Consider the following 60,948-nt stretch of genomic DNA (forward strand, 5'->3'; position numbering starts at 1 on the left):
GACGTGGCTTCCAGGGCGTGTGATGACGAACCTAAAATATTTACATCCGCAGCGGAAGTGTGTGTAAACCCCACGTGGAGATTAACGACAGCCTGTCAAGTCTTGGGCGGTGATGTAAACTCTGCTAAAGCCATTTTAATAGGTGAACTTCATCACCGGCCCTTTTTTTTTTGTTTTTTTGTTTTTTTGACATGTGCTGTTATGAAATGAGGAAGACCTGTTTGGGACGGCGCAGCAGCTGATTCTGCACTTCAACACCACCAACGAAGTCCGCGAGGCTAACTGATGTGTACGGTTTCTCAGTTAAAACGCTATTGCTTATTAGTCCATAACAAGGTTTTTGTATTTGCAGATATTTTAGTTATACTTTTCCAGCCTTCCATCTTACTGTGTAAAGATGCAGCCCTTCATATTTAATATTTTAATCACGTGGGATAATTAAATTCACATGGCCGATTCTCCCAATGAGTCAAGTCAAGTCTATTTTATTTATGTAGCCCAGTATCACAGATTAGAAATTTGCCTCAAAGGGCTTTACAGCAACACAACATCCTGTCCTTAGACTGTGAGAGTGGCAAAATTGAGCAAGAAATTAAATTGTTTTTTAAAATTCAGGGCTTATTTTCAAATAGCCTACTGTGCACACGAAGTATGTGCACAGTAGGCTATTTGAAAATAAGTATTGCGGTCGTGTGCAGCTTGTGATCGACTAAACAACAGTACGGAGGCATATAATGATCACACAAAATATTTTGTGCACACAAAGTCAAGAAGTATTAAACTTGCATGCAAAATATGCTCAAAACAAGGTGAAGAATTTCATCTCAAGTGCAGAAAATAATGTTTTGCATTCACAGGATGTAGTGAATAACAAAATACCCTCTAGCCAAAAATGCTGTCGAAACAGGGAAAAAAAGAAAGAAATTTGACCACTTCCAGCCTTAGTAGAACAGCAAGTACCACAAAATAACCACAAAATAAGAAAAGAAAAACAATTTGTCCCAGTTAGATAAATATCCTTCTTCCTGAGCTGGGGTCACCCCCAGAAAAGCAAAGCAAAGCAAAAACCGACATGGCCTCCTCTCCTGAAGGGACACCAGGGAGACCGGAGAGTCCGCCGGGGCCTCGGGGTGAGGGAGGTTGCCCCTTTTGCCCCGGGCCGGGGGTGTCGACTTACATTTTCCACACATACCAGAGAAAACTGTAACCTCTATCACAACAAACGCTCGCTCGCTCCGATGCCACACACACACACAGTCACGGGGAGCGCTGGGAGACAAACCACATCGTCAGCGTTTCCTGGAGAAGACGTGTCTGTCCCCCCATTCACGTCTTAGTTTCGTCTTGAAACAGCTCACGGTGGTGCGTTTTACGTTCTCCTGTTTTTCAGCATTTCCCTGACTCTCCTGTTCAGACCGACTGGTGGTCACCAAACATTTTCATGTGGCTACTGTTTGGGATGGAAAAGGCTCGACGAAAACAGCAAATATCAAATAAAATCCCCCCAAAAGATGCGAAAAAGTTGCTGAGCTCCACTAAGGTGGATAAACTTTTGTTGGATAAAAAGTGTAATAAATCGCAATGGGGCCGCATTTGCCAAGCGAAAAAATGGAATGCGAATATAATTCAATCACACGAGCCCCTGTTTACTTCTGCTTAGCTGCACACTGGCAGTGATGGATGGGAACAGAAACAGCGCCACTGATATATGAAGAAGAAAAAAAACCTAACGGTGATATTAGATGAGCGTATGGCAGCCATTTATCAAGATTTGCCAAAAGATATGGTAACCAGAGTTTATTCTGAGGAACAAATGAGAAAGCCTAAAACAGGCAGCAATATGTATATATATATGTATGGTAAATGGTGTAAGATGTGTATAAGACTATGTTCAGGGTTTTATTCACTTAAACAAATCTAATATCTGATGGAAACACACCATTTTACATTTAATTATTCACTTAAAATTCATTTGAAAGTAGGACGGGAATATAACTAAAGTAAAGCCGCAGAGGACGCTTCATGGGTCACATACAGCCAATACTCAGGAGTGCAAAGGTTGGCTGGCGGTTGTAGTGGTCCACTAAATCCCTGTAACCCTAAAATGAACCGGTAAGATATCCATTTACCGGGAATAAAGAAGGTTACGTAATAGTGTCATCAATCACCGAACACGGGTCAACAGAAGGGGAATTCTGCTCAGCAGCATTTATGCTAAAGCAGGGTCTTTTGATGCTGGTGGCACAGATCTCTCCATGCTCTTTTTGGCTCAGGGTGCCATGCTGTGCCGGGCCGTGCCAACTGTGCCACCAATCTGGCAGGGCCAGCAAAGCCCTCCCAACGACAGGAACGACCTTGCCGGCTTTGATTCCTGAGCCGAATAGGTCAACAGTAAAGATGGCCCACCCGTGCCAAAGTCAACCCATTGTGAGGAGGAGGTAAAGAATGGCTGCTGTTGTTGCCTCTATGAAGCCTCAGCCCCGCCCCTGGCCGTTCAACATGACTGCAGCCTGTGAGCAATCTCCTGTTGTGTTTATAAAGCTCCTCTGGCCGCAGTCCGCACTCCCCTCCATCTCAGTGAGCTGCTGTGGTAATCTGAGTGTGGTCCTGCTAACCCTAGCATTTAGCCGGATCATTGTTTGGACCACTTCTGTTTTCTCGAAGAGAGACTTGTAAATGTTTTGATTATGGACCAAAAGTGCGTCACTGAAGTATTGCAGAAGAAGGCACCAAAATTGTGCAAGAGAAGCAAGCCGCCCACTTGGATTTGGTGTCCGACATGCCTCTCACGTTACCGTGTAATCTAAGACCTAGAATGAGAAAATAAAGAATGAGATCGGGCTAAGATGAGTAGCTTTAAAGTGAAACAATCATGATTTTCACCATTATCAGTAATCAGAAAATCAGAAACACTTTATTTGTCTTTTCATTTCATGCACTTGCACACATGAAACGAAACGAAACATTGTTTCCCCCAGCCCACAGCAGTGCAACACAAAGACAAAAACACATATCCAAAAACTACAAGAACACATATAAATGAACACGTATATGTAAACTAAAAAAAAAAAATCTCTGTCCAGGGGAACAAATGCCAGCCAGGATGACTGTCCGCAAGTGCTAGCAGTTAGCTTAGCCTGCCCCACTTCCGCGTCCTGTCAGACTGCCCTCGGTGTTTCCTCTTCAGGCATAGCTCCGGTCAGGGCCGTGGTCCTTGGGCCCACAGGATGCAGCAGACCAGCTGCGATCCAGTTGCGATCCAGCTGATCCAGCGCCAGCTCTCCCAGCCAGACACCCCGACACACCTCCCCACACTCCACACGACGACACTAAAAACACAGTCAAGGCTAGGCGAGACCGCCGCCGGACCGCCCTCGGTGTTATCGGAACTGCCGGTCTGCATGGGCTAGCAGTTAGCTTAGCCTGCCCTGCTTCCACATCCTGTCAGACCTCTCTCGGTGTTGCATCTTCGGGCACAGGTCCAGGCAGGGCCATGGTCCCTGGGCCAACAGGATGCAGCAGACCAAGCTCTCCCAGCCGATCCAGCACCAGCTCTCCCAGCCATCAAACCAAGACAAACTTAGATGCCAACGTGGACAAAGACACTGCATGGACAGTACTGGGTAAAGCCGCCGCAAACGTGAATTCACGCCGCCATCTTCCTGCACCGGTACTGGGTGAGGCTGCTGCAAACGTGAATTTGCGCCACCGATAGTATTTCCAGAGTACTATACTATCTGGTGTACAGGCTACACCACCTTCAACAGAAATAACCACAAATCAAGAAACAAGAAGGGTGGGAGACTTTCTGCTTCAAATGAAGAAGACATGCTAAAAGGAAAACGAAAAAAGAAAGGCCATTCACAGGTTGATGTGTGATAGAAATATGGGAAATTTTGATTATTCTTCGTACGCTTCCTTTTCTGCCTTTGGCTTCTGTGTCTGATAGACGGAGTGTGTCGGCTCTCACTCAACTTCAGAAAAACAGCTGCAATAAAAAGCAAAAGACAACACAATAAAAGGCGCTCCCAGTGCAATTAAAGGCAAACTGCCATAAAACAAACCCTATCACAAAAAGAGCCGACAGTTCAAGTGAGGACTTGACTCACACGTACGGAGAGGGTTTGTGCTGAGAATAAAACCGTATGGGGAAGTATGAGGCGACAATACTACATAGTCAAAACACCACAAGACCTATGTGTCTTATCATTCCCTGATCTCTGGGATAAAACAACAGTGGTGTGATTCAAAGATCAGGGCACTGTGCCCCTCCCAATGGCCTGCAGTCCTGAGACTGCACTTTAACCAAGAGATCACACCCCACTAATCTCCAATAATAATAATGATAATGATCATAATAATAGTAATATCCATTGTCCATTATCTGAACCACTTATCCATCTGTCAGGGTCGCGGGAAGGCTGGAGCCTATCCCAGCAGTCTTGGGCAGCAGGCGGGGAGACACCCTGGACAGGCCGCCAGGCCATCACAGGGCCATCTTATTAATAATAATAACAATAATAATAATAGTGATAGTATTTCAGCTTGTAGTCTGGCGGAGTAGGTTGTGTCATTGCCCGATCCGTTCCGGAAACCCGATTTGTTCAATGTATGCTTTGTTTTGTTTTTTTGGGGGGGGGGGTTTGCCCCTTTTTCTCCCAAATTGTACCCAGCCAATTACCCCACTCTTCCGAGCCGTCCTGGTCGCTGCTCCACCCCCTCTGCCGATCCGGGGACAGCTGCAGACTACCACATGCCTCCTCCGATACATGTGGAGTCACCAGCCGCTTCTTTTCACCTGACAGTGAGGAGTTTCACCAGGGGGCGTAGCGCGTGGGAGGATCACGCTATTCCCCCCAGTTCCCCCACCTCTCTGAAAAGGCGCTACGACCGACCAGAGGAGGCGCTAGTGCAGCGATCAGGACACATACCCACATCTGGCTTCCCACCCGCAGACACGGCCAATTGTGTCTGTAGGGATGCCCGACCAAGCCGCAGGTAACACCGCTGTTCAACGCATGTTTAATGCATGTGCAAAGATGTGTCTACCACCGTGTCAAAAGATCGCCTCAAGATTTTCTGTGCTCAGTCACAGATGAGCTCGCATGCTGCCTCAGTCACTTCCGGTTTGTAGGTCTGGACCAGCTCCGTTAGCTCGGACAGGTCATTCTTCAGGTCCAAGCTGGGCAGCAATGGCATGGTGAAAACTGTCTTTCGTCGGATCCCGCTGTAACAGTATTTGGGCTGGCGCCGGCCCCCAAGACACCTGGCCTTGATGTTAAGGAAGATATCTCTTATGATCTTGCTAAAGTTGGATGCAGGCTGTGGAAAGACGCCCCTGAGACAGTCCAGCACTTAGTAGCAGGGTGTAAGATGCTAGCTGGGAAAGTGTACACTATAAGACACAACCAAGTGGCTGGGATAGTGTACAGAAACATCTGTACCGAATACAGACTGGAAGTCCCCAAATCCAAATGGGAGACACCACCGAAGGTGGTCGAGACTGGGCAGAGCTAATATCCCGAGGGACCTCAAGTTCCAGACTGACAAGCAGGTGCTGGCTAACCAACCAGACATTGTGATGGTCGACAAGGAGCAGAAGACAGCAGTAGTGATCGATGTAGGAATCCCGAGCAACAGCGACATCAGCAAGAAGGAGCATGAGAAGCTAGAGAAATACCAAGGGCTGAAGGAAGAACTAGATCGGATGTGGAAGATGAAATCCACAGTAGTCCCAGTGGTAATAGGAGCCCTGGGGGCTGTGACCCCCAAACTGGGAGAGTGGCTCCAGCAGATTCCAGGAACAACCTCTGAGGTCTCTGTCCAAAAGAGTGCGGTCCTAGGAAAAGCTGAGATACTGCACAGAACCTTCAAACTCCCGGGCCTCTGGTAGAGGACCCGAATTTGGGGAAGACACACACCACCAAAAAGGGTGAGAGGGAGATTATACGTATATATATATATATATATATGGAGGGATAACGCGCCATTAGCGGCCATAATACCGAACAGCCTTGTGTATGTCTCTGAAACACCAATGAAATTGTGTTCACCGGTGATGTCACTGGCAGTCAATGCATGAATGTGAAAAAAATGACTTCCTGGTTTGCTGATAGGCTCCACTATGCAGCATAAGGCATTGCAAATAACGACGTCACATCTATATGATATAGCTTTATTGTTCTCATTTTTTTACACAGTGCAACATAATAATAATAATCATCATCATCACCATTATATAGAAGAAAAATTGATTTTCTCTCCCTAAGCGGCCATGTGAGGCATGTCATATCTTTGTTGAATCTATCATGAGGGCAATCGATTCTACCGTCCTAGACCCCTACCAACATGTTTTCAGCTCAGAAAATGTAAAACAAAAAAAAACGTTTACTACATGAAGTTTTACGACTATGACGGTACTTTTTATGACTCAAGATTATTCTTCTGTCAAAACAACTCCTACTTTTATCGGGCAATCTTCCCAAAAGGGCTTCCGCATTCAATCGCAATAACCCTTCTGGAGTATCTTAAACAAATTCAATGTTTTAAAAAAACACACACACACACTAAGAAACTGACAAACAGAGGCTTTATACGTTCATCCGTATCTCCCGACAGTAAGCAGATACTGTACGTCTATCACCATGGTTCTCCTATGCGGAGTTGAACGCCGGGGGGGGGAGGCATCCATGTCGCTGAGGGCCTTTTCTTTGCTCCGGGGCAGAGGAGTTGGAATGACGTCTCCTCCATACATCACCGGAATGTGACAACCTGTTTATAGGTCATATGAGACATATATATATCTTCCACATGGTCCTCCTCTGGACCGGGGCTGCATGACTTTGGACGTATTTGGAAGCGCTTACAACACGGTCTTTGTGAAGGCCGGGCCGAGGAGGAGGAGGAGGAGGAGGAGGAGGTCTCCTGCCTTTAGCCTGCCTTCGTGAACACGCGTGACGCGTCTTGTCTTTCGTGGTCACGAGTTTTTAGCATGTGCATTAAAAAGCGCGTGAGCTTTTTAATGCGTTTTTCACAGTTCTGATACGGGGGGGGGGGTGTTGTAGTGGTGCTACTACGAAGAAATAAATATGAAAGGAGGGGGGTGCCTCATAAGTTGAGAAGAAAAAAATTGGACCTCATTCACCACCTGAGCAGGATTTATATACGGTAACAAAGCCATTGTGGGTTTTTGGGGTGAGGAATGAGACCTCCTTGGAAGTTTTGTGATTTTATTGCTCCTCAAAGTTCAAAGTTCAAAAGTTTGTCACATATATGCAATGTGCTCCGTGCAATGTGTGTGCCATCACGTGCGTCTTTTGCAAATAAATACTGGTATATATGCTCTATACAGAAGAACAACGGACCAGACTATACTGATGTGCGATGCCAACGCAAGTCACACACATTTGCAACACAGGCTGCACATGTAACGGCATGAAACGCACATGAGCAACTGTGCACGTCCTGGGAACTGTGTTCAAGTGTGCAGCATGATATGCAGGATGTGCAACAATGCTATATAAAGTACAGGAACTCGAGGAACATAGTGTGTATTGTTTGGTTTCGGTCATTTGGTTCATTCCACCGGGAAGAAAACTAGCGCCTATGGGCCCGGCCGGCCCTGACAATACTTCCTTTGTGTCGGAATTGTCCGACTCGGTCTCTTCCTGTTAGGCGGGCGACGATTTTCAGAGCCTCGCGCTGTATTTTTAGATATAGCACCTCATGAAGGCCCGACGGTCGGAAAACAAATCCTGGGGAGAGAGTCCCAACCTGGGGAGTGTGTGTGTCTGTGTGTGCGTGGGGATTGGGGTTGGGAGCAGCTGTTTCTTCTCTGCTTGTTGAGAGCCGGGGTTCATAATACCCCAACTCCTCTCTGCCCACCCTCGCTGTGATTAGGAGACGAAGGAGCGGAGGGGGTTGTTGTCTGTTTTGACTGAGGTGAAAGGGTACCGCAGGACCGGCGAGTGGAGACGAGCGGCTAACACCCAATCTGACTCGGCCATTCGGGGGCAGAGATATGTGCTCCGAATGGCCATGCTGGCTGCTAGCCTGTCATACATACACCAGACACGGGATCGAGGGTCATTTTTGCTACTTCACTGCTCTCTCTCTCTCTCTCTCTCTCTCTCTCTCTCTCTCTCTCTCTCTCTCTCTCTCTCTCTCTCTCTCTCTCTCTCTCCCCCAACATCTCTCCCTGTCACACACACACACATTCTCTCTCTCTCACACACTCTCTCTCTCTTCTGTCTCTCACACACACTCTCACATTCTCTCTCACCCACTGTCCTCATGCTCTCTCTCTCTCTCTCTCTCTCTCTCTCTCTCTCTCTCTCTCTCTCTCTCTCTCTCTCTCTCTCTCTCTCTCTCTCTCTCTCTCTCTCTCTCTTTCTGCCTTTTCTCTCTCTTTTTCTTCCAGTGTCTGTGAGAGTCCAGGCTTCCATCTGCATGTGATTTAAACACTGGCTCATGGGAGAGGCAAGTCCACCGGGGGAGGGCGTAGGGGAGAGAGAGAGAGAGAGGAGCCAAGGGAGGGAGGAAGAGTGAGAGAGAGGGGAGTTACAGAGAGAGAGAGAGAGAGAAAGGGAGGAAGTCCAAACAAGTTTGTTTTTAACGGACCTACCAGGCTGGGGCTGGGACAGGCGCCACACTGCATCTGGAACATTCAGACCGGGGGGGAAAGTTACACCGACGGGGGCAGTGGAGCGAGGGAGCTGCCCGTGTCCCGGAGAGACCACACCACAGCCAGGAGAGACCGGACAGAGAGGAGGGAGGGGTACAAGAGGGATCAGCGCTCCACTTCAACTCAAACAAGGCTGCTACGTTTCTGCCCTGCCTCTGCCTTCTCTGCATCCTCTCAGGGACGGTCTGCCCAGCTTCAATCACGGATTTATGGACCATCAACAGTCTGTTGTGAAAGTAAGACAGCTTTTTCCTCTGCTCTCTGTTATTCTACTTGTGAGGGGCACAAGGACACCAGGAGGTAAAGCAGTTACACTTGGCTTTACAACACTTTCATAGGACCAGTATTGGTTGTTGGTTAAATACATGAACATTAGTGGAAATAATGCTGCAAGATTGTCAATCAATCAATCGATCAACTTATCGATCAACTTTGTTCACACAGCACATCTTGTACCTGTGAAACGCGGTGCGCTTTACATTCAGCGAAAGTGTGCAGGTAAACGTAGCAAAGGATAAAAGAAGATAAGGGTTCTCTCATCTTCCGATATGAGATCAGCGAATGAGAAGAGGAGATGTGTCCCGGGAGACCGTTGAGTCTGCTGTTTGCAGAGTGTTCGGTTTCGGGCTCTCTGAGGACTCGTGTGTTGAGATTCTGTAACATCACTCGATATCGCTGGTGCTCAATGCAAGGGCCTGTCAGTTGTTGTACAGCCGCCGCCACCATCATACCTCGCCAACCCCCCACACTGCCTGTGATAAGGGGTCTGGGTTACTGTCTGCACACACACACACACACACACACACACACACAACACACACACACACACACACACACACACACCCCTCCATCATAACAGAGCGCTAATAGAAAGCAGCTGCCAAATGTTGAGCAATACCCCAGAGAGAGAGAGTGAGGGAGACAGAGAGACAGAGAGAGAGAGAGAGAGAGAGAGAGAGAGAGAGAGAGAGAGGAGAGAGAGAGAGAGAGACGAGAGAGAGAGAGAGAGAGAGAGAGAGAGAGAGAGAGAGGGAGAGTGAGGGAGACAGAGAGAGAGAGACAGAGAGAGAGAGACAGAGAGAGAGAGAGAGAGTGAGGGAGACAGAGAGAGAGAGAGAGAGAGAGAGAGACAGAGAGAGAGAGGGAGAGTGAGGGAGACAGAGAGAGAGAGAGAGAGAGAGAGAGAGGGAGACAGAGAGAGAGAGAGAGAGAGGGGGAGACAGAGAGAGAGAGAGAGAGAGAGAGAGAGAGAGAGAGAGAGAGAGCACAGCTGACACTGAGGGCGTGAAAAGCTCTTGAGGATGGTTGAACAGGGCGATGCCTCGTTTGGCTGCACCTACCGTACGGCACACAACCACCACTCTAACGGGTACACAATACGGCTGGGGGCCTGCTGCTCAACAGCAACCCACAACATGTCAGAAATGAGAGCAATGTGAAGCGCTCCGTAGCTGTCGCCAAAAGCGCTTCGCCACCATTGTCGTTACCAGCTTTCACCGGGTGAACGGTGTATTTTTGTGCGGATTTATGCATCCTTGGCGTTATGAAGAATACCCTCCTGTGACGACGGATGGTCGTGTTTCCTGTCCATGCTCATGAACGCTTCTGATATTGACGATTAACTTTATTTACACGGCAGTTTTCAGAAACAGAGTTTACAAAGTACTTCGCAGAAATTGCAAGTAAAAGAAAATATGCAACTGGCTGAAAGGTAAGAAAAATAAGACAATAAGATTATGTGGATCGTGTCTCAGAACGTCTTGTTGCCCAGTGGGATTTGAACATCCAATTTTGTAATGTTATGTTTAATGCTATGATCCACCCATCCGGATACCCCCTAAACTTTGAATTGCTACCGTTATGATCTACCCGTCAAACTGCAATGAGCCCCCCGGTAACTGCCAGTGCGTCCTACCTCTTTTCCTTAGTAAACATTTATTTCTCCGTCTCTGAGGGTCCCTGTCCATGGACTACACCCCCCCCCCCCCCGAGAGGCCGGCCCCCCTGCAGACATACCGTCTCGGCAGGGTTATTGAGTTGTGATGAGATTCTCATGACCTCGATTCAGCCCCGCCTGAGGAGATCCAGGCGGGCGAGGGCGGCTCGGCCCCCGTGTCTGAATCCTCTCTCCCATCGCTTGACGCCAAAACAAACACTGGAGGCAAGCTCTCTATGAGAGGAGGATGGGGGATGTGAGATTCAGCCATGAAGATTTAAAATTTGATTGGCTTTACTGTCCCACTTTGGGGGAGCAGAGAGTAGACAGAGCTACATTATTATGATATGATATGATATGATATGATACGATATGATATGATTATAATCATCGTTATGAGTCAAGGCAAATGTAACGCTGTAAATCCAGGTTTATCATGAGTTAACATGAGAAAGCATGAAGAATTGTCTCATCTCTCTCAGTCTGATGGGGACGTCATCATGTGTGGGTGCACGAGGGAATGAACGGTCGAGCTCAGGGATAGGCAACATGGTCCAGAAAGGTCCGGTGTGGGTGCAGGTGTTTGTTCCAACCAAGGAGTTACACACCTAAGTCTACAAGTCAAGGTCCTGAGCAAAGACTATTGGTTAACTTATAGAATCAGGTGTGTAACTGCTTGGTTGGAACAAAGACCTGCACCCACACCAGACCTTTCTGGACCATGTTGCCTATCCCTGGTCTAGCTGGTTATCTTTACGTCTGGGAATCACAGTCACTGGTATATTAGAGGGGCACCCTGCTGGCTTACCCACTTATGTGCGGGTACAATGTTGGTACCGAATCCAACCTTGGATCCTCATTGCATGTCTTCTTCCCCCCTCTCTCTCGCTCTACCCTCCTATCCAAAAAGGGAAAGAAAATCTTAAAGAAATACATAAATAACAAGGCCATATAGTGTCTTAGACATGACGCACAGCCGTCGCATACTTTGTTGTGAATGGAACAACACAGGATACTCGTCTTAAGGTTTGTATTTTGGTGGAAGTAGGTCTAGTACCGACGGCACATTTCTGTTGAGTAGATAATGCTGCAAATTCACATCATATCCTGACTGGACACCTAACATTGATGTTATAAAATAGATGCTTCAGTTACTGGTTCAACAGAGCTAAAGTTGCCTCATCTGAATCATGTTTTATCTAACCGACAACCCAGATAAACAAGCTGACACGTCAGGAAGGCTCTGGAATCTTTTATCAGGGGATTGATTCGCTTGAGCAGGTTAAAGGTGATCGAGACTGTTTTATCTGTCGATAGCGTTTCTTTGAAATCCCGCCTCGAATGAAACCACACGGGCAATACCAAGTGATGGAATACGAGGGAGAGGCTAAGAGAGAATAGTGGAGAGGGTGCAGAACAAAATGTATTCTGCTGATTTTTTATGTATTTTTTGCCACTGAGGATTGAAACACAACAATTTAAAAAGGCAAATCTTAATGTCTTAAAACAATATGTATTTTTAGATGCACTCACTGAGACATTTTTGGAGGGATCGCAACTCCCCCCCACCCACCCACCCACCCAAAATCTACACAGATGGTACAGCTTGATGTTGGAAAAAATGTCAGCGTGTGAGTGAATGGGTTAGAAGCCAGACTCAGGAGGTGATCAGCATCTAATAATGAGTTTTTAAGAGATCGCTGCAAGATTTTTGTGTTGGGATGAATGCTTTCTCTCAGTGCTGCCAAAAGACATCTGTTCAGAGATCCCACCGTATGTCTCAAGTCATCCCATAGAGACAGAGCATTTCCCCCATTGCAGAGAGAGAAAGAGAGAGCATGGCCCTCTGGTTCAACAGACTCCAGAACCAGAAAGTGTTGTGTGTTGACCTTGGACAGCAATCCCATATCAAACCCAGTCCTGTTTTTTTTTGCTTGATACCAGTTATATTTGTTCAGCTCTGTATCCCAGCGATAAAGTCCTTTGTTTATCTCATGTAAGCACTGTAGGACACTTTGGAAACACACTGTAGGTGATCCATAGTATAAAAAAAAGCCCCGAGGGATTAAACAATAACAGAACTGTTGGCAAAAACAGCCTCTCGTGAAAAGCAGCGAGAGGCTACATAACACGCTGAATGTCACCTTTGTTCTCCACTTTAGTGGGCAAAAAGTATGAGAAATATTTCTCATTAAAGAATGCAGTCGCATAAATCAGAAGGCTGCGGGTGTCTGTTGTTTCGGTGCCCTTGCTTGTTGAAAAGGGATGGATAATAAACACCGCCAAAGTTAAAAAACCCTACTCCAAGTTGTAAATTCAGTATTGCAGGCTAACTGTACTGTCCGCCAAAGGCTGGAAGTTTGATATATAATTTCCCGGCTTTCTGAGGTTGATGCTACTGAATCCATCCAAGTGTGGCTGAATAAACTTACTGAAGGCTTCTGCCGAAACACGTAGGTGTGAGAAATGCTTCAAATACAGGCCTTTTAAAATTGCATCCTCTGAGGGGGGTCAGCCCTATGTTTCCTCAGCCCTATATTCCCTAACCGTAACCTAACTACATCAATTCATGAGGGAGCATAGGGCTGAGGGAACATAGGGCTGAGGGAACATGGGACTGAGGGAACATGGGGTTGAGGGAACAAGGCTGAGGGAACATAGGGCTGAGGGAACATGGGACTGAGGGAACATGGGGTTGAGGGAACAAGGCTGAGGGGAACATAGGCTGAGGGAACATGGGGTTGAGGGAACATGGGGTTGAGGGAACATAGGGCTGAGGGAACATGGGGTTGAGGGAACATAGGGCTGAGGGAACATGGGACTGAGGGAACATGGGGTTGAGGGAACATGGGGCTGAGGGAACATGGGCGTGAGGGAACATAAGGCTGAGGGAACATGGGGTTGAGGGAACATAGGGCTGAGGGGGAACATGGGGCTGAGGGGAACATAAGGCTGAGGGAACAAGGCTGAGGGAACATAAGGCTGAGGGAACATGGGGGTTGAGGAAAATAGGGCTGAGGGAACATGGGGTTTGAGGGAACATGGGGGTTGGGGAACATGGGGCTGAGGGAACATGGGGCTGAGGGAACATAAGGCTGAGGGAACATGGGGTTGAGGGAACAAGGCTGAGGGAACATAAGGCTGAGGGAACATGGGGTTGAGGGAACATAGGGCTGAGGGAACATGGGGTTGAGGGAACATAGGGCTGAGGGAACATGGGGTTGAGGGAACAAGGCTGAGGGAACATAAGGCTGAGGGAACATGGGGTTGAGGGGAACATAGGGCTGAGGGAACATGGGGTTGAGGGAACATAGGGCTGAGGGAACATGGGTTGAGGGAACATAGCGCTGAGGGAACATAGGGCTGAGGGAACACAGGGCTGAGGAAACACAGGGCTGAGGGAACACTGGGTTGAGGGAACATAGGGCTGAGGGAACATAGGGCTGAAGGAACACAGGGCTGAGGGAACACTGGGTTGAGGGAACACAGGGCTGAGGGAACATAGGGCTGAAGGAACACAGGGCTGAGGGAACATAGGGCTGAGGGAACACAGGGCTGAGGGAACATAGGGCTGAGGGAACACAGGGCTGAGGGAACACAGGGCTGAGGGAGCATAGGGCTGAGGGAACACAGGGCTGAGGGAACATAGGGTTGAGGGAACACAGGGCTGAGGGAACATAGGGCTGAGGGAACACAGGCCTGAGGGAACACGGGACTGAGGGAACATTGGACTGAGGGAACATAGGGCTGAGGGAACAGGGCTGAGGGAACATTGGGCTGAGGGAACATAGGGCTTAGGGAACACAGGGCTGAGGGAACACAGGGCTGAGGGAACATAGGGCTGAGGGAACACAGGGCTGAGGGAACATAGGGCTGAGGGAACACAGGGCTGAGGGAACATAGGGTTGAGGGAACATAGGGCTGAGGGAGCATAGGGCTGAGGGAACATAGGGTTGAGGGAACATAGGGTTGAGGGAACATAGGGCTGAGGGAGCATAGGGCTGAGGGAACACAGGGTGGAGGGAACATAGGGCTGAGGGAACACAGGGCTGAGGGAACATAGGGTTGAGGGAACATAGGGCTGAGGGAGCATAGGGCTGAGGGAACACAGGGCTGAGGGAACACAGGGCTGAGGGAACATAGGGCTGAGGGAACACAGGGCTGAGGGAACATAGGGCTGAGGGAACACAGGGCTGAGGGAACATAGGGTTGAGGGAACATAGGGTTGAGGGAACACAGGGCTGAGGGAACATAGGGCTGAGGGAACACAGGGCTGAGGGAACATAGGGCTGAGGGAACACAGGGCTGAGGGAACATAGGGTTGAGGGAACATAGGGTTGAGGGAACACAGGGCTGAGGGAACCTGGGCTGAGGGAACATAGGGCTGAGGGAACAGGGCTGAGGGAACATAGGGCTGAGGGAACAGGGCTGAGGGAACACAGGGCTGAGGGAACATAGGGTTGAGGGAATATAGGGCTGAGGGAACATTGGACTGAGGGAACATAGGGCTGAGGGAACATGGGGTTGAGGGAACAAGGCTGAGGGAACATAAGGCTGAGGGAACATGGGGTTGAGGGAACATAGGGCTGAGGGAACATGGGGTTGAGGGAACATAGGGCTGAGGGAACATGGGGTTGAGGGAACATAGCGCTGAGGGAACATAGGGCTGAGGGAACACAGGGCTGAGGAAACACAGGGCTGAGGGAACACTGGGTTGAGGGAACATGGCTGAGGGAACATAGGGCTGAAGGAACACAGGGCTGAGGGAACATAGGGCTGAGGGAACACAGGGCTGAGGGAACATAGGGCTGAGGGAACACAGGGCTGAGGGAACACAGGGCTGAGGGAGCATAGGGCTGAGGGAACACAGGGCTGAGGGAACATAGGGTTGAGGGAACACAGGGCTGAGGGAACATAGGGCTGAGGGAACACAGGCCTGAGGGAACACGGGACTGAGGGAACATTGGACTGAGGGAACATAGGGCTGAGGGAACAGGGCTGAGGGAACATTGGGCTGAGGGAACATAGGGCTTAGGGAACACAGGGCTGAGGGAACACAGGGCTGAGGGAACATAGGGCTGAGGGAACACAGGGCTGAGGGAACATAGGGCTGAGGGAACACAGGGCTGAGGGAACATAGGGTTGAGGGAACATAGGGCTGAGGGAGCATAGGGCTGAGGGAACATAGGGTTGAGGGAACATAGGGTTGAGGGAACATAGGGCTGAGGGAGCATAGGGCTGAGGGAACACAGGGTGGAGGGAACATAGGGCTGAGGGAACACAGGGCTGAGGGAACATAGGGTTGAGGGAACATAGGGCTGAGGGAGCATAGGGCTGAGGGAACACAGGGCTGAGGGAACACAGGGCTGAGGGAACATAGGGCTGAGGGAACACAGGGCTGAGGGAACATAGGGCTGAGGGAACACAGGGCTGAGGGAACATAGGGTTGAGGGAACATAGGGTTGAGGGAACACAGGGCTGAGGGAACATAGGGCTGAGGGAACACAGGGCTGAGGGAACATAGGGCTGAGGGAACACAGGGCTGAGGGAACATAGGGTTGAGGGAACATAGGGTTGAGGGAACACAGGGCTGAGGGAACCTGGGCTGAGGGAACATAGGGCTGAGGGAACAGGGCTGAGGGAACATAGGGCTGAGGGAACAGGGCTGAGGGAACACAGGGCTGAGGGAACATAGGGTTGAGGGAATATAGGGCTGAGGGAACATTGGACTGAGGGAGCATAGGGCTGAGGGAACACAGGGCTGAGGGAAGATAGGGTTGATGGAACATAGACACACTTCTTTTTTGTTGTTGCATATCCCTCGGCTCCAAAGACCGCCTTCGTTTGCTGAGTGTTTTTATGACTTCTTCAAGTTTTTCTTTTACCCAAAACAGTTGTTAAGTAAGGACGCACTCCAGTTTATCTGTGGTTGAATGAATGTGTCGAAGGGAAATAGTACAAAATGGAGGGTTTGGTGTACTTCAGCTTCATTTCAGAGGGGTTTATGTAGAGATATGTGTCCCACTTCTTGACGTTCTGCAGTGTCCTTCCTCTGACCCGCGGTCTCCTGTGTATACATGCCACAGCTGTTTGACCCATCGCGCAGCTAATGGGTACCAGCCATTTCAAAACTCTTCAAAGTCTATCTACAGATGGCCAACAGCACCAGAGCCCTGTGACTCTCCCACAAGCTGGTGGTTTATTACTACTAAAGGGCGTACTCTCTAAAGGGCGTACTCTGCCATTTGGGCCAAGGCTTCGTTGCTCAAATTTATTTTGTTTTAAAGTCGTTTATCCATGCAAAGTACCTTATAAATCTGGTTTCTAACCAGTGTGGCCAGATAGGAAACATTACGGTGTCTTTATTGTACTGTAGCGTCCCTATACCGTTGGGAGTGCTGATTAGCAGAGTCAGTATTCGTAACCCTGTTCTCTGCCAATCACAGGAATGGATGTTATGTCGGTCAGTGTACGTGCCTGTGGTTGGTGGAGCAGAGGAGGAGGGCTGGCACGCTGGTTACTGATTGGTTGCGTTGTTTTCCGTTGGGGGGCGGGGTTGAGCGGATCAGGGAGCTGGGATAAGATAATGGCGGTCTGACCGGCGGGGCTATGGCAGACAACAGCCGTACTCTCCAAAGCGGTGAACACTACAGTATTTTGAGGTAAATTATCACCCGTGAGTCAAAACAAAGAAAACAAATAGGTGTAAATGTGTAATTTCGGAAAACACGTATTTATTGAGACAAACGACTTTTTGACACCGCCTAAAAAAAAATATGGCCCCCGCCTAAAAATCTAGCCACATTCTTAATGACGTAGTTATACGATGCGTGGAAGGGGGTGCGCTTTCGGGACTCACTCAAATAAAAATGTCCCGTCATTGAAAAAAAAAAGTATTACTTCTGTAAACTACTGATAACACCCACTGGCCGATCGACTAGGCGCAGTGTTTCTCAACCGGGGGTCCGCGGACCCCTAGTGGTCCGTGGTGTAATTGCAAGGGGTCCGTGAAAATAAAATATCTTTAAAAAAAAGATCCTATGACATTTATAGAAATAGGATTATTTTACTCAAACGTGACTGAGACCTTTATCTAGCTAAACTACAAAGGGTAACAGGACTTTTTTCTCTAATTACATCTGTTTCACAAGTGTAATTTATTGTATTTTAATAAGAGATCTCGCTCCCGTTTGCATTGTTAAAAGTTACTGCATAAAAATTCTGTTGTTACATATATCTGAAAGTTACTGCATACATATTCTGTTTTGTTACATATATCTGAAAGTTACTGAATACATATTCTGTTTTGTTACATATATCTGAAAGTTACTGAATACATATTCTGTTTTGTTACATATATCTGAAAGTTACTGCATAAGAATTCTGTTTTGTTACATATATCTGAAAGTTACTGAATACATATTCTGTTTTGTTACATATATCTGAAAGTTACTGCATAAGAATTCTGTTTTGTTAACTATATCTAAGTTACAACTGAAAGCTCTTATTTTTGCCCCAAAAAGTGAATAAATGCTATAATGCAATTTAAAATGCAGTTTCTACTGTGTCTATCAAATTGCAACCCCCCTCCCCCAAGATCAGGTGGACGGGTCCTCAGGGTAGATCAAAAATACGCAGGGGGTCCAGGACCCCAAAAAGGTTGAGAACCACTGGACTAGGGGGTCTGAGCCTTTAGTCGAGCGGTTAGCGATGTCTCCCGCGGTGCGGGCGACACGGGTTCGCTTCTCGGCCGCGGCAGCTCCTGTGGTTGCGTTGTCCCCCGAATTCGCTACGATACCCTTAAATTTCTGATTTGTGAAAGATCTTATGACAGCCGCGCTCGTGAGTCGCGTTCATTATCGCAGCAAACGTGATTGGTTGGAAAGATGTCACGTGAGAGGAGTTGCCTAAACGCTGCGGTGGGATCCTTATTTTACCATCCTGATGGGTCAAAATGGGGTATTACAGCTACTAAGTGTCACAAAATGATCAAATCATCGTACAGTAAGGGACTTTTGGCATTATGAATCGTATAGAGGGCAAACTTACCGTTCAAATATGATAATTATCGCACATCTGGCAAACTAACAGGCGCTTGTTAAACTGTGACGTGTTTGAGTGCATCTATAAATACATTCAAGACAAATATTTTGCATTTTTTTAATTGACTTTATAATCCTCATTGGGAACAAAGTTTCAAAGTATATTTTTTCTTGCACCCCCAAGACTGTTCTCTCTTAGCCTGTCACTCATATTCTTTCACTTGGTATTGTCCATGTGGTTTCACTGAGGTAGTATTTCACAGAAACGCCATCGACAGAGGTGTAAGTAGGACATTCTCCGTCACCTTTGACCTGCTCAAACAAATCAGTCTTTTGATAAAAGTTTTCCAGTGTTTCTGACGTGTCAGCTTGATTCTCTGGCTTGTCGGTTTGCGAGAACATGATTCAGGCAAGCTAACTTTTTAGCTTTGTTGAACTGGTGCAAAAGCGTCTATTTTACAACATCAGTGTCAAGAGTCCAGTCAGGATATGATGTAAATAATATGTCACATTAGTTACTAATCTGAAAATGTGCAGTCAATGCCAGATCTACTACCAATTACAAACTTAAGATGCCTTATCATTGCAGCCATAACAAAGTCACATAACGGTTGGAGTTCACGTGTGTCTGTGTTTAAACAAAGCCCTTTGTCTGTACTCAGAGATAGTTAAATGGTAAAGGCCCATCCCTCTGGAGCCACATGCGCTCCGCCACTGACCTGGGATGGAGTCCTGTCATTCACAGCCAGCCTTTACCAGGGCAGTTATGTTGTGTCTCTTGTTGATGATGTGCTGTTTTCCTTGATTTGTATGTGCTTTTTACTGACACGTGGATTAATTTGGATCGGATCACGATTAACAAATTCCCTCGTTCGAGCAATTAGAAACCACCCCTCTTCGTGTCTCGCTGCTTCATGTGTCGAGTCATCACATTGGTGAGCCCTGTCTACCTGAGGTCACTGCACCAGCTCCGGATGACGGGAGTCGTTTTGGCTGAGCGCTACGACCTCCTCACCGAATGACTTTGTCTGTCTTTGGGAGTTCTGGGGGGCATGGGTAGGGGCACCATACTGTACATAATGCACATCCAACCTTTACCAGTGACACCCCAGGACAGTTGTGTTGTGTCGCTTGTTGATGGCGTGCTGTTTTCCACAGTTTGTGTGTGCTTTTTATTGACGCATTAATTAAGTTTCATCGTTATTAAAAAATTTCCCTAGTTCGGGCGACTATGAACCACCCGTCTACGAGTCTCTCTGCTTCTCGCAAATGTGTGTGTGTGTGCGCGTGTGCACGTGCGTGTACTTGGTGTAAAATAGGAAGAAAAAAAGGACAGGAAAGGAGCGACATGCAGGAAGAATGTGCACCGGCTGAGAAAGCGCTGCTTTTCACAGGATGTTTCACATTAGTTCCTTTGTCTGACAGCCCATCCGAGAATAAATCGCAGGAAAATGTGCATCATAGTGGGGCATGTATCCCCGGAATGTTCCGTCTTCTGGTCACTCCAGACGAACAACATAAACGGCCGATTGAAGAGGTGGAATAAGGAGGTCGAGGCATGGACCTCTTGCAGGCCGGTTTGAACAAAGTGGTATTGTGGTTCTCTGAATGGAGCTGCCTCAGAAGTTCACAGATGTGTGTAAGCAAGTGTATGTGTGTGCGTGCATCTGTCGGAGTGAGGGGTTGGGCGGGGGGCCGTAGTGGACAAGGCCCTGAACTCTGACATCACACCACCCTGAGAAACTCTTACCTCATAAAACAAAGCATCAGACAGGATCACATCCTGTAAATAGCGTGGGAATAGTGCCGCACAGCTCAGCAGTACACATCCATCGTTTCCATGTTGTGTCTCTACTGGTTCATCTTCAGTTTTTAGTCTTCACGAGTGTGTCCTCGTCTCTCTTCAATGACTTTTCTGCCTTTATCATTATCTTCAGTTTTTGAGCTCTTCTGTGTCCTGTTACAGTGATGACCAAACTTCTGCTCCTGCTCGCAGTGACCCAGTATTCCTCATGCAGGGCATCAACGTTCCCCCTGATCCTTTGATTAGATCTTATTTGTTAAACAACCAAATGCTGTAATAGTCTGGCAAACATATCCTGCCAGTGTCGGAAAAGCAGAAGCAGTCATGGCAAAGTGATTCCAGCTGCCTGCTTTGTCAGTTGGGTGCTTACAGCAGGCCGGCCCATTGATGGTTTAGGCTCTATTTTCAACCTCCCTAGGCTTCAAACCTAGGTGTTCTTAATCCAGCCAGAGTGTGGTTTCACTTCTGTTGCCATGGAATAATAATGAAAGTGTTTTTTTTAATATATAGACGTATAGAAAATCATAAACAGGGAGCATTAAAGAGGTAGTAAAGCTCTTTTCACATGTTCAGCTGAAAACATGTTGGTATGGATGTAGTAGGATGGTAGAACTGATTACCTTCATGGAAAAAAATCAACAAAAAATGTGACACATGATTCGGCCGCTTTTGAGTGCATCACTGTCCTCTACATCTACACCACTTTATATCCTTTATACATGGACACTGTCCTCTTCATCTACACCCCTTTATGTCCTTTATACATGGACACTGTCCTCTTCATCTACACCCCTTTATATCCTTTATACATGGACACTGTCCTCTTCATCTACACCCCTTTATATCCTTTATACGTGGACATTGTCCTCTTCATCTACACCCCTTTATATCCTTTATACATGGACACTGTCCTCTTCATCTACACCCCTTTATATGCTTTATACATGGACACCTCCATCACTGTCCTCTACATCTACACCCCTTTATATCCTTTTTAACCATATATAGGGCCGGGCTATAAACTAGTGGTTACTTACTCTTTAATCATCATTTTGCAGAGCTTATATCAGTGTTTCTTTTTCCTTCTGCAGGTGTGTGCAAGGGGCTTCTTCCTCAGCGAGCAGCTCAAATGCCTGCCATGTAACTGCAAAGGCCATGCAGACTACTGTGAAGACATCACTGGCATCTGCATAGTAAGTTTACCATGGCAGTTGTCTGTCGGTTATTATCAAAAAGAGCAAATCTCATCAGGTCAAGTCAAATTTATTTGTATAGCTTTGAATCACAAATTGGTCCCAGAGGACTTTACATTTACATTATATTCTATGCAAAGTGATGTACCCCATAACCTTGGACCCTTGATTCAAATGAGCAAAAACTCCTCTGTCCAAGTGTAGTCAAAGTCATTTATGAAGAAGTCTTGTTATTTCCGGTTTACCCACTTCACCTGCTCTCTCATTTATTACCGGCTGTTTGTTTGATGAGGGATACATTTAGTGGTGGGAATACCACATATTTGATGATGCTCTTTAGGATAAAATGGACCCATCGTTATCATTAGGAATTATTTATTCATGACTGTATATGGGCTAATTAGTGATAATGGGCCTTTGACAAACAAAATCTGTCATGTCCAGCCTTTTTCAGAATCTGGCCAATCAAGTGCTTTGAAGTGATAAGTGACAGTGCAGTTACACTGAGAGGGCCAATCAGATTTCAGACGTGTTGTACAGCACTTCATTTGTATCATCCCATATCGTCACCTTCTTAAAATAATGGCCTAAGTCATATTTTCAAGTTTTTCAAAAAACAGAATAAACTGACAAATTTTGTTTCAGTTTCAGTTTATTCTGTTTTTTGAAAAACTTGAAAATAAGACTTAGGCCATTATCTTAAGAAGGTGACGATATAAACAAACAGAGCTTGGCGTTAAATCTAATAGGGCTGTCTGGTTAACAACAGACCGCTACCGTTTTCAGTCTTTCCCGTGTAATGGAACAGTAAATTGTTAAAAGTGAACAGATTATGATATAAACTAGTGATTAATTTGAGCGATTAAAAAGTAAAGGGCTCATGAAATAAGATATCAATCTCAGAAAGTTGGTTTTCATGCAGAATTCCCTCGCTGTGGATGCTTTCGTGGACGCCGCCATTGAAACTGGGTCAACCACTCGAGGGTTAAACATTTCTTGTATTTTAAAAAAGTCTCATGATAGTTTCTCATAAATGGAGAAAAATAGTAGGGAACGTTTGTTATGGGCTCTCAATCTTAGAAGCTACCATGCATTTCTGTTCCATTTTCTATGCTTTTAAAGGACTGTAGAGACCACAGTATGGGGGATTTCTGTGAAATGTGCGAGGACGGCTACATGCTGGTGGCCAGCCCAGACGGACACCACACTTGCCGGCCCTGCGCGTGCCCCCTCTCCATCTCATCCAACAAGTAAGCCGGTCCATTGTTTTCTCTGCAAAGAGTCCAGGCTGTGTGTTGGCAGTCAGTTTGTGATTTCTGAGATTCTTTCCCCCTCTGTGCCCGGCCAGCTTCGCAGTGCATTGTGACAGAGGAGGCGCCATCCTGCGGTGCAAGTGTCAAGAGGGCTACGCTGGGCATTTCTGTGAGAGGTCAGTGCTGGCAGGGATGCAGGCAGCCGGTCAGGAGATCAAACGGAAAACCGATCTATGTTCTGGTATAGCTGTCCTCAAAAAACGGTGGCAGAGACAAAATCATATGTCACTGAATGTTGGGTGATTTCAGTGATAACAGCCGTCACAAGCAAACTGTGCCTGTTTCCTGTGGTGTGTTTTTCAGCGTACCCTGTGTTTATATCTTATACTACACAATGACAAGTGTTGCTCATCTCCCAGAATCAGTTGCTTAGTTGTGGGTGTATCTGCTTCAATCCAAATTTACATAACCAACTCCAACCGGGCAGTTATTTTCTGATGTTGCTTAGCTTTTTATGCTAAAAACATGGCGTAAAATTTGTGCAACTTCAGATTCTTTTTCATTTGAGATTTTCTCCAACTCACATGACACAACAACAATATCTGATATCTGTTGTTATGCATCATTTGTCCTTGTCAAGTCCCTATAGCTGGACAGCCAGACATTATAAAGCACTGGGAAACCAAAGACTGCACTGACCAACTTTCCCTCAGTTGGGAACGATGTGTAGGAATCAGTGCGTATCCGCTCCTTGTGTGATCCATGGACAACGTGCTCTCGTGACTGGTTTGCTTGAGTTCGCATCTACACGTCACAGCACAACTGCATAAAGTTGAACGTTTCTCAGCTGTGCTTGTTGCCCAGCTTGATGTAATGTTAAGACGCCAGTTAGTATTTTGTAGCCTGATTCCATGGGCCAGCTGGATGAAATAACATTATCTTAATCGAGAAAAGCTGCAGATTTCAGCTTTAACTACCATAATGTAACTTGTAACTTGTGCCTCTCAAATCATTGTTTGCCAGAGGCTCAACCTTTTACCTTCTGTTTTATTTATTTATTTCAATTTCCCCCTTTTTTTCTACCCAATTGTATCTGGCCAATTACCCCGCTCTTTTTTTGAGCCGTCCCAGTCGCTGCTCCGCCCCCTCTCTGCCGATCCGGGGGGGGGGCGCCCCGACCGACCAGAGGAGGTGCTAGTGCAGCGACCAGGACAAATACCCACATCCGACTTCCCACTCGCAGACACGGCCAACTGTGTCTGTAGGGATGCTCGAGCAAGCCAGAGGTAATACGGGGATTCGACCCGGCGATCCAGTGTTGGTAGGCAACGGAATAGACCACTACGCTACCCGGACGCCCGTACCTTTTACCTTCTGACTGTTGAACAGAGAAAAAATAATTAAGGCACAGTTCCCATTTTAGGTGGGACTATTGCACTGTTAATAACGATGCTAATACTAATATATGCGTAATAATGATACAGACTTTATTTGTAAAGCACTTAAGTTGTTACAGCAACAGTTACTAATTGCTTTACAAAATACTAATGAATCAAAACAGCAATAAAACAATGACAAGGTTGCTAGTTGTTTGTTCTTGCAAGCTGGCGCGTGTGGTTGAACTCACTAACTCGTCAGTCATCTCCTACAGATGTGCTCCAGGTTACTATGGCAACCCCATGGTCATCGGCGACTCCTGCAAGCGGTGCGACTGCAACGGCAACTCCGACCCCAACCTGATCTTCAACGAGTGCCATAATGTGACGGGCCACTGCCAGCACTGCTGGGCCAACACAGCCGGCGCCAACTGTGAGAGGTGCGCGCCGGGTTTCTTTGGCGATGCCATCAGTGCCAAGAACTGCAGAGGTGCGAGCTGATAAGTGAACTTGAAGATAACCAACCTTCTTATGACACTATTCATCGAGGGGGGGGGGGGGGAGTAAAGATATTTATAGACGTGTCACAACGATCCCTACTCGTCTTAGCCATGGGAAAGTGTTCTCGAACAAAGACTCATATTCTGAGGTTGTACCGAAGTGTAAGTATGGTTATTTAATCTTCAGTAAAGCTCCAGAGATGGACGTTGTGCACCTTATGCATGGCATGACACACTCGAGTGAGTCACAAGGCCATATGTGTAATGAAAAGAGGGGAAATTGATTTGGCTTGTTTACACAGTTGTGCTAAAGGGGAACTCTGTCATGTGTCAGTGACAACAGTTGTGTCTTCCTGCAGGACAGTGCACAACAACTTGAGGTGACCCAGGATATTAGCTTACATTACACTGTGAAGGATAGTGCCATGGTTAAGGATTATTTATTTATTTTTAGTTGTTTGTTCATTTTAACCAGCCCCTTGTTGGTTACTGCTCTCAGCATCATCAGAAGTGTTAAAAAGGAAAATTGTCATCGTAATTGTATACTGTTAAACAATTTGTGGTTTGAAATAGAGCTCATGATTCCAATAGTGGGGAGAAAAGGGGCAGGGTCACAATTCAAGATGGTGGGTTGTCATATGCATCTGAGGTCCCTGCCTGTATAAAAATAACCCCCCACTTCATTGCTCGAACTCTGCATCCACATGTCTCGTGTTCTTTGTTGCAGAGTGCGAGTGTAATAAGTGTGGAACGGCGTCATGCGATGACAGGACGGGGATCTGTCACTGCAAGCCGGGCGTCACCGGCCGACTCTGTGACCAGTGCGAGGTGAGAAACTTGAGCACCTCTCCCCCGAGGATAAACAACCTCACGTCCACGTGACTGTAATCATTTCAGCTGGCATTCTTTCCAAAGGGGCCTCACTGCCTCCATCCAAAGGAGGATTAAATGATGGAGGGGCAACATATCTTTCAACTCAAATTGAGTCCAGAACATCCGGTTAAGTGGGATTTAACCCTGAATTTGTCATTCCTGTAATGTAGGAGGGTCACTCAGGTTTCTCCAGCTGTCAAGGCTGTCGAAGGTGTGAATGCGGGCTGGCTTCTCTTCGCCCCACCTGCCATCCTCTCACACACAACTGCCAGTGCCGCCCTGGGGCCGGGGGCCGGTACTGTGAGCGTTGCCTCCCGGGCTACTGGGACTATGGCCCTTCCGGCTGCCACAGTGAGTTGCATCTGTTTGCATGCGAAATTTCTTCTCCTCCCAGCTCCCTAGAAAATAACGCCCCCAGACCACTTGGCGCAGCACTCAACATAGATTACCTTTTCCCAGAGAGAAAAGTCGTGGTCTGCGCTTCTTTCCCACGCCCACTACCACAGTAGTGAGCATGATGTCAGAGACAGCATCTGCTGAGAGCCGTAACCCTGCAGCTACAAATACTCCCACTGGATATCTGCATGACATAAGCATCCAGCCCGAATCTATGTACACGCACGCACACAGCCGCCAAAGCCATAAGTACTGTGCAAGACAGGTCCTAAAACAGATGTGTGGGCCTCACAGCAAAGATTACATATGGGGGTCTTGGTGTGTTTTTTAATTTCACTGAACCATGTCCAGCTGATAAAGCACTTTGGCAAACGTCAAGGAACTTTCTATGTATGCCGGACCTCATATGATGAAGTGCATGTTTGTTTTTATGTGCACAGAGTGTGACTGTGAGAGCGGCCACTGTGACATGCGTACCGGGGAGTGCCTGGCTGAGGCCGCAGTGGTCAACCTCTGCAATATCAGTAAGTGAGTTTAGCTTATAGCAATAGCACACACTATATGCTGTGCTAGTTTTTAAGAGATAAAAAACACCCACGACATTTCCACCCCCTCCCTGCAGTCTTCATGATTGATCGGGCATTTTGAATAATTTTCAAAGATTAACAGAATACAAGATTAAATGCACAGGGCCAAAGCACAGCGGAGGAGCTCATCCGTCACCCACTTCTCCGCGGGTTTCTGTGGTTTCAGGTTGCGATGAGTGTATTTGGCATCTGATCGGAGACCTGCAACTGTCCAACAAGACTCTGGACCAGTTGAGGGTCAGCGTGTTGAACGTTTCCACTGGGGCCGCTGCCAACGACAGACTCAAATACTACAACTACACCGCTCATCGGCTGCAGGTACAGTATAATGTCGTTCAAAGACAACTGCGAACACAAAGACAAAGAGAGAAACGGATGCTTCTTAACACATTCTGACACACTGCAACACAACAACACAGAACACAACACAATATAACTCAGTACAACATAGCACGATACAGTAGCGTATTATGTAATGCAATGTAACAATCAAAAACTGTAAATGCAGTATTAAAGTCTTTATTTTTCGTTCTTGGTCAAGCCGTTCTAAATTCATATACTGCTGGTAAGATCACTAATATCTAAACATGCAGCGTATGTACTCTTTTAACAATGCAATCTGCATGTGATGGGCTTGTAGCAGTAAAAGCATCAACATTAGGGTGTCCGGGTAGTGTAGCAGTCTATTCCGCTGCCTACCAACACGGGGATCGTTGGTTTGAATCCCCGTGTTACCTCCGGCTTGGTTGGGCGTCCCTACAGACACAATTGGCCGTGTCTGCGGGTGGGAAGCCGGATGTGGGTATGTGTCCTGGCCGCTGCCCTAGCTCCTCCCCTGGTCAGTCGGGACACCTGTTCAGGGGGGTAGGGAGAACTGGGGGGAATAGCATGATCCAACCACATGCTACGTCCCCCTGGCGAAACTCCTCACTGTCGGGTGAAAAGAAGTGGCTGGCGACTCCACATGTATTGGAGGAGGCGTGTGGTAGTCTGCAGCCCTCCCCGGATTGGCAGAGAGGGTGGAGCAGCGACTGGGACGGCTTGGGTAGAGTGGGGTAACTGGCCGAGTACAATTGGGGGGAAAAAGGGGTAAAAAAGCATTGGAATTAGAGAAAATATCACTCAAGTGCTCTCCTCAATGAACCCAAACTGTATTTTTTATCCATCCAGTACTTCTGGATCAATCCCCCAGTAGTGTAGCAGGTAGATAGAAGACTCTCCACCTGTGCTTTTGGTGTAATATATCAAATCTGGTTCTATACGAGCAGTGCAGATTTTAATAAAGTGCAAGCATACAGTTTGTACATAAGTAACTAAGTAAATATGTACATAAGTAACTAAGTACATATGTTTATGTACTTAGTTACTTATGTACTTATGAGCGTAATCGTTTTATATTGGACGTCATAGTTCTGCCATTTCATAACAGTCTTTCTGGTTTCTGATCGTATGATTTGTTGAAACACGAGCCATATTTGCTTTGTACCCAGAGTCAGTTTTTGGGCTGGAGGAACAAGTCGTCAGTGATGCGGACCCAGACCGAGGAGCTGGAGGCGGACACAGAGGCGATTGTCTTGGACATCGAGGAGATGGGAGAAATGGTAAGCTGGCTCCCTCAGCCATCGTCTGAAAAACATTTCAAATTCAAGGCGACGTGCATAATCATTTAGTTACCAGTCAGTAATGTCTGTGATGTACTGTAAAATGTTTTACATCAGTTGTGAGGAACATGCACCCATCTCACCGCGAGCATTTCTTACTCATGCTCAGGCAGAGACAAATACGTATTGAAACCATTTTACAATCAGTTTCGCAACCGGATTCGTTCCTCCTTACCTGCGTTAGCATTAACAACACAGGCTAAAAGGAGGCTACTGCCAGTTTCCCAACGATCAAAATAAAGCTGTGATCACTTTTGATTCATGTCAAAGCATCCTTAGATTCTGATCAAAAGAAACGGCTTCTGGGGGCGTCTGGGTAGCGTAGCGGTCTATTCCGTTGCCTACCAACACCGGGATCGCCGGTTCGAATCCCCGTGTTACCTCCGGCTTGGTCGGGCGCCCCTATAGACACAATTGGCTGTGTCTGCGGGTGGGAAACCAGATGTGGGTATGTGTCTTGGTCGCTGCACTAGCGCCTCCTCTGGTCGGTCGGGGAACTGGGGGGGGTAGCGTGATCCTCCCACGCGCTACGTCCCCCTGGCAAAACTCCCCGCTGTCGGGTGAAACGAAGCGGCTGGCGACTCCACATGTGTCAGAGAAGGCGTGTGGTAGTGTGCAGCCCTGCCTGGATCGGCGGAGGGGGTGGAGCAGCAACCGGAGTAGCTCAGAGAGCAGGGCGATCGGACGGGTACAGTTGACAATTGGGGAGAATCCCCCCCCCCCCCAAACAAAAAACAAATGGCTTCTTAAAGTCGTTTCTTTTCGATTGTTCATCTGATTTCTGCAAAAGGTAATGAAACCCTGAAGCCTTGTGCTGTCCCATGGAGTTATCTTAATATCTTAACTAAACTCAAGTTAAACTATAATTGAATTGAACTGCTGAAGCTCAATGTCTCCCCTAGCAGTTTCTTTTAAATATACCTAGATTTTGTTTTAAGGTGCTTTGTGTAATTTTGCATGAATCCTGACCTCTGTGAGAACAACAACAACAAATTAAAGCAAGCATGACAAACTAATTCAGAAAGTAAGACAGCCGATACACAACATGTTTAGGAAGAGTGGCAACATGTGCGATTCTGGAACATCCTCAGGCAGATGGCAGTTTACTATGTTGGTAATTTGCTTCCTGTGTTTTTGAATGCAGGAGTGTGAGGTAAATGGTACCTGTTTCTTCAGTCGTTGCCATTCAGCAACCCCCTGCTGATATTTGCTGACACAGTATTACACATAGCACCACAATTTCCTACAAAATGATAATAATAATAACAATTTGACAGGCCGCAGTGTTGGCTAACCCAATGAGAGACAGAATCTACCCCGGTCTTGAGTTACGGATCCATTAGAAAATACCTTACGTTGCAGTCCATGACATCGGTTTGGACCCATTCCCAGATCCATGCCAGTTTCCAAACAAACTGGTCTTTAAAAATCCCGACCCGGTCTTGGAAAGTTTGTGTTTCAAATTGGTTTCTGTCCCGTGACCTTCGTTGATCCGGGTGTTTCTGGTGGTTTATCAGGAGAACATAGTGGTGTCTTTGGGGGAGAGAGTAGCCGAAGACTCGCTGCAGTGTTTAAACCTGGCCAGCCAGCTCAGCACCAACCTCACCACCCTCAACATGGTCATCGAAGGTACTGGCAAAATATACATGGCTGTAATGGGGGGGGGGGGGTAAATTAGGGCTGTCAGTCGATAAAATGTTTTTAATCGAATTAATCACAATAATCACATATATCAATATTTGCCTGGAAAAGCCCCCAGATGAAGATATTTCAACTCAAAAACATGATATTACTGTGGCACATGAGTAAAGCATTGAATAGAAATATCAAAAAGGGGCATTAGAAACCCATAAAGTGTTTTATTTCCAGTCATTTTTCTAAGTACCTGTCTTATCATTGACCTATCATTGACCTATCACCCATCACTTAGCCATAACAGTTTTTTTTTTATTTTTATATAACATAAACTTATCACTTAAGCAGCAACGTGGCCATAACAGTCTTTTTTAACTGTTTACATGCCCTACTAACACACTGACCAGCTGGAATTGTGCGACACATGGTGTCAGAAGGGTGCGTTCATAAATTCACCCCAGAAGTGTCAGTGAGGGGTCTCTCGTCACTGCTCTCAGAGGCTCGGAGCCAGACCGACCTCCAGCTGAAGGGCTGGTTTGTTAAGAGTATCTGGACCAGGGCATCCGGGTAGCATAGCGGCCTATTTTTTATTGCCTACCAACACGGGGATCGCCTGTTTGAATCCTCGTGTTACCTCCGGCTTGTTCGGGCGTCCCTGCAGACACAGTTGGCCGTGTCTGCGGGTGGGAAGTCGGATGTGGTTATGTGTCCTGGTCACTGCACTAGCACCTCCTCCTCGGGGTGCCTGTTCAGTGGGGAGGGGGAACTGGGGGGAATAGTGTGATCCTCCCACGCGCTACGCCCCCCTGGTGAAACTCCTCACTGTCAGGTGAAAAGAAGCGTTTGGTTACTCCACATGTATCAGAGGAGACATGTGGTAGTCTGCAGCCCTCCCAGGATTGGCAGAGAGGGTGGAGCAGTGACCAGGATGACTCGGAAGAGCAGTGTAATTGGCCAAGTACAATTGGGGTGGGGGGTGTCTGGACCCCATAATGGCTAATGGCTGACAGGGTGGCAAAAAGCAACGGTAGGGTTATTTGACAATATAGGTAGCAGTATTCAACACACAGCGACTTACAGTTAACATCAGTACATCAGTTAATTAAAATAAACATTGAATAATATCATGTGTGTTAATTTGTGTTAATGTTTTGATGTGTTATTTTTTCCATAATTAATTAATCGAAATTAAAGCGTTATTCTGACAGCCCTAATATAAACCACTCCTGACCTGCTGGAGGACTTGAGTCTTTGGGTCCTGCTTTTAAGGGTTTGTGTGTTTATGACAGCTGCATGTTGTTAAAAGCAGGATTTATGAAACACAAACCCAGCTGAGTGTTTACTGATGAGCTCATAGTCAACACAAGATGTTTTATACATCAGGCCCAAGTCTCATATTTCTGTGTGTGTGTGTGTGTGTGTGTGTGTGTGTGTGTGTGTGTGTGTGTGTGTGTGTGTGTGTGTGTGTATGTATGTGTATGTATAAATTGTGTATATTCACATGTAAATGCGTGGCTTTGTGGGTGTATTTACTGACTGTGTGTGTGAGCAGAGATGATCCATGAGTGGGAGCTGTATAGCATCCAGCAGGACGTGGACCCAGAGATGGTGAGACGGAACAGACAGGCGGCCGAGGGAATGGTGGCCTGGATGAGGACTCTGGACCTCTCGCCACGAGAGCCCACCGCCACCGACGAGTCAACCGAGGCCCATGACCGTAAGGAGACACAGCTAACAAACAAACACACACACACACACACACACACACACACACGGGCGAGACAAACTCACATAGTCTCGAGCAGCCAGACAAATTGATGAACCTGCAGAACACTCAAATCCTTTTGCATGGTAAGACAGGTAGACAGGTAGATAGATATGTTTGTAGCTCTTTTAATACTTAGTGTTTATTTTTTTGCATTTTTACTCTGTGTACTCTCTTTCACGTTGTACCAAAAGGACTCCCTAGTTTTTTTTCTTTTATTTCCCTCACCCACTTAGAAATATTAAAATACTACTTTTTAATTATCTTCTGTTATTCCCCCCCCCCTTTTTTCTCTCCAATTGTATCTGGCCAATTACCCCACTCTTCCGAGCCATCCCGGTCGCTGCTCCACCCCCTCTGCCAATCCAGGGAGGGCTGCAGACTACCACATGCCTCCTCCCATACATGTGGAGTCACCAGCCGCTTCTTTTCACCTGACAGTGAGGAGTTTCACCCAGGGGGACGTAGCACGTGGGAAGATCACACTATTCCCCACAGTTCCCCCTCCCCCCCGAACAGGCGCCCCGACCAACCAGAGGAGGCGCTAGTGTAGCAACCAGGACACATACCCACATCCGGCTTCCCACCCGCAGACACGACCAATTGTCTCTGTAGGGATGCCCGACCAAACCGGAGGTAACATGGGGATTCGAACCGGCGATCCCCATGTTGGTAGGCAACGGAATAGACGGAATAGACCACTACGCTACCCGGACGCCCTTCTTGTATTACTTCTAATGGGTTGTATTTGACTAACAAGCCTGATGAAACCTCTAGTATGTGCAAAGTGCAAACTTGGCGAAGCAAAGCAAAGTGTGATAGGATGGAGTGTCGTGCGTTGACATCTAATCTGTTTTTATCTGATAGAGTGTAATGTGATTGTAGAGCCCTCTGGGACTGTATTGTGAGTTAGGGCTGCGCAAATAAAATTTGACTTGACTGATAATATAATTTAATATAATATAATCGTGTCGTTTATTATCACAGTTGCAGACACAGGTGGCTTTATAGTCACACAATGAAAAACGGGTTGAGAGAATAGATGAGAATGGACATGATCAATAAATATGACATAACGTAATATATTCCTGATTTTAATTCCAACCTAATGTGTATGTGTGATTGTGGTCTCAGTGTTGAGGCGTGTGCGTCAGCAGGAGAAGAAGCTGATAAGCACCGTCGGCCGCGTGTCTTCCGTGAAGGAGATCCTGTCTCGCTTCACCTCCAAGCTAGCCGACGCCCAGGGGCTTCTCCAGAGGGCAGCTGACCATGTCCAGGAGACGGAGGACAGGAACAAGGCCAACATCCTCAAATACCAGAGGAATGAGGTAACCATCCATAACGACCCCCAGAAGCAGTCTGCTTCGCCATGTGGGATTCATTACACTCCATATAAAGTTAGCGGGCCCTGCTCTCAGTCACTTGGCACGTTTTCAGGTTAGTCCGGAGTTTTAAAGTTCACAGTGACGGATCAGCAGGTACAGACCCATTCTTCTTGGTCAACTCGTAATCGGTCGGTCTCCAGGCTTTTCAGCTTGCCCACTGAAGCAAACACACACAAAGTATATTAACAGAAACACAAATCTGTATATTTGTATACAGTATAAACACAAAAACACATTTCTTCATGAGGAATTGTGGTTCGATTTTCAGTTGGGTTATTGTGCAGTGCGAGCATGTGTGCATGATGTGAGAGGATGTCAGTTAAAAGGTAAAGACCATTCGGGAACTCAGGTTTAAGTCAAGTTCTGGTTTACTGGCAAGTCTGTTTACGAATGCCAGGATTTCATATAGTCGGTGACATTATTAATGAAAAACTTCCTGTGTTAACCCCGAGTATTAGAGTAGCTTCTTGTCTAGTTTCAAAGTAAGGAAGGAATGAGAAAGTAATTGGTATAGGTAGTCCTGGTGAAGTGCAGGGTTCTGCTATACAGTATTTACATATTTAGCGTGGCGTTTGTTGGAGATATTTTGCATTAATAAGAAAATGTGTTAACACGTCCGAGTAGCGTGGCGGTCTATTCTGTTGCCTACCAACATGGGGATCATCAGTTTGAATCCCCGTGTTCCCTCCAGCTTGGTCGAGCGTCCCTACAGACACAATTGGCCGTGTCTGCAGGTGGGAAGCCAGATGTGGGTATGTGTCCTGACCGCTGCACTAGCGCTGCCTCTGGTTGGTCGGGGCGCCTGTTCTTGGGGGGGAATAGCGTGATCCTCCCACGCACCACGTCCCCCTGGTGAAACTACTCACTGTCAGGTGAAAAGAAGCGGCTGTATGGGAGGAGGCATGTGGTAGTCTACAGCTCTCCCCGGATCGGCAGAGGAGGTGGAGCAGCGACCGGGATGGCTCGGAAAATAGGGTAATTTGCCAGATACAGCTGGGGAGAAAAAGGGGGAGAAATCCCCAAAAAAAAAAATGTGTGAACATGAATACAGTAAACAGGGATCCAACCTCAGTCCGGTGGGACAACTTGTAGTGATTCCCTGATGCTTGTCAGACAGTCTGCCAGAAAGAAGTCTGTTATCCTGCATCTTCAGATGAACAGAGGTATTTATGGGAACAGAACCATCTGTAGGACTTCGGGAGTGTTAAGTAGGAGACCCACATTGAGGGTGTAGAAGAAATGCTGCACCAACTGAACATTTCCCATGCTGGTAACCAGAGACTGCAGCCAAAGACACTGGTGTGGATTGGACCTACATCTGCTTCATCCCGCCACCTCTTAATTGTCATCATTCAGCAAAATGAACAAAGCTAACAAGACATTCAGGCTTCTGACCATTTATCATCTATACCGAGAGACAACACTTGCAAAGTTTCCGTTTTAAATATTTTGAAAAATATGTTGACAGCTTCAGTATCTTTCACAATTTATAGGCTGTATTTTCCGTGTCTTCTGAATGTCACGGTCATTATGTGTATTGTTCTTCTTAAGTAGGACCGTTTCTAGGAATTTAGGCAAAGATTACTGTCACTTGTGGGGGGGGGGGCATTGATTGAGTGTTGAGAACTGTGTTTTTGCTTCAAATACTCAAAACCAAAGCAGTAACCCAGAAATGAGCCTAGAACCAAGTATTCGGGGAGGGGTTCTGAATACTGCAGTGTGATGTTCCCATGTGCAAGACCGCATTTCTCGTGTCAAGACCGCGTTTCTTTTGCAGATTTACAGTCGTGTGAAATCCTAAGTGGATGAGGTTTGGGTCCAGGAAGTTCTGATCCAACTTCTGTTGTCGGGTCCTAGCTGACATTATGGGTCAGTTTGTCCTGCAGAACAGCTGTTACTGCGATCGGGGTATGTGTGTGTGTGTGTGTGTGTGTGTGTGTGTGTGTGTGTGTGTGTGTGTGTGTGTGTAAGAGAGGAAGTGGAGGGTGTTATTGGGAATGGGGATCTCCATGGTCCGGCCCTCTGCTGCAAATCAGTGCCATGAATCTGTGTGCTGGCCAAACAGGCATCCTCTGTGAGTCTGGGGGCTCAACGCAGACAGGTTGTGACCATTTACCAGTACACAGGATATGATGTCCCGTTGTACCGTAACACTGAGTGAACATTCCCACAAGAGCCCAGTCCAGACAATGACCATGTCCTGAATCCAAGTACCAACCTGGCGGCATTAGACTGTGCATTTGACCCGTAAAGGTAGAACGAGGAGGATTTTCCTAAAAATCAGTGTAGAAGCTCATACAACAATAACCCCCCTCAGTCATCCCTTATGCCCCACTTAAGGTGTGTGGTGGTGTCCGTATCTGCAGAGACCCTGTCCTCTGCTTGTATTTAGTATCTTCTTTTGCACTATACGGGACATTTCTGGGCGTTAGCCTTTGAGCAGCGGGACGTCATGACCAGGTTCCGGATCAAGATCGTAAGCACACGTCCAGGAGGAAGCTATGACAATGGCAGACACAGCGCTGAAAAGATGCAAGTACGGCGAGGTGGAACCCCAAGCAGACGAGGCTCTTTCCAAAACAGGAGTGAATGAAGGAGAGGATAGAAATGAGGAGCAACACGAAGTTGGCCTGTGGATGTGTTCTGGCGGCTGCGGTCAGGGGGCGTGGTGCGCACTTCTGGTGTCGTTGAGCCAGGGAGGGGAGGCCATCTTTGAATGTTGTGTTTACAAACCGCAGCCGACAGATCCTACTCATTCTATGTTTTACGTGACACTATATAGACACTGTCAGGAATGTAGGTGCCCATCACACAGGGAACAACATTCACTAAACAACCTGACAATCGGCCACTAGGAGGTGGAGTACTGTATACCCTAACAAGGGTACATTGTAGTGACCACACACACACACACACACACACACACACACACACACACACACAGGGATTCCTGGGTTGCGCACACAGGCTAGGCTTCAATTACATAAACAGAGTTACCCTGGCTTCCGGGTGGCGTGGCGGTCTATTCCGCTGCCCACTAACATGGGGATCACCGGTTCAAATCCCCGTGTTACCTCTGGCTTGGTCGGGCCTCCCTACAGACACAATTGGCCGTGTCTGCGGGGGGGAAGCTGGATGTGGGTATGTGTCCTGGTCGCCGCACTAGCGCCTCCCCTGGTCAGTCGGGGGCACCTGTTCAGGGGGCAGGGGGAACTGGGGGGGAATAGCATGATCCTCTCACATGCTACGTCCCCCTGGCGAAACCCCCACTGTCAGGTGAAAAGAAGCGGCTGGCGACTCCTCATGTATCGGAGGAGGCATGTGGTAGTCTGCGGCCCGCCCCAGATTGGCAGAGGGGGTGGAGCGGCGACCGGGACGGCTCAGAGAGTGGAGTGATTGGCCAGGTACAATTGGGGAGGGAAAAAGGGGTGGGGGGGTCCAAAAAAAAACAGCCTGATGGAAACACGGCTAACCATTTAACAGCAGGAACACAGCAGGAAAGTGTTAATCCAGTTCCCACCGCATGCACCATTACCTCCACTATATAGATCTATATAGATGTGTCTTGTCTTTTCTAGAACCTGGCAGAACCTGAATGAGGTTCCACAGGCAGCAGATACTCTGGTTTTCAAAGGGGGAAATTGTTTTCTCTTCTAACTGAGCTCCTTCATGTCGTCTCCTCTGTGTCCCAGGCCAGGCAGCAGAGGTTGACCCAGGACCACGCGGCCGTCAATGACACCCTGGAAATGTCAGCTGGCATCATTTCTGAAACAGAGGCAATGATTGCCGAGGTGGACGCTTTGGTGCAGGTGAGGTCTGTAACTCTGTGCGACTGTTGTTCCCACACCAGCCGTCAGCGGGAATGATGGTTTTATGAGTTTGGATCCAATTTGAGACCGAAATTACTCTTCTTTTTTTTTCCGGCCTGGGAGCTGAACAAGCTTAGAAATCCTGTACTGGGTGTCCGGGTGGTGTGGCGGTCTATGCCGTTGCCTACCAACATGTGGATTGGTGGTTCAAATCCCCATGTTACCTCTGGCTTGGTCGGGCGTCCCTACAGACACAATTGGCCGTGTCTGCAGGTGGGAAGCCAGATGTGGGTATGTATCCCGATCACTGCATTAGCGCCTCCTCTGGTCGGTCGGGGTCGCCTGTTCGGGGGACTGGGACTGGGGGCAATAGCGTGATCCTCCCACGCGCTACGTCCCCCTGGCGAAACTCCTCACTGTCAGGTGAAAAGCGGCTGGCGACTCCACATGTATCAGAGGAGGCATGTGGTAGTCTGCAGCCCTCCCCGGATCAGCAGAGGGCGTGGAGCAGGGACCGGGACGACTTGGAAGAGTGGGGTAATTGGCCAGATACAATTGGGGACAAAAGGGGAGCAAAAATTAAAATAAATAAAGAAATCCTCTGCTGTGTACTAACGCTTAGTTTTCCTTTATGGCTCACGAGGTGAGGTAAGATGTAATATGACTTGATGGGCTGTGGTATGAATTGCAACATCTTGGTGCTCTGATTGAATTTATTCAGGAAATTGAACCCCAAGCCACGGTCTGTGTCATTCTTAAGCCAGCCCTTTTTATTTGGGAGCAATTTGTGCATTGCAAGACGTTGAACGGGCCTCTTTTTCAAACAGCGCCCCCCCCCTTTTTTTTTTAGTCAAGTGGCTCTCTATTGAATTACTCTGTGGGGAAATGCAATTATCCCAAGCTAACAGTGTTAGCTGTTGCTCGAAAGTGTGTGTGTGTGTGTGTGTGTGTGTGTGTGTGTGTGTGTGTGTGTGTGTGTGTGTTCATACTTTTTGTGAGAAACGTCTTTTCAGATACAATTTAATTACAATATTTGTATGTACGCAGAATGTGACTGAGTACCATGCTGCTATCGACGGTGCCGGCAAACGGCTGATGGAGAAGACGGACCGCCTTTCCATGGCTGACAGAGACCTGGTCCAGAGGGCCAGCGACCACACTGATGAGCTGGAGAGACAAGCCAACCAGCTAGATGAGTGAGACACCATTTTAAGAGAAAATAAAATAAAATAAAAGTGGTTAGCGTGGTCGCCTCACAGAAAGAATGTCCTGGGTTCGAGCCCCGGGGTTGTCCAAACTTGGGGGTCATCCCAGGTCGTCCTCTGTGTGGCGTTTGCATGGTCTCACCATGTCTGCATGGGTTTCCAAAAGACATGTAGGTCAGGTGAATCGGCCGTAGGTGTGTGTGTGTGTGTGTGTGTGGGCCCTGTGATGGTCTGGCGGCCTGTCCAGGGTGCCTCCCCGCCTGCCGCCCAATGACTGCTGGGATAGGCGCCAGTATCCCACGACCTGAATTCGGATAAGCGGCTTGGATAATGGATGGATGGATGAAATAAAATCTCGTAAATCACAACTGATTGTAGTTGAAATATAGTTGAACCTTGAACTGAGTCAGTTATAAACTTAATCTGCTTGAACATTACAAATGTTGCAGCTCGGGCTTCACCTCTCTGCTCTCTCTCCTCCTCTAGGGATCTGAAAAGCAGCGATGCCAATGGCTTCGTGCAGAGGGCTATAAGTGCGGCCAACGTCTACAACAACATAGTGAAATATGTTGATGACGCCAACATCACATCGCTGACCAACCTCAACTTATCCCAGAGAGCCGATGATGTATGTTAAATTATTTAAAATTAGCTTGTGTGTCCCCGCTTGATATTTTTCCACAATAATTCTGGATGACATAGCCTCATTCATGTACCGTCTGTGTTGTAGGCCATTGAAGGGATGGTCACACAGCTTGGATACCTGACAACACAGAGCGACAATGCTTTCAAGGAATCTGTCTCACTACGTTCGGAGCAGATTGGTACGAGGGCTTGCTGAGCTGTAGAAATACACATCACAGGTTTTGTAATGGTGTCCGGCGTGCACAGATTTCCCATTTTCCATGTCCAAATGTGAATCTTCCGACAGAGGTAGAAGCCGAGGTGTTGGACAAGGTGAAGTACATTGAGGAAACCAAAGAGATAATGGAGCAAAACACGAGGACACTGGCAGAGGTGGTGGCGGACATCAGCAGTATTCACAAGGGTAAGAGAATTTGACCTCACACATGGAATAGTGTTACCATCAGCGTAAAACAATGACAGGTCGAAGCAAGTTCTGACTGATGGTTTTTCCAAAACTGATGTTAAAAGCTCCTATTCAGGAATCAGGAACACTTTATTTGTCATTTCATTTCATGTACTTCCGCACACGAAATTAAATGAAATATCGTCTCCCCCAGCCCACAGCAGTGCAACACAAAGACAAAAACACATATCCAAAAACTACAAGAACTTCAAGAACACAAATACTAACAAACACGTATATCTGAACTAACACAGAGATCCAAACTAAATAAACAAACAAAATCGCTGTCCAAGGGAACGAACGTCAGCCAGGATGACTGTCGGAACAGCTGGTCTGCATGGGCTAGCAGTTAGCTTAGCCTGCCCCGCTTCCACGTCCTATCAGACCGCCCTCCGTGCTTCCTCCTCGGGCACAGCTCCAGGCAGGGGCCATGGTCCTTGGGCCCACTGCATGCAGCAGACCAGCCTCCCCCAGCCGATCCAACTCCAGCTCTCCCAGCCAGACACCTTCGACACACCTCCCCACACTCCACATGACGACGCCACAAACACCACAGTCAACGCCAAGCGAGGCTGCCGCCCGACCGCCCTCGGTGCTTCCTCCTCGGGCCAGGCAGGGGCCGTGGTCCTTGGGCCCACCGCATACAGCAGACCAGCCTCCCTCAGCCGATCTAATGCCAGCTCTCCCAGCCAGACACCTTCAACACACCTCCCCGCACTCCACATGAGGACGCCAAAAACACCACAGTCGACGCCAGGCGAGGCCGCCAGACCGCCCTCGGTGTTATCGGAACTGCCGGTCTGCATGGGCTACCAGTTAGCTTAGTTAGTTCGTTAGATTGAAAATCTTTTGCACAAAGGGGTTTAAACACCTGAAAGGTCGCCACTGATGAATGCTGACATCACAACAAGGTTATGAAGTATAAAATGGGCGGACTATATCATGTGGTAGTACATTCATCAGTTGTTCCTTCAGTTCTGTAGCTTCTGCAAAGAAAAGCGGGTAGATCTAAACGGCGTTCCATTGAAACACGTCTGACTGTAGTCGTGTTAAGAGGTGAACCCCATTCCTACTGATGAATGACTAAGAAACAAGATCTCTCCAAGTGAAGTTTACGACCTCCTTCAATGCAGCACTTGACATTTTTCTTTGTAAAAACTACAAAACTGAAAGAATTCAGACAGAAGCGCTACCTTGGGAATAATGATATACATCACCCATTTTATACCCTTGTTGATGTCGGCTCTCATCCGTTGATGTCTTTCAGGTGTTCAAACCACCTTCAGGGCAAAAGAAAACCGCCAAATCAGTATTTAGTTAAAACTCATTATCCAAGGAAGACACGTTGATGAAAATTAAGCTAAGTATTGCATAAAAGAAAAAAAAAACTTTGCCGACATTCTTTTTTTTTTTTTTTACTCATTTGAAAAGTAATTGAGAAAAAAAACAAAATTACTTGGATATATATATATATATGTGTGTGTGTGTGTGTGTGTGTGTGTGTGTAATATTTATTATTGCATGTATTTATTATTCAAATTGTCACTTTGCAACAGGTGTGTGTTATGTTACATCACTTTCTAATGTGGTTTATGGGTATTTAAGATGGCGATTCTCAGTTATTATAACAAGTCTGAGGGAGAGCTCCCCGATCGAAAAGTCACTACTGAAGTATATCTGTCTAACTGGGCCTTTCTAGTGTGCAGATCCTGTTGTGTGTCACTTGTTCCTCAATCCTGGAATTCTACTTCCTGAACTTACAGACAGAACATCAACGCGTCTGGAGTTCACCCAGGAGGTGGCGGAGGGGACTCTGAACCGCTCGGCGGAGGTCCTCCAGAACATCACTCCCATCAGCAACAAGGTGGAGCAGTGGGCCAACAACATGAGAAACAATGAGTACTCCACAACCGCCTACGAACGGGCCGTCATCTCTGCCGGGGAAACAGGTATGTGATGTTTAGTTCCTTCCCCTGATCCTCCTTTAGAAATAAGTCCACCGTCTTTAGGTAATAGGGGCTCAAAGCAAAAATCAAGTTTGCCACCTTCCTTGGTATCCACCAGGATGCTCTTTTGTCTTGTTAACGCCTCAGACTCCCCGTCTCTGCATCCACTATGAGACATCTATGTAGAAAGTAGCTTTATTTCCATCCAAATGGCGAGCAAATTTTATACAAACATTTGAAATGTCTGAAAGATTAAGCCTCACCCCTATAAAAAAGTGTACACTTTATGTATATATATAGCTTTAAAATATATTTAGAATATATATATTTAAATATTAAATTATTAATGTTAAATTAAATATTAAATGAAATTAATTTTCATAAAAAATATATATATTTATTGGGTGGCATGGTGGCGCAGTGGTTAGTGCGATCGCCTCACAGCAAGAAGGTCCTGGGTTCGAGTCCCAGGGTAGTCCAACCTAGGGAGTCGTCCCCGGTCTTCCTGTGTGTAGAGTTTGCATGTTCTCCCCATGTCTGCATGGGTTTCCTCCGGGTGCTCTGGTTTCCTCCCACAATCCAAAGACATGTAGGTGAAGTGAATCGGCCATACTAAATTGCCCCTAGGTGTGTGTTTGTGTGTGTGTGTGTGTGTGTGTTTGTGTGTGTGTGTGCCCTGTGATGGACTGGCGGCCTGTCCAGGGTGTCTCCCTGCCTGCCGCCCAATGACTGCTAGGATAGGCTCCAGCATCCCACGATCCTGAGCAGGATAAGCGGTTTGGATCATGGATGGATGGATGATAAATATCTTTAAAGTTTAGCCTACTTAAGTATGAAAAGTACACTAACTTTGGGGAACTAAAAATATACTCATAAGTACCTTTTGCAAGTACAACAAAAAATAAAATAAAAGCACACTTGCCAGTTTTTAGCTGGATGAGGTATAATTGTGCTGACATGCACTTCTTTCTTCTCAGGGCCAACACAACCATTCGGAGGCTCTAAGAGATTAAACACATGCAGCTGACTTTTTTTTGTCAAAAATAATTTGTAGAACAACAGAGTAGTATTGACAAGCATAAACTTGGAGAAAATTGAAAAATGTCCTTGATTTCTAAATCAGTACTTCAACTTTTCCGTCTCTCGCAATTGTTAAAACTTTCCTGCTCAGACTTGAGAATCTTTTGCATATTTCTCCATTTCCCTTTAGCTTTAGTCATAACTTCAGAATGGACTTAGAAATACGCGTGGAGGTTGAATGGGCTGAGTATCTGGGCCGCTCCTTCTTGCCATAGTGAGATGGTCTGAGATTAAGTGAAACGACACACTGATGTCACGTTATCTGTAATTTGTCTTGTACACCAAGCACCTCGGATGAACACCAAAAAGAAAACCCGAATACTCAGACAGATGAAAAACCAAAGCACGGCTGTTTCTCAGCGCAGTGACAACACATCTTCTCCTGTCTGTCTGTCTGTTTTTCAGTGGATAACCTGATGTTGCTGGTGCCGGAGCTCCTGGACAAGCTGAAAGTGGTCGAGGAGAAGAAGCCCGTCAACAATGTGACCACCAACATCATGAGGATCCGAGAGCTTATAGCCCAGGCCAGGAGTGTAGCCAAGAAGGTCAGCATCACCCTTCGCCAAACACAGATAGCGAAAGAAACGTGCACGATCGTTTCGTTTCGAAGAGGCTAATCGCTGTTGTGGGTGGCAGTGACTTCAAATGACAGCGCTCATCCAAAATGGCATCGAGTGGCAAATTCTTTATGTGGAGCCTGAACCCACGAGTAACATGGTGGTGATTTGGGGAAGTGAGTGATGGAGGAGTGTCCGGTCAAAACTCCCATTAAAAAATGTCGACATTTGTTGACAGATTGGGTGTCATTCTAAAGACAAGAGGAGCAAGCGTAATCTAGTTAATGGTACAGTGAAACAGCAATGTGCTGTAGATTTTGAAGAACTAACCGGGTCCCGTAGAGCTGGTGATACTGTCACCTCCATTTCCAGCTCCTGTGGAGTACTTCTTAGTGAATGCAGCTGGTATCAAAAGGAAATTCAGAAGACGCCTTAATTTATAAAATAAACATGGATGTATCATTCGACCGCCATGATTTAACACTACGCAAAGCAGACACTGACTGACGGCAGGCGGCTGAATAAAAAGTGTTGGTAGGGGGCTTTGAGGTCAGTAAGATGAGAGCTCGGAGGGAAAAGAGCAGGAAATGTCTGACCACATTTTGTTAGAGCACTGTAGGAGTTTCTCAAATTTGTCAGGCTCGACTATGGGAGGGGTGATTTTACAGAGATGGTAAATCCTTTTGCTGATGGATTCATCCTCTTTGTTGGCAGCAGATTTCAGGAATAATCTGATTATCGGGGGAAAAACATTATGTGGTTTGTACATGTGGATGCTGCCCAGAACAGCCAGTCTTCATTCCACCGAGGCAGGTGGGCACCTCAACATTAGCTGTTAATAGAGAAGAAAGCATTTAGTCCTTTACTTTACCCAACCAAAATTTCCTTCCTGCACCTTAATCTGTTGTGTACCTTCAAAAGAGACTTCTCCGTGTTATTGTTCATCTTATTGAAATGCTTCTTCACCATCTGTAGGTCCAGGTTTCCATGAAGTTCAATGGTTATTCATCAGTGGAGGTTCATCCTCACACCAACCTGGAAGAACTGAAGACGGTGACGTCAATCAGCTTGTTTATCAGAGTGGACCCAGACACGGACCACATCGAGGACCGCTTCATCCTCTATCTTGGCAGCAGAAACGTGAGCAATCCAGGGAGAAAGGGAAATCATCACTTTGCTATAACGGGCCACCCAGTTGAATCCAAACAAAGGCTTATCAGGCAAAATGAAAAATAGCTGCCATAAACATGTGTGCTTGTGAGAGATGTGGGGCATCAAGTAGAAACATATGCCACAGATGAAGTGTTTGTGCGGAGCTGGCACTTAGTGCTTTTACTATTTTCCTTTATATATAATAATTTAAAAATGATGCCAACATGGGCGTCCGGGTAGCGTAGCGGTCTATTCCGTTGCCTACCAACATGGGGATCGCCAGTTCGAATCCCCGTGTTACCTCCGGCTTGGTTGGGCGTCCCTACAGACACAATTGGCCGTCTCTGCGGGGGGAAGCCGAATGTGGGTATGTGTCCTGGTCGCTGAACTAGCGCCTCCTCTGGTCGGTCGGGGCGCATGTTGGAGGGGGAGGTGGAACTTGGGGGGAATAGTGTGATCCTCCTACGCGCTACGTCCCTCTGGCAAAACTCCTCACTGTCAGGTGAAAAGAAGCAGCTGGCGACTCCACATGTATCGGAGGAGGTCTGCAGCCCTCCCCGGATCCGCAGAGGGGGTGGAGCAGCAACCGGGACGGCTCGAAAGAGTGGAGTGATTAGCCAGATACAATTGGGGAGAAAATTTGATTAAAAAAAAAATGATGATGATGCCAATATTTAATATTTATCAGAATTTGCCTTTTAGCCAAGTAAATTCTTAAACACAAGGAGTTTAACCTGGCTGGTTGCTCCTATAAGACACATAACACAACACATCCCTATAAAAGTTAAAAACCTGGGTGTAAGTAGACAGGAGAGGTAAAGAAAAATGCATTCAAGGGAATAGGGGGTCTCTTGTCAAGTGAGTTTAGTGGAGAGAAGTTTGGAGAAGTCTAAAAACTGCATAAAGTATAAAAGAAAAAAAAGTAGGTTGATCTGATACTGTGTTCACCCTGTGGACCCACCACTCGCAGGGATGAGCACTGGGGTAGGGTGCAATGTAGGCTGGGGGCAGGCAAAGGTGGGGACCGGAGCGTGCCGACTTCCGGAATCACAGACTGGTCCTCAGGACTTGGAATGTCACCTCTCTGGCAGGGAAGGAGCCTGAGCTGGTGTGGGAGGTGGAGCGGTACCAACTAGACATAGTTGGGCTCACCTCCACACATAGCATGGGCTCTGGTACCAAATTCCTGGAGAAGGTCTGGACTCTTTACTTTTCCAGAGTTAGCCAAGGTGACAGCTGCCAGGTGGGTGTGGGGATACTCACAAGTCCCCGGTTGAGTGTCGCCATGTTGGAGTTCTCCCCGGGGAACGAGAGGGTCACCTCTTTCCAACTGCGAGTCGCTGGGGGGAAGGCTCTGGCTGTTGTGTGTGCTCATGCACCGAATAGCAGTTTGGAGTATCCGGCCTTCTTGGAGTCACTGGGTGGTGTCCTGGATAGGGTTCCACCTGGGGAATCAAGAGTTCTGCGGGGGGACTTCTACGCTTACGTGGGCAACGATGGAGCAACCTGGAGAGGCGTGATTAGGAGGAACGGCCTCCCCGATCGGAACCGATACTGTATTCACATGAGAAAAATATATCTGATGGAGGGGTCAATTTTCAAATGCTAGCTAGCACAGCGATGATAGAGAGCCAATAAAGCTAAAATTACAACTTTCTAAAGACACTCGTTTTAAAATGGGGTCAGAAAGCAAATACCAAGTGAGTAACTTGTAGAGTGTTCATCTGGTTTGGTCCATCTCTGCATGAATCCAAAGCAGTGATTACCAAAATAAGGCCTGAAGACCCCCCCCCCCCCAGGGGTCTTCAGGGATGGTCTCCAGGTGGTCCTCCATCAAACAAGGAGCAGTTTAATTTAACCCTTATTTCATTTAAAGTTAGGACACTGAGAAAATGACACAAGTGTGTCTATTCTGATCCTGGCCTCTCTTCTCGTCATGAGACGGGGGGGCGTTCAGTGTGCTACATTCTCCATTCATTCATTTATTATCCAAATCACTTATCCTTACTCGGGGTCGTGGGGATGCTGGAGCCTATCCCAGCAGTCATTGGGCGGCAGGCAGGGAGACACCCTAGACAAGCCGGCAGTCCATCACAGGACCGACACACACACACACACACACATTCCCACCTAGGGACAATTTAGTATAGCCAATTCACCTGACCTACATGTCTTTGGACTGTGGGAGGAAACCGGAGCCTCCGGAGAAAACCCACGTACACATGGAGAGAACATGCAAACTCCACACAGAGGACGACCTGGGGATGACCCCCAAGGTTGGACTACCCTGGAGACTCGAACCCAGGACCTTCCTGCTGTGAGGCGACTGCGCTAACCACCGCGCCACCGTGCCCTACCTTCTCCACTACAGCACAAATAGTTTTCCATTTCTGAACTCAGGCGTGAGGTTATCAAATTTGTGTGTCTGGGATCTAAATTTGTACCGTTTCGGGGTACTTGACATAAAAGCGGAGCCTCCTCCCCCTCAATCCATAAGATTGATGCTTGGAGGGGGGGTTAAATAAAGCACGTAGGGTGGGGGGAATCATTGAGACTTTCCACACTTGGACCTGGAGGACGGACCAAGGGCGGCGATGAAAACGCGGGGGCAGTTTGTTCAGATGAATAGTTTGTTTTGATCATGGGATCAGGCCACAGAGAAGCCTTTGAAAGCACGCTGGTGACTCTTTCAAAGGGCCTCCAAGAGGCGCCTGTGACAATGAAGTGTGTGTGCCTTCAAAGTTAGGGATCATTTACATAAATTCCCCATTCCTCCCACCCACCACCACACCCACAAGGGCACAGAGACAGCAGGGCTTCCCACTGAGGGGCCTCTCTGTTCTTTTTAATGGCCCTTCACCCCGGTGATTTCAGTGCCACTGTAATCTATGCAGTGACATTTGTGCGTCGCTATCCGGCGCTCGGAGATAAAATCTCAGCAGGGCTACTGTTTGAAATCAACACATGAAAGATGTTTGTGTTTTGTTTGCCTGCACGCCGACACTGTATTGCACGGTTTGGATCCCATAAAATGTTGTGTTGTGTCTCTATCCTGCAGCTATTGTACATCATCTTGACAAATGACATTGCTTCTAACGAATAGAAAATGTTGCGTTATCATAACACAATCCAAATAGTCTTCTGAAGTGCGGACCATTGTAAAGTGTCAAGATGGTAATGTAAACTCAGTTGTTTTAGACTTTTTTTTGGGGTGTGTCATGGTTTGTTCAGTGACAGGATGAATACATTTTCACTGACCGTTTCCTCGCTGTCTTTCGCTACAGGGTAAGAAGGATTACATGGGTCTGGCCATCAAGAATGACAACCTGGTGTACATTTACAACCTTGGAGGCGAAGACGTCGAGATCCCTCTGGGCTCCAAGCCTGTCAGTCAGTGGCCGCCGGTGTTCAACTACGTCAAAGTCGAGAGGTAAAGTGTCGTGAGGTATTAAAACTCACCCCAAGGTCAAATAAAGGTGTAAGAAGATATCGATACAAAGTATCACAATATCAGCATGTTGAATTGATTTTTAAAAAAAACCATTGTATCGATTCTTAAAATTACACACAAGGAGATGTGGCAGCGTCACTACTTAATTGTGTAGTTTCCATCACTGACCACTAGTTGGCAGGTGCAGTACTGCGACAAGGCTGCACGGAACCACAACCACAGCAGGCATTATCAGTGCCACACTAGCTATGGCTGTGGTTACTCTGGTGTTATTCATATTGAGGTGTTTTCTTGATGACATCCAAAATTTGTACAAAATATTGCAATATATCGCAGTGTTTGTAGTGTTGTGATATATTGCGATGTATTGAATCGTAGCTTGTATCGTGATATGAATCGTATCGCCAAATTCTTGTCAGTACATAGTCCTAAGGTCAAAAGTATGAATGCAGTGTGTTTTCACCAACTTACCACCAATACTTGACAGTTGTCTGAGCATAGGAATGTGGGTCTGGCTCATACAGGGGGCTCGTGTTGCAATGACCTTTGGGTATTCATGCTCTTTTGTGCTCCCTGGTGGCAGGCTGGGCAGGCATGGGAAGATCTTCCTGACCGTACCGAGTCAGAGCTCCACAGACGAGCAGAAGTTCATCCAGAAAGGAGTGGCCTTGGGCACCGACTCACTGTTCGACATCGACCCGAAAGATATAGTCTTCTTTGTGGGTGGCGTCCCCAGGGATGTCAAGGTAATGCATTTTCTCTCGAAAGACTGGGATTCCCTTATAATCAAATAATCAAAGATTCATAGTTGTCATGTCGAAAACTGCATAGACTCCTCCACGGATCAAATCAAGACACCGACTGTGTTTTACTGTCTTCATGCAGCTTCCGCCGCCCCTGAGTCTCGCTCCTTTCGTGGGATGCATCGAGTTGGCGTCATTGAACAATGACGTCATCAGCCTGTACAATTTCAAACAGACCATCGAAATGGATGTGGTAACGTCAAGACCTTGTCCCAGGTATCCTTATGGTGCTTTTGAATGTGAATTTATTTGCTGTGCAGATTTTTACATAACAGGAATTTGACTTGATGCGTTTCTCACAGTGACACTAATGCCCCTTTTCCACTGCATGGTACCGGCTCCACTCAACTCAACTCTACTCACTTTTTTTGGTTTTCTGTTGGGCAGAAGTTCGGGGTAGTACCTGGTACCAGTTACTTTTTTTGGTACCGCCTCCGTCAGGTTTCCAAGTGAGCTGAGCCGATACTAAAAGGTGACGTGAAAATACCACTATGAATAAATAAATAAAATATAAATGAATACAAATATATGTATATTTATTTAAATATAAATAAAATCTTTAAAAAAAAAACAACTAGTCAACACGCCCACAAATGACCAGCGGGGCTTCGCCGTAAGGGGATACTGCTTGCAGCGGAAAGCAAAATCCCAAAAAGTAAAGCGAGTAGAATCGAATAGAGTCAAGTTGAGCCAGTACCATGCAGTGGAAAAAGAGCATTAGACAAAACCCAACTCGAGAAATGTAATATAAAATTAAGAAGTACTATAAATATGTATAGAAATTTGTGGTTTGTATAAATACTGTATATGTTGCCCATATATAAATACTTTTATTGTACAATATTAGATGGGATGAAACTCAGTTAATTGGGGAAATTTACTGATAAGCATGGGATCTTTCTAAATTAAATGAAGATGAACCTCCTTTTGTTGTGTACATCGTTTAAATACCCGAACACCTCTCTCCTCCCACCGTTAGGTACAAGTTGGCGTTCTCACAGAGTCGTATTGCCAGCTACCTGTTTGATGGAACAGGCTATGGGCTCATCCAGAACATAGAGAGGAGGGGCAAGTTTGGCGTCGTCACGAGATTCGACATTGCTGTACGCACAGTAATGAACAACGGTGTCCTTTTCCTCATGGTCAACGGGGTAAGTTTATAGACGTGCGTCTCTTACCCGGGTTAATCTTGATTCCCAGTAGAAGTTGACCCACAGAGATTCGTTTTCATGCCGGATCTGTTCAGGCTAAGTTTTAGCAATCTGTTGTCATCCCTGGTGCTGACTTGCTCCGAAGCTCATTCAGCTGGCCCTGAGCCCAAACGGGTGTTGGTCTGAAACCATATTTGTCTTTTGACAGAGAATCTGTGTCGCCAGACGTTGAAATGATTTTAGAATAAAGTCCACCGTGAGCCAGTTTATGTGCAGAAAAAAATGTGCTTATTGTTCTTTGGAAAAGTAGTACACCACTTTTTTCTCCTCATTAATTTATATCCTATTTACAACATAAAAATGTACAAGCATCTTCGGTATTCATCTAGGACAGTATTTTGGGACATGGAGCACTGATATATTATAACATGTGATGCATTTTCTTTCCTTTTCAGGAAAAATTCTTCCTGCTAGAATTAAAGAACGGCTTCCTACGCCTCATGTATGACTTCGGCTTCAGCAGTGGGCCAATACGCATGGAGAGCGACCTACCCAAACTGCAGATCAATGACGCAAGATACCATGAGGTAGTTTTCTCAGGTTACACTACACTGGCTAAAAAGAATGCTGGTCATTGATTTGAATATCACATTTAGTGGAGGGACCTTGCCTGGTCATGTAACACGTGTTGTGACTTTTTTTTTTTTTTGGTCGGGACGTCCTTGTAGGTGTCAGTGATCTACCATCAGTCAAAGAAAGTTATCCTACTGGTGGACAAAAGCCATGTGAAATCTATGGAGAATGAGAAAACCATACTGCCGTTTACCGACATCTACATTGGTGGAGCTCCATCCCATATCCTCAGCTCCAGGTGAGGTCCGCATTAGGATTACTACAACACACGTCAATAACAGTGGCTCGGATCGTCAAACACATAGATCGAAGGATTTTCGTTGCATTGACTGGATTGTTGTAAGGCTTTATCAGTTAGTCTGACACTGCAACGCTGTCAGTTGCTGTGATAAACAGACTTTTCCTTCCCCTCAGTTTGTGATTTTGATGTACTTTGTTAATCTGGGAGAGGTTGCATTGTCTCTTAGAGCAGATCAGGTTTAGTATCTTGCTTAAGGATACTATAGATATAATGGTACAGGAATCGAACCTCGGCTCTCCAGTCGAGGGATGACATCACCAATCAATTGGCCAAATTGCGTGTCAGTCGAAGGTGGCCCCTCTATTTGGTCCTCTCCACTAATCACTAGGCCAGTGGCATTCAGCTATGTGCCGTGGATGGCCATGTGCATGCAGGTTTTCTCCAAAACCCAACACTAAACCAACACATTTCACTAACTAGTCCTGTCCTGTCTGGTTGAAGGCGAGTTTATAAAGTGAGATCAGCTGGTGCAGTGTTGGGTCTCAAAGAAAACCTTCATACATATGGCCCTCATTTGGCTGATTATCACTGTACTCTACCATCCCCAACTTCTCATGCCCCTTTTTGGAGATGAACTCTTGCTGAAACCATGTTCAGGACATTGACAGTGTTTTGGCGCCTCCCACAGGCCTGAGTTGTCATCTGTGGTGGGTCTAAAAGGCTGCATTAAGGGATTCCAGTTCCAGAAGAAAGACTTCAACCTGCTGGAGGAGCCGGGAACCATTGGCATCAGCAGCGGCTGTCCTGAGGAGTCCTTTGTAAGTCCCCCTCTCTCCATCCTCTCGAAACATCTCTCTGTAGCAAAGCATGTCGTGATAAGGCCCATCCGTCTTGTAATAACTAGTGTCACCTTGGGGATTAATGAAGTATTTCTGATTAGCAGTTAATTTAGTTGACATGACTGAAATAGGGCTGGGTATCACCACTGATTTCCCAAATCGATTCGATTCCGATTGACAAGATCCCACATTGATTGGATTTCTGATTCGATTCAATATCGCTTCAATTAGGGAAATTTTACCAATTCTGCTTGGGTATGAAAGAGATTGTCAGAGAATGAACGCTGTAATTTATACAAGGAACCCTCTAACCTGCTGCATTATTAAAAACATTCATGTTTACAGTAAAAATTGACCCCAAGGTACCCCCGGTGGCTCACCTGGTAGAGCGTATGCATGCCACATAAGGCTGACTCCTTACCGCAGCGGCCTGGGTTTGAATCCGGCCCAGGCCCTTCGCTGCATGCCATCCCCTCTCTCTCCCCTGCCTTGCCTGTCGCTATCGAATAAAGGTGGAAAGTAGCAAAAAAAAAATTTTTTTGACCCCAAAGCAGTTTCCGGTCTGTAATTTCCATAGGTCTGTAATTTCTGTTTCACATGTCAACAGGTGAAAAAAAAATGTTTAAAGTTCGATTCAGCGATTAAATGAATCAGTAATCGCATCGTTACGATGAAGATCAATTCGAATCCGGAAAACGATCAGTTGAACTCAGCCCGAGACTGAAATTTATTGAATTGAATTAAAATGAGCTGAAGTGAAATGAACTGAATTCACTTGGATTTTTTGGTTGTCCCTCATAGAGGAAGTTGTTTTTAATCGGCTGACTTGAACAACAGTAGCAACAATCGCAACAAACAACAATAAGTAATACAACCACAGAAAAGTAAACAATTTGAGAAGTGCTCAGCGTGCCGTATTAAAGTTGTGTACCTCCAGCCTGATGGGAAAACATCGGTGCGGCGGGTGATTAGTTGCTTTATTATCTGAAGCGGTTTCTACTGTCGTTGTCTTGTTCTGCAGTATGTTCTGTTTCTCTGCTGCTGTGACGGCCTCATTTCCCTGTCGGGGTCGTCTTAATTTGCATCAAATCCGGTCCTGTTGTTTCTAGATGCCTCTGGGATCTTTACTGAGGCAAAATGTGTGGACCAATGAAGATAGACAAAGCTTGTGCGCTCGCACACTAAGCATACACACACTCAGGCACACTCTTGTACACAGATACACACACACAGAGAAAAACGTTCCCCAGCGTCTCTTATCCTGATTGGAGAGAGAACAACTTGAACACCTCTCACCTTGAGCCGGTCGATGGTCCCTCGGGGGAGTCGGTGAGGTGCAAGCTGAGGGGAGGAGAGTGGGAGGCGGTCGGAGATGGAACTAAGATGTGTTTTTTGTTGTGACAGATGTCCCGCAAAGCCCTCTTCACTGGAGAGGGCTACCTGGGATCCACAGCCAAGATTTTGCCCTTCGACAGCTTCGAGGGAGGGCTCAACTTCAGGACGCAGCAGCCCAGCGGACTCCTGTTCTACCACAAAGAAGGGGTAAACCCAGAACCAGTGTCGACCTCCCAGCGACGAATGTCCATCTTATCGTGTCATTTAATGTTGTACGATGTCTTAATGTAAAATCACGCTGATCATAATTATGCTTTTCATAATGGGGGGAGGGGGAAATCAACGTATCTCACCCTGTTGCCTGTAGCGCGAGACAGTTTCTCTCCATTTCAAGATGAGTTGGAGAATTTCTAAAGTGTTAAATTCTTTCCAAATGGAGCTACTGAAGTTAAAAGTGCCATATATCTGGCATCTGGGTAGCGTAGCGGTCTAATCAGTTGCCTACCAACACAGAGATTTGAATCCCCGTGTTTCCTGCTTTTTAAGAAAGATAAGACTTTTTTAAGACTCAAGATTAAAAATAGTTCGTTCTTAAATGGAACGTTATTAGCCGTTTGGAAGAATATTGCTCTGTCTATATGACCTTCCTGTACCACTAACTGTTAATACCCCCCTCCACACAACCACACGCACACTCACACTGTTTTGTCTCTCCAGTCAAACGAATTCAGTATTTCCCTGGAAAATGGAATGGTGGTGCTGAACTCCAAAGGAACCAAAGTCAAGTCTCACAAGAAACAATACAACGATGGACAGAATCACTTCCTGGTCGCTTCAGTCAACAACCAGAAGTGAGCACGTTGTTTTTAGCCTATATTCTTGTTTCCTTTTGGTAGCGAGGCACTTTTAGTAGAATGAGTTTATACAGAGGGAATTAATATTGACATTAATGATGAAATAATAATGTAAATATATTTGGCTGTAACAATGAAATTGATGACATTTGAGTAGTCTGTCTGGCACACAGAAATTGATAATTTAAAGGCTGATTTGACCAGTAAATGACTGGCTGATTTGTCCATCTCAGGTACGAGCTGGTGGTGGATGACAAAGACAGGCATGAAAAGAAACGTCCATCGTCTGCCAGGTCATCATCAGGATCCGCTCTAAAGAGCTTCTACTTCGGAGGATCTCCAAACAGTAGCTTCAAAAACCTCACTGGCTGTATCAGCTATGCCTACATCAACAGGTAAATCACTAACATTGTATGTAACGCCACCACACCAGCATCCGGCGCTATAGGACACTGTTAGTCTAACTCATACTGGCTGCCTTCCCAGTCACTTTCCACCATCATGTCTGTGGAAGTTGATCTGGGATTTACACGTTTTGTCTCTTCTGTATTGAAGAGTGACACCGATGGGTTTCTCAGCATTGAGCCTATGTGACGGCACGCATCCTGGCACCTCCTCATGGCATTACAACAGCCATACAAAAACACTCAGCTTTTCTTGTAAATGGTCAAACATGCTTGAAACGTCTCTTCGGGGCCCTCAGTATTTCAAGCTACTAATTAGCCCATGCATGTATTTACATTATATTTCCTATTCTTCTAAGTTCAGTGTGAAGCGGGGCGATAACTGAACAAAACAACAGTCTCCAATACTGTCGCTTAAAGATCACATTCAGTTAAATATATGCAGTCCCCCCCCCTATTTTTCTCCCCAATTGTATCCAGCCAATTACCCCACTCTTCCAAGCCGTCTTGATCTCTGCGGCACCCCCTCTGCCGATCCAGGGAGGGCTGCAGACTACCACATGTCTCCTCGGATACATGTGGAGTCACCAGCCGTTTCTTTTCACCTGACAGTGAGAAGCTTCACCAGGGGTACATACCGCGTGGGAGGATCATGTTATTCCCCCCAGTTCCCCCGAACAGGTGTCCCCGACCAACCAGAGGAGGCACTAGTGCAGCGACCAGGACAAATACCCACATCCGGCTTCCCACCCGCAGACATGGCCAATTGTGTCTGTAAGGACACCTGACTAAGTCGGAGGTAACACGGGGATTCAAACTACCGATCCCCATGTTGGTAGGCAACGGAATAGACCGCCACGCCACTCAGACGCCCGAAATATATACAGTTATGTTGGTGGGTCAGTGTTTTCACCAGTGGCTGTACAACAAAGCCAACTGTGAAATTCTTTGTGTGTCTGTTTTAAATCTCTTTAGACGGTAGCGGTGGGAGCATTTTAAATGAGGATTTGGCTTGTTAGCTCTCAGTGTGGAGGCCTCGCTCACTCATTCACTCTCTCTCTCTCGCTCTCTCTCTCTCTGACTCACAAACAGAGCTGTGAGCTGAGCGGTGTGAGGCATTGGAGTTTGTTTCCATAGTGACACCTGTTTTTTAACGTCTAGGATACGTCTGCAGCACTCACATTTTTTGGCTGTGGCTCCTCTTCTTTCTATCTCTCTCCCTCCCTCCCTCCCTCCCTCCCCTCCTCCTGTCGTCTGTCTCTCCAGACAAGACAGGGACATCGAGCCAGAGGACTTCCAGAAGTACACAGAGAAGGTCAAGACGTCCCTGCAGGAGTGCCCTGTAGAGCGCCCCCCCGCTGGCCTGCAGTCAAAGCACAGGGCAAACATTTCCACACCCAAACAGAGTCAGTCAAGGAAGGTAAATGAAATGGGAGCCTTTCACTGAGCCAGTTTATAAAGCTTTAGGCTTTGTAAAACGTGGTATCAGATAACTATAAATGATTGACAGCTGATGAATAAGCTTGTACTGTCTCATAAAGAATTTACTTGAATCACTGGGTAACTACAAATGTACATTTAGGGCCGTTTGTTGAAGCTCCTACCCAGAGTGACTTGCTCAAGGGCACAATGCAAGCATCCATTGAAATCGAATAGGAAACCACTCTCAAAAACCACCGGACAACCGAGCCACAAAATAATCGCCCGTTGTCTGATCTCTCACGAAGGTGGGCAGAAATGAGCCCAGCCTCCCTCTAGGCCTCATGGGACTGAAGCGTGATGACCGAGAGCCATCAGGGGAAGACTTTACTCCCTGCTACCTGCCCTCCAGACCCCGAGCCACCCGTCAAGCCCACCGCTACGGCGGCACCGCCAGCAGTAGGCAGGAGTACACAGACCTACCAGAATCCTTTGCCGAGAGGTAGGTCTAAGGAATGAGTTCTTCAAATGTAACCTTGAGGTCAAGTTTGCCTGAAAAGACACTTTGCAGTTGCACTCAAGTCTCCTGCAAGTGTTTTCTCTTGTGGCGTCACACATGTCAAAATGAATTTCCCTCCATTTCCCAGGTCGCACTTCTCCCTGTCTCTGAAGACTCAGGCATCCTTTGGCCTCATCTTTTATGTATCTGACGAAGAGGAAGAAAACTTCATGGCTCTCTTCCTGGCCCACGGGAAGCTGATATACACCTTCAACGTGGCTAGCCACAGGGTCAAAATCATGAGCCATGAGAAATATAACGACGGCGCTTGGCACAATGTAAGTCGACGCGATCACGTTAACTCATACAAGAAGGGGAAAAAACGTGTTACTAGTCCATCACAACTGCATCCGGTGCCTGCCGGTGTCTATGCATGGATGAGTGCAGGCTTGGTTGTGCATCAACATCTTTTTACATCGCCTTGCTCCAGCAGTGACAACCTCTTCGTTCCTTCTTGCTGCAGGTTATTTTTATCCGTGATGGGAACATGGGTCGATTAATAATTGATGGGCTGACAGTGCTTGAAGACAGAGCCCAGGGAGGCAACCTTTCCTGGCATGTCAGCAGGCCTCTCTATGTGGGAGGGGTTCCTCCAGGGAAGGCCCAGAAAAATATTCAGGTACGCCGCTCTGCAGCAGTGGAAGCTGAGCTGAGGATGTTTAAGTGGGTGTGAATGTATGTGGAAGGTAGCCATCGAACCGATTCAAAGGAATCTCTGGAAACATGACAAGTCGGGGGAATGGGGTGTGTGTCTGTGTGTGTGTTTTTGGGTACTACAGTCATCCCTTTCAAACAGACTAAAATATTCCGTTTATTCTCTGTAATTATAAACCCCTTATATATTCTGGAATATGCTGTATACAGCCTGATTATGCAGATATTATTCATTGTATTTTTGGTTTGTTGTTTTTTTTTGTTTTTTTTTTTGCCCTCTGCATAGAAAAATACTTCTTCCTTACGGATGAAATATCTATAGTTAGACATCCTTATAATATCAGGTTATGTTGATGCTTTTGATAAATAATTTTGGATATTCTGACATTTTTTTTTTCTGTTTTCCTGCTTTTCTATGCATTGTGTATTTACACTGAGCATTCCATCCCCGTTACGTACAAACTTCTCCGGCTGTTCATAAACATCAGCTTGAACTTGAGCTTGGCCTCGATGGGAAAGATTCAGCTCTTTATCGTAGACTGCTGGACTCCAATAGGGTTCCCACAGGAAGCAGGAAACCGCCATTGTGACCCGGTTCCCCCTTTTTAACCCTGCAGGACCACATCCCTTGTTATTAATATCTCTCTTTCCGTATACCGTGTGACTAACCTACACTTCCCTGGATTTACCCGCAGATTAACTCCGTCTACAGCTTCACCGGCTGTATGAGGAACCTGCAGCTTGATGGGCAATGGCTGTCGTCTGTCGCACAGACATTTGGGGTCACTCCGTGCTTCGAGGGCCCCTCAGAGCTGGGGACTTACTTCTCAGAGGAGGGAGGATACGTCCTTCTGGGTAACAGCCAGTTCACTTCCTTCCATGCTTCTTGAATGGAACGTACAGAGATCGGGAATCGCCAAATTTAGCAAGAAATGTAAAAAAAAAGAAAATGTGGTAATTTGATTTATAAGACGATACGATTTATAAGATGGTTTATAAGTTGTGCTGATAAACTCAACCTGTCATGCTCTTGAAATATCAAATCGTGCCACTTCATCATTGTGATGCATGTTGGATTGTTCATCCAAGAATAAGGAACGTGAGCTGGGTTTACACCTTGGTGAGACAGGTTGACCTTACTGATGATGTGCAGAGCAGCTCCACTTTCGCAGCAACACATCCTTGACAGGGTAAAACTAACCTGCCTCATGATGGTCACAGTATTGAAGTTGTGTGCATACTTTACTCACAACGAGGTAAACCAAATAGCATTTGGCGCCCACAATACACATTTGCATACAGACATACATTTACTCAAATATCCTCTCAAACTAGGACCAAAATGTTGTTTGGCCACTCCAGGGCTCTGTAGGGAAGTAAGGAGTACAGACGTGATAAAAAAAAACCCTTTAATCCAAGATTAAGGCCCTTGTGTCAGAAGTTTTCGTATGAGTTATTAATCTGTCATCGTGGTCAAACAATTCTCAGAACTCTGAGAACTCACTGGCAGATGACAGAAATATTTTTTGAGTTGGGTTTTTAAACTAAAGTTGTATCTATTTTTTGAAAGTGCAAAATTCTCAGATGAGAAAATTCAGACTTGGTGTGCAAAGGCCCTGTGGTACCCCCGTGATCCAAGCGTCGCCAGCGAGACGTGGAAGACCACTATGACTTTGGCAGGGCCCGGCCAAATGGTCTCGATAAACGACAAATGGCGCATAAGACGGGAATGCCACACCTCCAGCGCAGCTGTGGGTGAAAACGGGGCTCCCCTAGGGGGAGAGTTGGGCTCTCAAGATCTTGGGAACTGAAATGCAGCTGTTGTGCAAGCGGAGTGAAACTCTCGGGCTGTCGTCAGCTCAAATACCCCCCAGCACATAATGCATAAAAAACATGGCTGGTGAACGCAGGCTGAATGTGAGTTTTTGTAGCGTGGTGTCTTCAAACTTCGTCTCTGTTTCTGTCTGTCCCTCTCCTCAGATGAAACGTTTAACTTGGACCTAAGGTTTGAGCTGACAGTGGAGGTGCGCCCCCGTGTGGCATCAGGGGTGCTACTGCACGTACCTATGGCAGAGGAGGAGTACCTCACTGTGTACTTATATCAAGGAGTGGTAAGTCTAGCAGTGTTCACTGTCAAGTTGTAGTTTATTGTTTACATAAGAAGAAATGAAAATACGTTGATGCTCGTGTTGAATGCAGTATTGATGTAGCTCTGCATAACCTGTTGGTGGTACGATTCTGTAGGTGGTGGTCCTTGTGAACAGTGGGGTACGTGAGTTCTTCACGCAAGTCTCTCCACGGCAAGGCCTGTGCTCTGGGGACTGGCACAGAATTACAGGTGAGAGTCCCCCTGGCATTCGATTGTTTGGGGGGGGGGTCCTATCAAACATCCGAATGATGGATTCCCTATCAGAATCCATCATGAAGATCCCCTGTAAGGATAAATAAAGTTTACCTTGTCTTTAAAACATAACAGTGAAAAGATGGAGTGAATCCTAGGTCTAGAAGAGTGAGCAGTGGTTTAGCAGATATTCTCCAGAGGGGACAGGTTGTTGACTGTCCTTCTATTAAAATTTCATTGAAAGAGAGAATGATCCAGACAATCAGTCAAAGTTCATTTATAGTACACAAAAAATGATTACATTAGGTTAGGGGGAAGTTAAAACTGAGGGCAAAAACTAATAGTTTTTTACCCTTTGCGTAGGGTGTGTGTGTGTGTGTGTGTGTGTGTGTGTGGTGTGAAAACAAACCCTTTTGAGGTTTAAAGGTGATTTGCATGAATGTATGTATGTATATGAGTGTACTGGTGGGCAGAGCTAGGGCAAGATACAGACTTGGGTCAGATGGAGATGGGGTTAACCACAGTCCAACACAAAACATGGTTCAGCTAAGTGATGATTGGAGCGGAGTTTTGTTTTCATCTTGACAACCGAATCATTCGCATTCATTCTGAATCCAACATTTCTCTTTGATTGCAGTGATCCGAGACGCCAACGTCGTCCAGCTGGATGTGGACTCAGAAGTTAACCACGCGGTAGGACCCCTGAGCCTCAGATCCACAGAAACCAGAGCCCCTGTGTTTGTTGGTGGAGCTCCAGGCAAGTGGAATGCCGATTATTCTCAGAGGCGTTTTCCTTGTTTTCCTCTCTATAATTCGATATTTGTATTTCAGCTTTATTTCCTACCTCTCATATTTCATCCTTCCTTCTCTCCTCAATGGTGTACATTATTTTCAGTTTAATGTTGTTGTAGTGACTAATTGGTAGTTATAAATGCATATTTTCTTTGATCATTGTCTGCCTGATTTGATTTATTCCTCCCTGTTGTGTCATTATTCCATCATTCTCTTTTTAATATTGTTCTAATGGTATCTGCTTCACTCTTTTACTCTGTAAAGTGTCGTCATACTCTGGAATGGTGTTATATGAATACAATTTACTATTATTATAAAGATATGTAGGGATGAACGAGTTAAAATGGGCAGTATTTAGCATGGCGCATGTGACAAGCCATCTCAGAATGGAGTCCTAATGGCTTCTGTGTAGCGTAACAGTAAACAGAAATTGTGCATTTCACTGAATGTGACAAAAAAAATGTGTTTTTTCAACATGGCGTATACTTGCTTCTCCTCCCAGACTCCTTCCTCCCAGGGGGCATTGCCACCAAGAAGGCCTATGTCGGGTGCATGAGGAATCTGACAATCAATGACAGCCAAGTGAGTTTTAACAAAGCTGCTCTGGTCTGGGGGGCGGTCAGCATCGGGACCTGTCCGGCGGCGTGACCCACCTGTCAGCTGGATTTATCACGCCCAGCTTCACAGCACTGACCAAACACTGTCTCTGTCCCTCAGTGTTTCCCTTGACATAACCACGGAAAAAAAAACATTGTTCTTTTCATTACTTCTCTATGTTTGTAATTCATTTGAGCATTGATTTTTTACATGAAAATTTTTTTGAGAACGCCACCAAATTCTATTCAGTAAAATTTGTCCCCCCTAATTGGAAAACTACATCAAAAAAGGACCCCCCCCCCCGACCCATTATTAACAGTAAGATGTTGTGAACCCCTGTCAAGTTGAGGTTCATCTCTGAGGGGACTGATAATGTATCCCTGATGCTTGTGGTCCTCTTTTGTTTTCATATTATTCATGAACTTTACTTTCACTCAAAAAGACGGACATTGAATCAAAGAGACGTTTCGTGTATGAGCAAATCTGCTTCCGGTCAAAGCTTTCTCTGTTCCAAAAACACACGTTTTAATCTCGATGGCACATTTTTTTGTACAAGTCTGTCCATAAAGTTTTTTGTTGTTGTTTTATTATTTTTTACTGCTTTTTCTGATGAATAAATAATCTTTTACACCTTGTCTGCGTCACTGTTTATTTCTAACCCTACACCATTAGTAACAAATACAAACAGGTATTTTGTTTTGTATGACTGAGTAACACTACGTCATCAAAAATTACATGTATTTTTCTGTTGGAAAACACTTTGGACATCCCCTCAACAGGAAGATGCTTTTTAACACCGTGGTGTGACTGTACAGAGGTTAGAGAGGGGGTGATGGTCGAGGGGAGAGACTCCCTCACAGGTCGAAACTGGCTTCACTCGCTTTATTCTGTATGTGATTTTCAAGTCAACACTGCCATCTTCTGCGATGTATTACGAGTCAGTCAAA

General features: G+C 46.5%; 1 protein-coding gene across 1 annotated transcript; it reads left to right on the forward strand.

Moving 5' to 3' along the window:
- Positions 1-8,543: 8,543 nt before the first annotated feature.
- lama4 (laminin, alpha 4) lies at positions 8,544-60,636 on the forward strand. The gene is made up of 40 exons (XM_056294614.1): positions 8,544-8,919; positions 21,557-21,658; positions 22,781-22,908; positions 23,007-23,087; positions 24,563-24,777; positions 25,515-25,615; positions 25,831-26,011; positions 26,497-26,580; positions 26,810-26,961; positions 28,134-28,244; positions 29,822-29,933; positions 31,492-31,656; positions 32,839-33,032; positions 36,782-36,898; positions 37,946-38,094; positions 38,590-38,731; positions 38,834-38,927; positions 39,035-39,151; positions 40,957-41,142; positions 42,625-42,764; positions 43,752-43,916; positions 47,213-47,358; positions 47,963-48,125; positions 48,265-48,398; positions 49,162-49,333; positions 49,789-49,920; positions 50,062-50,204; positions 50,896-51,025; positions 52,451-52,588; positions 53,099-53,232; positions 53,469-53,630; positions 54,906-55,059; positions 55,367-55,560; positions 55,706-55,895; positions 56,081-56,236; positions 56,967-57,126; positions 58,252-58,382; positions 58,516-58,609; positions 59,250-59,369; positions 59,907-60,636. The coding sequence occupies exons 1-40, from the start codon at positions 8,893-8,895 to the stop codon at positions 60,050-60,052; spliced, it is 5,562 nt and encodes a 1,853-aa protein (XP_056150589.1). The 5' UTR covers positions 8,544-8,892; the 3' UTR covers positions 60,053-60,636.
- Positions 60,637-60,948: the final 312 nt, after the last annotated feature.

This window comes from Lampris incognitus, chromosome 15 (assembly GCF_029633865.1).
Source record: "Lampris incognitus isolate fLamInc1 chromosome 15, fLamInc1.hap2, whole genome shotgun sequence".
Taxonomy (NCBI): domain Eukaryota; kingdom Metazoa; phylum Chordata; class Actinopteri; order Lampriformes; family Lampridae; genus Lampris; species Lampris incognitus.

What these genes read in the sequence shown, in the direction of transcription:
- lama4 (XM_056294614.1), top strand. Translation starts at nt 8,893, where the DNA reads ATGGACCATCAACAGTCTGTTGTGAAA. An exon ending in CTCTCCATCTCATCCAACAA is followed by an intron (nt 22,909 to 23,006) that starts GTAAGCCGGTCC and finishes GTGCCCGGCCAG; the next exon opens with CTTCGCAGTGCATTGTGACA. An exon ending in CAAGCCAACCAGCTAGATGA is followed by an intron (nt 38,095 to 38,589) that starts GTGAGACACCAT and finishes CTCCTCCTCTAG; the next exon opens with GGATCTGAAAAGCAGCGATG.